Source organism: Strongylocentrotus purpuratus, unplaced genomic scaffold (assembly GCF_000002235.5).
Source record: "Strongylocentrotus purpuratus isolate Spur 01 unplaced genomic scaffold, Spur_5.0 spur5_scaffold_13, whole genome shotgun sequence".
Taxonomy (NCBI): domain Eukaryota; kingdom Metazoa; phylum Echinodermata; class Echinoidea; order Camarodonta; family Strongylocentrotidae; genus Strongylocentrotus; species Strongylocentrotus purpuratus.
Window position 1 is genome coordinate 22,944,652 of NW_022145598.1, and position 66,345 is coordinate 23,010,996.

The 66,345-nt window shown below is 37.2% G+C and overlaps 5 protein-coding genes across 5 annotated transcripts; 2 read left to right on the plus strand and 3 right to left on the minus strand.

Moving 5' to 3' along the window:
- The first annotated feature begins 5,722 nt into the window (after window positions 1–5,722).
- LOC115923325 (adhesion G-protein coupled receptor G2-like) lies at window positions 5,723–9,966 on the plus strand. Its single transcript, XM_030983779.1, has 6 exons — window positions 5,723–5,905; window positions 6,368–6,483; window positions 7,273–7,562; window positions 8,741–8,807; window positions 9,157–9,415; window positions 9,600–9,966. Exons 1-6 carry the CDS (start codon window positions 5,762–5,764, stop codon window positions 9,708–9,710), a joined length of 987 nt encoding a protein of 328 aa, XP_030839639.1. The 5' UTR covers window positions 5,723–5,761; the 3' UTR covers window positions 9,711–9,966.
- A 22,736-nt stretch (window positions 9,967–32,702) lies between these two features.
- On the plus strand, window positions 32,703–33,370 carry LOC115923236 (adhesion G-protein coupled receptor G2-like). The gene is made up of 2 exons (XM_030983628.1): window positions 32,703–33,075; window positions 33,260–33,370. The coding sequence occupies exons 1-2, from the start codon at window positions 32,863–32,865 to the stop codon at window positions 33,368–33,370; spliced, it is 324 nt and encodes a 107-aa protein (XP_030839488.1). The 5' UTR covers window positions 32,703–32,862.
- Window positions 33,371–39,679: 6,309 nt separating this feature from the next.
- On the minus strand, window positions 39,680–46,012 carry LOC115923237. The gene is made up of 3 exons (XM_030983629.1): window positions 45,919–46,012; window positions 44,602–44,701; window positions 39,680–40,082 (listed from the first exon to the last, which is right to left on the minus strand). The coding sequence occupies exons 1-3, from the start codon at window positions 45,956–45,958 to the stop codon at window positions 39,680–39,682; spliced, it is 543 nt and encodes a 180-aa protein (XP_030839489.1). The 5' UTR covers window positions 45,959–46,012.
- A 1,147-nt stretch (window positions 46,013–47,159) lies between these two features.
- Window positions 47,160–50,951, minus strand: LOC115923238 (kremen protein 2-like). The gene is made up of 4 exons (XM_030983630.1): window positions 50,879–50,951; window positions 49,018–49,317; window positions 48,034–48,268; window positions 47,160–47,214 (listed from the first exon to the last, which is right to left on the minus strand). Exons 1-4 carry the CDS (start codon window positions 50,949–50,951, stop codon window positions 47,160–47,162), a joined length of 663 nt encoding a protein of 220 aa, XP_030839490.1.
- An 8,560-nt stretch (window positions 50,952–59,511) lies between these two features.
- LOC105437133 (adhesion G-protein coupled receptor G2-like) lies at window positions 59,512–60,050 on the minus strand. Its single transcript, XM_011663400.2, has 2 exons — window positions 59,834–60,050; window positions 59,512–59,651 (listed from the first exon to the last, which is right to left on the minus strand). Exons 1-2 carry the CDS (start codon window positions 60,044–60,046, stop codon window positions 59,541–59,543), a joined length of 324 nt encoding a protein of 107 aa, XP_011661702.1. The 5' UTR covers window positions 60,047–60,050; the 3' UTR covers window positions 59,512–59,540.
- Window positions 60,051–66,345: the final 6,295 nt, after the last annotated feature.

The window sequence follows — 66,345 nt, forward strand, 5'->3', positions numbered from 1 at the left end:
CGCATTCAGGCTTACCCGCACACAATGTATGCGCATTCTCCACTCCCCTGGGGAGCATTCCAGCCAGGCGGCATTTTTTTTACAAGCGCACACTTGCTAATCTAAGCACATTAGCTTTCGAATCCTACCGGGTACCCATTTAACACCTGGGTGGAGAGTGGCAAATGTAGATCAATGTCTTGCCTAAGGACATTAGTGCCGCGGTGGGACTTGAACCGCGGACCTTGTGATCCACAGTCCGGTGAAATATCCACTCATCTACGCCACCTCTGGTGGCTTTTGAAATAAAAAAAATCCTCTGGACGGCCATGCATTATGGTTCAAGGCATGGGCACACAGAGGATTTTTTATGTTGGGAACCGGGGTAAAATGCAATAAATTTATTTATGGAAACTGCCCCCTATCCTAGCCCCCGCTGCGTACAGTCATGGTTCAGTGACAAAGCAATGGCCTCGTGACTGTGAGGCCCCACGATCAAAACCGTGTCGATGTGCTATATTAGTGCCCTTTTGTGGGGCATTAATCCTCATTACTGTCATTTATGACTTAAGGGCGTAGGAACCCTAGTTGATAAGCATAGTAGCATGCACATACTTTAGCAGTCACGCAAAACACACATTGGCAAATTATTATTCAATAACATCTGAGAATGTATACTATTATCTAGATCTATTATTTTTCAATTATTTTAAAAATAATTCCATATATTGGGGAAAAACTAAAATATTCCAACTATATGAGCGACAGTGTACAATCAAGGGTTGTTCTTAAAGTCGTACGTATAGTGCTCATAGTCATAGCAACAAGATGGCTGCAAGACAGAGGAGAGTGTCGCCTGATATCAAATCAATATCTTGTTTATTTAAAGTGTACCTTTCTTTTTCAAATTTTATCTATAATTTATTCTTTCTTCCTTTTCCCCTCCTTCTTCTTCTTCTTCTTCTCCCTCTTCTTCTCATCCTCCTACTTTTGTTTTTTCTTCTTCCCCCTTCTTCTCCTTCCTCTTCTTTCTTCTTCTTATCTTCTCCTCTTCTTATGGTAACATATAAAATCCTAATTAACAAAGCAAAATAAATTTGTGGGCTGAACTGTGATTAAGCATCGTACAGTTATTAAAAAAAAAAAAAATCTTAAGAGTAGTGCTCCCAATACTATTTTATGTAAGTGTCGAAAGTGAAACTAATTAAAACCTATCTTTATCTGTTTTAATATCTTCGGATAAAATATTGCTATGTCAGCGGAAGTTAGCCGGATCTTGCTGCACTTCCTCTTTTAAACAGTTGCTCTTTAAAAGAAAGTATCGGGATATTGATTCGATCACAATGTTAAAGGGATAATTCACCAACAAATTAAATAAATATAATGTCATAGCATGACAACAATGTCTTTTTTTTTAGGAGCCTTGAATCCATCTTGAATTTGAAGGTACCAACATCTATTTCTAACAGATATTCTTAATTCAATTTGGCAACACTGCCGATGTCAAATGCTACCCCCTGAAGAAAGTATGTTTTTCTAAAATCCCTTATGTGTGTGTGCGCGCGCGTGTGCGTGCGTGTCTGGGTGTTTGTGTATGTATGTGCGTGTGTGTGCTTGTTTGTGTGTGCTCCTTTGTGCGTGGATCTTGTTTGTTTCTTCGGCCTTTCGGCCCTTCATTTAATAAAGCACTTCTTAATTTTCATTCTTGTTTATAGTGATTAAAGTTCTCTGCATTGTACAAAAGCTTCAACGTGCAGAGAGATGGCGATCTGTTTAACTCGCCAATGGGCCTTGCTAGGGCCTAGAAGGCGGAAAAAGCGAATTGTTAAAGTCGCCAAGGCCTCAGTGCTTAAGATGAGAATGCTAAAAGGCCCGTACTAGATAAAACTCATCAGAGCGCTTTCAGGCCGAGAAGACAAGAATGCGAGTTGCTGAAAGTAGCCAAGGCGCCTTGTTTAAGACGAGAAGACGTCTCTCTGCTTAAGCAAGGCGCACTAGCCAGCTATTAATACACGTATCTCGCTTTCTCTACTTAAATTATGGCGCCTTGGATAGTTAAACAAGTCGCCTTCTCGCTGCACGTTTAACTATCCCTAGCATTTGGCACATCTTTGAAAAAAGAATACCTGCACAATTTGCAGCAAGTCACTTTAAAGTAGATAAACAAAGTAACATGGAATTATAATTTGTTAAGGGGATTTTATTTTCAATACTTTTTATTCAAGCTTTTTGCCAGAATATCTCATGGATATCTCCTCGGTTTGAAAAAGTCGAATTTCCGGTTGGTGAACACGGAACATGGGCAAATTCAACAGGAATGTGTCCATTCAACACTACTCAAGGTTGGTTTTGATTGTTTTTCATTTATATTTAATTTGAGGATGTAGACGGGGGATTAGGTTGAATAGCACGATCAATATGATAATTTCCCTGTTGGCTTGTTCAGATACGGCGCGGTAATCCGCCTCAAAAAAAAAAAAAAAAACCGCCACGTTTTCTTTTCTGTAACGTATTAATGAATGGCAACTGCGCGATCGAAAACGACTCATTTACTCGCAATATCATTTCCAAAATAGCCTTGATATCATGATGTTCAACAGATGTAGTGTGTTTTCACTTCATTATTGAACACTAGCGAATCTAGATAGGGGCTTGGAGTCTAAAAGCACCTCATATAGATATCCAAGCCCCCAAACTGTTTCATGAATAAAAATGAATTTAAGCGAGGGACACGTAGAATATAAATGCAGGAACCCCAAGCCCCCAGCCCTCGGACCTAAATTGATATTCTAGATCCGCGCGTGTTGTTGAGCGTATTGAATAGTTCCAGAGTCATGAATAGCTTGAGAAAATTTCAATCATATACGATACATTTTTACTTTATTTATGTCTCCTCCTTTTTTCGTATATGGTAATAATTGTTTGCCAGTGTTCTGTTGATATAATATAAAAATGTTTGCTTCTTTTATTCTTAAATACCGAACAGCCAATGAACCTATTGGACGGGCTCTGTGTATCGGCGATGGTATTACCAAGAGCCAGTGGCAGCCTATGGATAATTGCGGACCATTTAGAAATGTCACAGATATTCTCACCGAAATTGCACAGGTTTTTGAAATTTTCTTTTCAAATTTCGATCATTGAAAAGAGGCTTATTAATAACATTCATATGTAATGCAATTGTGTTTAGTATATTGTAGATACCACTGATCATTACAACCTGAACAAAAAAGTTTGATATTTTTTTCTTTTTAAAGAAGATAAGAATAAAATAATCTATCATTCAGTAGATTTCAACCAATTTGGTACATTATTTTTTTACCAACTATTGTGTACAGTTTTACACAAAAAATATTCAAGTTCCTTTCTTACAGAACTTTTTATTTTGAATGTATCGTTACTTTACATTTAAAAGTATAAAATCATGCGTAACAGGTAATGAATAGCCCACGGTCGATCAATTCTACTGATTGTTTAAATGTCATTCCATTCACAAATGCATTGGACGATTTTGAGTTGTGAAATGACATAATATGGGACACATTTTTCTAAAGTTCTTATAAAGTAAGTGTTAGGCGCTATATAAGCACTGTAATTATTATTATTATTATAATAAAGATGGAACAGTATATGGAAACAGGAACCCAGTTATGTGTCATTGCAATATTGTAAGGAAGACATGTTCGCTAATTTCGTATTACCTTAATCAATCAACGTTTACGTGTTGTGATGATATTTCCCCTCAAATTTTAGGTAATCGTAGGTGAAAAAAACGCAGTTGAAGTGAGTCAGCAAGTATCATCTGTCACTTCCAACATCGAAGATATCACATCAAATGACATCAAGCTTGTGGCAGAGATAACATCTAACATTGTGCAGCAAAATCTGACTAGTGAAGAGGTATTCTGCACGATACCAGAACAATCCTATTGAACATAAAGTTGCGATAGGAAGAATTTTTATGTCCCGATAATTATGTTTTTGGGGAAAAAATGAAGTCTTCCCTCCGATACATGTATGAAATTGTAATAGATGTGAATGAGGTAAATCCCATAACCGGTTTCAACAAACATTGGACACCTGAAACATAAACTAGTTGTGAATTAAGAAGTTACAAGAGCCTAACGTATCAGGGTTTTTTTGGTGATTTTTTGGTATAATATTGTATTTGTTCCAATAGAGATTTAGGTCTGTCACTGTCCTTTCATATCTTTTTGACCTTAAAGCGGCTACTTCTTCCAGAAGTTGTGTAACAGCTTTAAAATAATAGCTGTGCTAAGGCTATCATGTTATTCAATACCCTATCGCCATTCAGTTTGATTTCCGAGATTTGGCAACTTTCCCCTATTATATTTTAAATCATCTTCTTTTGTGTTTGAATTGACAGGTAACAGAGTCTATAACGAGTATTGTGAGCAATATAGCTCAGGTACAAACGGAGGAACTTGAAACCGCAGAGGATGAAGGTGGGGCAATAAGTAAATTTGTCCAGGCTTTTGGGGAACAAATCAATCGTGTTGAGGTTACCGATGGCGGGTTGCTCAACATTCAGCAGCCAAGTGTAGCCGTAAAGGTGATTTTAGATTTATGTCATAGGCTATGAAAAAACAATTTGATTTCAACCAGTATACTAAAATAACAAATTTCATGTTCAAGTTATATAATTGTTTGCATGGATATTCAAATTAACAGAATTAAAAATAAACTGACACTGCCGTTCATCCATTGTGGTTTCAATCAATCTGGTGTGTCCAACAAGGCGCGACACTTCCACCATTTTTCTTTATAGTTTAAAAGAGATCGACCAAACAACATAATTATTTGTGCATTTATGTGTGCGGGATACATCACATTTTGAATTTGAGGAATGCCTTACTTAAACGTCTGTGCATGGTGCTAATCGCCTCATTTTCAATCCTCATCATGCTAATGATAGTAATGATAACAATGATGATGATGATGATAATGATAATAACAATAAGAATAATAACAAGATTGAAGTTCTAATTCACAAAACAGATTCAGAGTGTACTTGCTGATGATGTAATGAGCGGTCTCGTGCTTTCGCTAGCTGGATCCAGTCCTTCAGACCTGACCAAATCCAATATTACAATCAGTGTCCCGACCCAAGATGACCACGATAACGTCATTGATACCAGACCAGACATCATCGCTCAGGTCAACATTCCACCTTCAGTGTCATCCGTCGTTTCGTCCACGGCCCCATCCTCAGGATCGCCGTCGAATGGCAGTAGTGAATACGTCCGGATCAACTTCAATGTATTTTCAACTTCAGCCCTGTTCATTTCTAAGTCATTGCGCACAATCAGTGCAGATAATGAAGACTTCAATCGATCGGCTAACTCGCCCGTAATTTCTCTCAGTATTGGTCAAGGGAAAGTAGCAGCCCTGACAGAGTTCATCAATTTTACCTTCACTTCAATAATGGTAAAACCTTTAACAATAAAATGGCAGAATAATGGGTTTTCATATATTAAACGTATCTTTAATGCCTTTAGCAGTATTTATAGATGATTAAATTTGTAGACATAGACTACATAATTTGTATGTAGGTTAAAATTGAAACATCATGTGTATTTCAATCTATTTTTTTCCTTTTTGAATCCTGTGTTTGATTCCACTTATAAATGGGCTTCTTAACTAAACCAATCAAACTTATTATTCATTCTTCTTTCATGCTTTATTTAACAAATTTTATTATGGGTCCATGCATTTCTTGCTTTTTTTTGTTGTTCTTGTGTAGTCTGGATACGTGAATCCCATGTGTTCATTCTGGGATGAGGAGAAGGAAGATTGGTCCCAAGATGGGTGTGTTCTTGTTTCTGGTATCACATCATCTGATGAGCGCCATGAGGAGAGCGTGCGCTGTTCGTGTGATCATCTTACCAGCTTTGCTGTTATAATGGTCAGTGAAAAGCAATTAGGTATTATTATATTCATTATCACCGTTCAACTACTCCCCGGACAACTAAAACCCGACTATCTAAAACAAAATATTTAAAAAAGATTTTTGTTTTGAATTTTTTAAATTGAAATTTGGAAAATTTATTGTTTTTAAATGACAGATTTTATTTAAAAAAATAAAAATAAAAACATGTTATTGAACAAAGATTCGAAAACAAAATCAAAACAAATTTAAATCCCATATAGTACTCCCAAATAGTACTTTTTCCGGGCAACCTTAAAATAGTTGAAATATTTCTGGTCATGTGACGAGCTCTCAACCAATCAAAAGCTAAAATTGTTTAATGGAGAATATAATATGGTCTATGTATAGACTTTATGAGAGCTCATGGGCAAATGATCATTTTCATTTGTGCCTTCGAAGAAGTTTTAGTTTGGGCTTATGTTTTTCTTCATGTCACAGGATATCCATAGACAGGAGGATTCATTTATCAAGGCATACAACATCCTGACTTACATTGGATGCTGTATTTCTATCTTCAGTCTTCTTGTCACATTGGCAACTTACCTGTGGAACAAGTGAGCTCAATGGAAAAAAACACTGATGTAATTGTTAATGTAATACAAAGAAGACATTTTATTTTCGATTTTGTTTGGTAACTTTTGAAAGAAGAATAGTCACATTAACTGTGAAAGAGATGCATTTATAGAATTTAGTAAATAATCATGTAAATGTAAATACCCTCCCCCTCTTTTGATAAAATTATTTCGTAATCAAATGATTTGTAAAGTACGTGTAAACCTGCAGCACACAACTTCTATCAACAATGTAAAGTTCATGATAAAAAGGGAAAAAGGAGGGGGAGGAGGAGGAGAGAAAGAAGAAGAAGAGAAACTGCCGTTATATTATTAGTCGCTTTGCGATGCATGGTGGTGTGACGAGGTTCATAGATAGGTTACAATATTAATTTGTTTATATCATATCGATATCATATATTGATATTCTATCAACTTCGTAGATCAAATCCTCTGCCTCATGGTGTTCAGTTTGCATAGAATAGGAAGCGTATTTATTTCGAACATTTTTTCTTACAAATATTTTTCATTTGACATCATCGTGAATAGTTACACCCGGACTAGTTTTATTCAACACGCGTCACAATTCCTTTTTTTCCCGCACTAATAGAAGAGATAAATAAATAAATTACAATCACGTAATCTCCTTCTTTTCTTTGTTGCTGCTGTTGTTTGACATTTATATTATTCTGTGTTGCTTATGAAGTGATGGCAAGCCTGTAAATGCATGGTAAACTTTAGCTTCGACGCTTTTGCTTTCCTAAACTCATTTCAATGTTACAATCTTGATAGGGATTTGGATTTGAGGACCAAACAGACTAGCCAGATCTTCATCTGTCTGTGCCTGACCTTGCTGTGTCTCTACACAACATTTGTCGTCATGATCTCTCTGGATTCTATCAGAGATTATCGTGAGGTCCGAGCTGGACCCTGTGGGTTACTGACGGCTCTAGTTCACTATTTCGTTTTGTCTTCCATTGCCTGGATGGGTGTGGAAGGGTTCAATACCTACCTCATGATTGTGAAGATCTTTAACACCTACATCCAGAATTTCATGATCAAGGCTTTCTTCGCTGCGTGGGGTAAGATATTTCTTTCCGTTCCAATAAATTACTAATAAGTTATTGCACCCCCTGGTCCCTAACAATCCTCTGCACGGCCATGCATTATGGTTTAAGGCATGGGCACACAGAGGATTTTTGTTTCTGTTGGGGACCGTGGGGAAATGCGATGAATTATTGATAATTTATGGCAATTCTTTAAAAAAATATTATTTGTGGGGGTTTCCCCCTACCCTAGCCCCTGTAGCGTACATTCATGATTCAGTGGCAAAGTAATGGCCTCGTTACTGTGAGTCCCCAGGATCAAAACTGTGTCGATGTGCTATATTAGTGCCCTTTTGTGAGGCATTAATCCTCTTAACTGTTATTTATGACTTAAGGACGTAGGTCCCCTAGTTGATAAGCATAGTATCACACACATGCTTTATATAGCAGTCACGCAAAAAAAAAAACCACTCGCAAAATGTTATTCAATGAAATCCAAGATTTTATATATTGTTATCTAGATCTATTAGGAATAAATCATTGTCAAAATGATTCCATAAATTGGGGTAAACAAAATTATTCCACCATTATGACCAACAGGGTAGGTGTAGGTACTGACAGTATTAGCATAACAATGAGTTTGGCAAGGTGTGGCAACCTGCTATGCTGCGACCAACTCTCAGCAATAAAAAAAATAATGAATGGGCGATCAAACGTACTTCTTTAACTATTAATTTAACACAGGAAATATTTATTTTCTCTGTTTTCTAATGAATAAAATAATTCAAAAACTCTGGTAGTGTATTATGGTCAATTAACCATGCTAGCCAATAGTTATGGAAAGATCATTTTAAGACGGATTGTAGTCCGAAAGGAATTATCTAACAATGCACATGAATTCGTCATTGTTGCCATTTATGTATAATTTCTTCATTGTAATTATTAATATTAAATGGTACTCTGCATTTTATGTGATTTGTACAAAGAAGACCCTAAACCCCAGAGAGTATAAACATCAGGATATCTAATTCATTTTACAAATAATAATGGCGTCGCCATAACCGAAGTAATAACTTGTGAGCTGGACAGCACAGCGATAACATGAGTAGGTCTATCAGAGAAACGGAGAAATGAATGAGCTAGGCACATGTCCAGTTAGGTGTATTGTAAATGACTATAAACATTGTATTCCTTAAACACATATGTCATTTCAGGAATTCCTGCACTTATCGTGGTTCTTACTGGAGCTATTGCCAGAGACTCTTACGCCCATGATGATCTGTAAGTGATAACGATTGAAAGTCAAGCTGGAACATTGGATTGCCTAGCCTAGGGTATACCTAATGATCTTCAAAATTCGGATTCGGCAAGATCAAGTTTCTGTACTCTATTCTAGTGTTTAGGCTTTGGGTATATTGGTATCTCATGAGTATTACAATCTCAGATGTTATTGGTAACTTATGGATGACAAAGCTTGGACTTGTCAGAATAAATAATGGGAAATCATTTACAATGGCGAGTTAAATGTTTCAAGGACCATAGACATTTTGTATAACTATGGCTAGGATAGTCAGTACTGATTGACTTTATAATTCAGTCACTTTACAAAATGCATATTTACTATCAACAGATGCTTTCTACAATCATGGGCTCAAGTCGGTGGTCTCCTGGTTCCCATGGCCATCATCCTCCTCATCAACATTGTCATCTTCATCCTGGTGGTTCGACAACTGATCCGATCTGCCAACATCGCTGGTCGGATGAAAGGAGAGGCTAAGGTAGAACGCCAAGAGGCTATCGAACGCGTCCAGAATGCAATCTGCATCTTGCTCCTGCTCGGTCTGACCTGGGTCACCGGATATCTGCTTTTGATCCCGTTATTCAGTCAGGTAAAGCCAACTAGCTTCAAGAATAAGTCATTGCGGTATCTATCTCTTCTAAGAAGTATCTTGAGAACTCAGTTATGATAACTACATACAATAGCATTACCTCTTTAGATGTTTAGTATCTTTTGAACATGACAGAGAATGCCATATACCTAATTATTATTTCTGAAACATTTGCGTTTAACAGGTGGCTCAGCCAATCTTCGTCGTCCTGAACTCCTTCCAAGGATTTTTCATCTTTCTACTCTACTGCGTCCGGAAGCCTCACATCCGTAAGAAATGGGGGCTAACTTGTTAATGATGATCAGGTTGATTACACCAACAATGATGTTGCCGCCAGTCTCCCTAAGGATGCAGAGGATGACACCAAACACAATGAGAGGAATGATATAGATGCTAGTTGCACCACCAATTTTTCAAAGGCCAATGGCACAGTTGAGGTTTTAACTATAGCTAAGCACTCATTCTTACTTGTTTTTTTTTAAATGTAAACGAGTTTTTATTCACTTATTTTTAAGCAAGAAGAAGATCTTATTAAGAGAACCTGATGTTACATTGGCATACTAGGCAGGGGAGGAGTGGCCTTGGTGTGGGCTGAACCCCCCCCCATCCCTGTTCTCCGAGTATTTCGCAATTACCAATATTCCGTCACCACATATTGGGGCAAACAAGTGATTGTTATTGGTTATCATCTTTATTATATTCAATGACGAAATTATATATGTACATTTGTATGCACCTTATCGAATTATTTATGATCAGATGATTACAAAAAAATACTTTGTGGTGTATTTCTCAGAGAATAGGTCTTTTCATTGTTAGAAAAAGTATGATGATGATGGTTCGATGGGTGTTTTTCAATTCATTTTAATAATTTTTAGTCATTAAATGATATATATAATTATGTATATAACGAGCGGAAATTCAATATTAATGGTTGCGTTACTTAAATGCAAGGTCCCCATTGCTATCTTCTTATTTAATTTCTTTGCAAAGGTTGAACAAAATTGTCTCCCCCGAGAATCGAACCGTGTCACTGGCAGAGAACGACAATGCCTTTACCACTAGATTACTGACCGACAGATTTGGCAAATCTTACATGTGCCATGGTTGACGAAAAGAGACAAGTGAAGAATAAATAATGTAAAAATAATAGGAGATACGACATATACTAATTTTTGACTTTAACCCTTTGTGATGATAATGAAAAATGCACGTGTTCTCGAAGTAAACTTGTTGTTCCATGATTATACTGTCTACTTAGTTTTACGTGCTTCTTAATTTAAAGTATCTTGGCCAAAATTGATATCACCATATTTTACTCAGAAAAATTTACTTTATTGTAGATTATTTACCGATTTTGTTAAAGCAAAAACTTCATTGTTCATGATGTCCCTGAAAAAGGACACCCACGTTTATCGTTAAATTACTCACTGATCCTGAATTAATTTTGGTTAATGTGCACATAAAAGAGAAGCTAATAAACAAAAATATAATTTACCTTCATACAGCGCTCAAAGTTAATTGTCTCTAAACCCTATACATGATTAACTTACACGAACTAATGAAGAAATTTTATGTAATAAACATGACAGGAATGTACGTATAGAATACGAATGGAAGACAAAAATATATAGGTGCACATGTTCGCAGACACATTTACAAGTGACGAAATTAATAACCGCAGGAGAAATACTGTTTTAATTAACTGTGTGAAAGTTAGGCATTACGGCTAGCCTTAAAATCATTTACATGGATGAAGAGAAAAGCAGACTTTACATGATGAGTTTCAATAGTTAATATTCCCAAATCATTTGTCTTTCAAAACAACTATTATTGAATCTTTTGTTTTTTCTGTCAGAGCCAATTCAGACTTAAATCAGTCATATGTGATTTAATAATCATATTCTTGTTGTCATATCATAAAGAGAAAATAAGCTTTTCAAGGATGTATACATTTAAAGGTACTATGTCCCATTTGCAGGCCAAAACAAATGAAAAAGTTAAATTCCAACTGCATTTGGAAGATAATACTAATTTAGAACTTCCCTTAAAAAGGTGGGGCTTGAAAATGTCTTCAAGTGGGGGAAATAACCACTATTAGTTGTCAAATCGACTTTAGGGCTATAGAGCCAAAAAGGAATAGTCTTGATTTTCAGACAATTGTACCGAATGGTCATACATTTTATGCTGCGCAAAGATTCAATCAGTTTAATCTTGGCCATCACAAGAAGTGGGTTATTGATGTAGACAAATGCTAGTGTACCCTTTACAACTCTTTTCATGTATGTTATTACCAAAGAAGAAAAAAAGCCAGTCAGTCACTCAATAGTGTCTGACAGTGAAGTCTAGCAAGTAAACGGGTTTCCTTGCATAATTTGAATATGAGGACACTGCTAACGTTTAAATTTCACAGATAGGACATACATGACATATTCATAATTCCTGCAAAGTTCTACAGCATTTGAGGTTGGCTGCAAAAATTGACATAGTACCTTTAATGATAAAAATAATTTTGGAATATTAAGTAATTTACAAAATAATATAAGCTTGGGTTTCTTTGTTCAGGGACAACCTGCATTGTATAGCTCGTTTCAATGTTGGATTGCTTAATTAATATCTGATACTGCTAAAACAAAGCATGACAAATTATAACATTACTGTAACTATCAATTTCATTATCGTGCGCAACAAGAAAAGTATAAAGCAAGCTTAGTAATAAAGTAAATCATGGAGCTGGCATTCAAACAGTTTTCATTAATCGTTTTAAATCAATTATTTCATATTCATATGTCCGATAAACGTGTACAATATTAACTATTCTTTACAAAGCTGTCAAAGCTAGTAAAATATGAAATAACAAGAAAACCTACTAAACCCACGAGATCGATAGCATAATCTAAAACTAATCACAACACATTCATTGTCGTGTGCAAGCATAGAATAAAAATAAGAATATCATCAATGATAGGAAAGGTCCAGGAAAGGTCCAGGGGAATTTTTTGCGCATGCGCAGAATGTAATCACGAACTCACTTATATATATTGAAATGAATTGTTGGGGAAGTATAAGGAATTCGAAACATGCAAAATACGGAATGTATCCTATATGCGTGCGTTACTTGGTTTGGGGTTTCGAGCACTATTTCTTTGTATACGACCATTAATGAAATTTCACATAATGACGTCATGTTGTCGTCACGATGCCCTGGCTTCGCTGAAAAGTCACGCAGTTCTAACTTGGAATAGGATCTATCTTTAGGCAAAATTTCATGAGAATGGTGTTATCCGAAAAAAATTCATGGAAGAATAAAAAAAAGTCTTGACGAAATCAACAGGTGATACGTGCCGGATGTACGTATCACCTAATAAAAACTTCTTTCTATAATCAATCAATGAATACCAACCAATAACCTAAAAGATGGCATTATTCCACCATCGCTTGAAGCTCTAAAAAGCATCTCCCGTCTTACAAACACACTTATTTTACACAAGTTAAATTGATGGACGGCGCTAAAATTACAACCCAAACGGGTACAGGGGAAACCAAACAATTTAGCGCCCACTGCGGCGGAAATTTGAATCTCTTCATTTTTTTTTGTCAATCTCTGTATAATGACAGAACTGGTATTAACAAACAGAAGAGGGTGTAGAAAAATTTGATCACTGGCGGAGTTCTGTTAGAATGTGTAATTCACAATGTTGAAAATCGGTAGAGAAAAAATGAATAAAAAGATGTTGAATTATCAATAGGAAATAATAGCAGGCTGGAAATTTATTATTCAAAATGAACTGAAAATTATTTCATCAGAAATTAATTATCAAAAATAAGGAATAGACAGGGAAATGGAACGCGAGTCATTAAGCACATAAGTAACTCCTATACAATTGTCGTGAGTGGGAGTGTATTATGTGGGTGTGTGTGTGTGTGCGTACGTGTGTGTGTGTGTGTGCGTGCGTGCGTGTGTAAATCCCGTCTAGGAATCAATTAAACAAATTTGGAGAAAGATGTCTAGGGTACCAAACCGAGGACACACACGAGAACTGTACATTCACTTAGAGGACACAAAACAAACCCAAGTAAAACACATATGAGTCTTTGTTTCTCACCAGAAATGGTGTGCGTTCGAAATAGTATGCCAACTAAAAACACTATTCTAAACCGGATACCTAACATTCAAAACTTCAAACAAAATGTGTGACTTTTACAATTCAAGGGTATTGAACATTCAATAACTTCTGGCCGAGGGGACCGAATGTTTAAAATGTCCACGACACTGACAATGCAATGAATTGACGACAGATTTTGTTAAAAGATAAGAATATGAAAGAATGATAGAAAGAGAATTGAGGAAATATAGTAAGAGGGAAAAAAGTAATTTAGTATATACCTTTAGAGAAACATATAAATGTAAAAGCATAAAGGTAAGGCACAGCTTAAAGTCAACTTAATATGACACACGTCTATTTCCATTCTCGTTTATTTTCTTCTTTGAAAATGAATACATTGCTTATGATTAAATAGTATAATTCGAACAAAAATCCGCACCCAAGCCATCACACATCTTTTCGAATGAAGCTAATTTGGCCCCTTCATACTGAACGATCATAAATTAATTAAAACAAGAGATAGAGAGAGAGAGGGAGAGAGGATACATTTTAAAGCTAAATATGGAGATTTGACCCTAGAAATATATCACAGAAAATTCAGTTTTTCATGTAAGGGGTATAAAAGCAAGGGCGCATTAAACTTAAAGAGGGAAGCACTTATTATATTGTAGTAGGGGCGTTCGATCACAAGGAGGGGCACCTTTTCGCAGGTATACCGGTGATAAGAGCGGAGAGAAAGGAGAAAAAGTATGTGAAAGATTGAAGAAAAAAAGGGGAAGGGTGGCGTGTGTGGGAGAGAGAGAGGGAGAGAGAAGGGGGGGGGGGGTGATTTAAGGAAATAGCGCTAGGTGATCGAACATTTGCTTGTGCAGCCCCCAAAACTCTGGAATAACTTACCATTTGAAGTCAGGAATTCACCATCTGTAAATATCTTTAAATCAAAACTGAAAGCACATCTTTTCAATTAACTGTAAATCTAAGCATATTAGGAGCTCTTGTAGCGCAGTAGAATATATACTTAATGTCGGATAGTTTCTGCGCTCTATAAATGTATTATTATTATTATAATGTTATTTTTGTTTGAAGAACGTAAATCTGTTCAAGTCGATACCTTGATATTGACGTGATTTTAACGTGATTTTTTTTTATATTGGGTATGTACATTCATCCCTCTTGTATCTTAGCATTTCAATTTGAACATACTTAGTGGTGACTACTCTGATTGCTATTTTAAAGTATATTATTTACTGAGCTTTCTCAGTAAATGCCCCTATCCTTTGGAATAAATTACCAGCGCACTTTCATAATATTCATTCTCTTGACCAATTCAAGTCCTTGCTAAAAACGCACCTTTTTATTTCATGAATGATATTCCGCAGTTGTGAGTCGGTCAAAGGAGGTGCACACCGTCTTATTTCTTGTTTGATCGATCTTATGTTTGATCATATGTTTGACCTCATGTATGTTTGATCTCACTCTTATTTTTATTATCATAATTATATGCATGATTTATTGAATAAAGAACAGATGTACAGTATAAGTTGTGTGTTTATTATAAGTTTTGGTAAATAATTTTTTAGTCAGACTATGGTGTGCAGGATTAGAGACAGTATCAAACGCCTAATAAATATTGTGTATTATTTATTATTATTATTATATTCAGGAAAGTTTACGAAAATGAAATTTCTCTCGTGTGAATATCGTTCCATGGTTACTGATGTGTATTGAGTAAGAAAAGAAAGAAGAAAAGAATTATACAATGACCTGCTGAAACATTTTTTTCAACAGAGTTATCAATACATTTGTGGTTTATGAGATAGCCATTGATCTCTTTTTACATGATAAATTAGCGAGAAAGATGGAAAGAATAGAGAGAGAAAGTGCAATAGAGAAAAGAAAGGGAGTGAAAAGACAAGAGAGCTCAAGAAAGAAAGAGAGAGATGAAGGGAGGTGAGAAACAGAAGAGAAGAAGGGAAAGTGTAATTAGAGAGAGAGAGAGAGAGAAATTGCACAAGAGGGTAGAAAGGGTGGGAAAAGAAAAGAGAGGGCAAGAAACAAAGAAAAAGAGATGAGGAGAAGCGAAGAAGAGAAGAGAAGGAGGGAAAGTGTAAATAGAGAGAGAGAGAGAGATAAAATAGAGAGAGAGGGGGCTATGGAGGCAAAGAAAGAGAAGGATGGAGAGAAAATGTGTAAGAGAAGATGAAGGGATAGAAAGAGGGAGGGAGAATGACAGAGACGAAGGGAAATGAGTACCGATAAGAGCGAAGATAAAGGAGGGAAGGTAGGGAAAGATTGAGGGAACGAAAAGAACTTGGACGGCGTGAAAGTGAGAGAGAGAGAGAGAGAAAGGGAGAGATTGAGGGAGATAGAAAGAGGGAGAGAGAGAGAGAGATTAAGAAAAGGGGGAAGGGGTTGATGTTACTTGTAACTTACCTTTTAGTGTTATGTTTTGAACAACAGATGGCGCTCCAGGAAAACAGGGAAGTCCCTTCAGATCGTATACCAAAGATGATGGCATGGTGGAAAATAATAATTTGAGATCATGGTCATATACTAAATCAATATTTTGATGTGCAAGAAATGAGTATCATCGGCACTTTAGGTGATGTAATAGACAGCTGGAGTGGGTTCTACTTGAGTTTCATGGATACCTACATTCATTAACAAAAAAGCAGGAGTAGAGAGCGATATTTGAACATGTTTCTTCATAGTCTCATTTCAGGGCAAATAAAATAAAATATATCAGGAATTTTTTTCTTCAGTTGAAGGGATTTTTTTTCAACAATAGGCCAAGTACTACAATGCATGTCCATTTACGCTTTAAAGCAGACATTATACACAAATATAACTAAATATCAATGACTAGTTTTTGACCTCAGGACTTTGAGAACAATCATTAATTTTTTTTAAATACTTAAATAAGTCGTTAAAACACGAAGTTTTCATCAATCATTTTCTCGCCTAATAAAACCAATAAAACGCAAAAAATAATGTGACGTAGACGATTGTAGCAGTCTATAGCTTTTTCTGTATAAGTTTGTTGCATGCATGTTTCGATTGTTTTCCATGTATGTCCTTTGAATTAGATAAAGATAAACTTTAAAAAAAAGGAAAGATAATGTTGCCATTTACATAAAAGAAGAAAGAAATTATACAGATGAAAGAATTAAGTCAATAAAAAATTAACACAATATGTAAGTAATAATGCGTTCGCTACATTGCCGTGCTGAGCCGCACTGACCAACTGAATTACATCAAATGAAACATCAGTCAGTGTTTGTTTCGTATTTTGGTCTTGACACAAATTTCACTACATTCTTTGTTGTAAATATTACCTATTTTAACCCTTTTTCGATGTTAATTACTTCTAACACTCGTCTTCTCCACCGGATTCCGACTGCGATTTATATACGTCGGAGGAGCTCGGTTACAATATGTACAACATCCATAAATCCAAGTTCTGAAAGAAAAAGAAAAAAAAAGATTTTCATTTATCATCGTTAGCAATGTCAGTTTGGAATGATACTTTGGCTGATTATACTATTCTATGATACAAGTATAAAACCACTCTTTAAAAGAAAGCTAAGTCTGCCCAAATATTCTTCATGAAGTTATGTTTTTTTTTATTTTTGTGGATGTAGTACTTTTTGGAACCAAAAATCTTACTGTATGCAAGTTACAATGCATAACTTGAAAGGATATAGTACCTTTTGGAACCAAACTGCTTTTTAATTGCCTTTTTAAATATTTTTGTATGGAAATTCAGCTTTTTGGAAGTGTCAGTGTAAGAGGCTACTGGAAATGTGTATATTAACGCGAAAAAAGAAGAAGAACAAATAAACAATTTTGATAAAAAATGGATGAAGTACCTTTTGGAACTCGTATTTTTATCCCGAAATTACAATAATTTGATAACTGGCCCATCGATACCATCAATATCATCTCCACTGGATTCAGACGATAAATAGTGCAGATCCAAGTCACTATCTAGCATAATTTTTGTATATGGCTGCTATTGATCGTCTAGCTTGTGTTGACACGGCCTTGTGTAAATACGGAAGTGGCATTGCCTTAATCACCTACGTAACGTCGAAACGCCCAGTTTGTAAGATTTCGGTTTCGTTTATTGAGGGGGGGGGGGGGCAATTTTAAATGTCCGATTGTGGTCGCATATGTATTTTTAAGGAAAAGATTTGTACACGTTTCACTTTCTTTAGATCACGAGCTTTCATTTGACTTGCAATGTCTATTCTAATCAATGTTTACTTTAAATATTGTGTTTGAAGAACTTCCTTTCCTCATTCAGGTTCTGCTCTCACAAAGAACGGTTGCAAACAGAAACTATTAGTGCTTATAGGAATTCAACTTCTGGATACAAACGTCGGAATATGACAGAAAACATGCATTCAACCGTGTCTTTACTGTTAATTATTATAATCAGTCCTAGCTATTTGGCGAACTATACTATTTCAGGTAAGTTTGGACGAAAAATCTTTCGTAGATCGAATTAAATTAATTTGTAGTATTTACAGCAAAGCATAAAAGGACCATTAATTGGTATAGAATTGGATGCAAATATATATTAAGATGGATATATGAAGATAAGCCTATTGCAAGCTATTTATTTTGTGTGTGTAAATCCTTAATGCTCTGTATTGTAGGCAATATTCAGATTTTTTTTCTTCGCCTGGTCTTGTCAATGGCTAATTCCATGACACTCCCCGGTGAAGGCCTCATCAGTATTAATACTGTTCTCCCTGGGGCTTTGCAAACATTAACACCCATTACCAGGTAGCCATTTAATACATCTGAGTAGAGATGGAATGTGGGCAAAACACACTTTATGATGTAAGAACGAAATAAGCATCTAACCCGGGAAATCTCGTATGAGATGGTTGGAAATCATCATATTAACTATGTGGTATACAGATAGAGGTGTCATGGTCTAGTGGATACGGCATTTGACTGTGTGTCAGATGGTTCATGGTTCGAGTCCCGCTGCGGCACGAATACCCAAGCGAAGAAAATGGGTACCTGGTACAAATTCATGCCTTGGATGATTTCAGCGCCCTTGGGCAACTACCTTGGCTAATGATAGGGTAATAACTAATAATACTAGTTTAATAGTTGGCGCATTGAACATCCCCTGGGATATATAAGTGCGCAATATAAATGTAAATATTATTAGTAGTAGCAGTATAATCATCATTAATATTATTATTAATTAATTATTATTTGTTATTATTATTATTTGTTATTATTATTATTATCATTATTATTGTTATTTATATTATTTTAATCGTTATTGTTATCATTAGTGTGATTATTATTATACAAACGCACAAATATACAACATACTCTATGATAAATAGAATAATCTCAATAACCTTTGCAGACTACAGATTGATCACCAAAGATCGACCCAATGCCGGCATCGTTGAGGTCTTCATCCAGGACATCGGATGGGGGCTCGTTTGTCAAGAAAATTGGAGCTTCGAACTAGCAAGCATAGTTTGTAGTCAGCTAAACTTCCCAGGAACTTCTCGACTTCTTACAGCATCGGATTTCAACGATGATGCTGATGAGTGGCCGATGTTAGTCGATAATGATATATCAACATATTTTACAGACTGTTCAGCAGGTAAGTGTAATATCAAACCAGTACAGTACCAACTGAAGAGAATTATCATAAAACGACAGCAATGATGATAATGATAATGATTATAAAGATAATAACAATAATAGTAATCATAATAATAATGATGATAATAATAATAATGATAATAATAATGATAATAATAATGATCATGATAATGATAATAATATTAATTAAATACTAATAATTCCATACTACCAACGATCTCGTATCCCAAATACCGACATCCTATACAGACGGAAATAGAATTCATTCGAAGGAACTGTGATAAATCCTTTTTTTATAGATGGGACGAATATGCAATGTCAAACGTGCGACAGTGAATGTAGCTGTTATCTCGATACATCGATTGGAGCTGTTACTTGCAAAGGTAACTATGTTGCAATGTTTGCTTATCATTTTTAGTTCACTTATTGATGTGCATGTATACCTATATTCTTGTTGGCGCTGATTTTTAAAATATTTGTTGTCCACATGATTATTCTTGGCACTGGTTAATACATAGTGACGGAATGTAATACGAATGTTCACATATGGATGGCTGTCTGTCTTGATTAATAATTATACTTTAGACTTTTTTAACCTTTGACATGTGGAGTCCTACAGGGCTCTGTGGGCGGGCCAATCCGGTTCTTACTTTATTATATTGGTCTAAAAAGTATTCTTCAACACCACTTTTTTCGCTGTCACATTTATGCAGATGATATTGAAATAATCACTTCATTCAAACTTAACCAAGGCAATGCAGCCAGCTCTATCCATAATCTCGAACCTTCTGTACAGGATGTTCATGATTGGTTAAACTTATATTTACATTCATTGAAACTAATTCATAGTCCTGGGACTTATCATGACAGCATAATTATATGAAATATGTAGGAAGAACAAACATGTGGAATAACTGCAAAACAAATAAAACACAGGGGTGACCATTGAAAACTAGCTGAATTTTGTGAGAAGTTTTTATATTATTCTTTTTTTCTCCCCCCTTTAATTCAGAACCAGGTTATATTGGATGTTTCAGGGATGATGACTCTGTAGGATCCGCCAGAGATCGTGTGCTTCCCGATGGTCCCCGTATCATTCCAACGATTGACCTGTGCATTAACGCATGCGCAGAGGAAGGATACTTCTACGCAGGTGTAGAATTCACGTTCCAATGTTTCTGCGGAGGACAAGATGAAAACCTTATCAAACATGGAATCGCTTCGGGTGGGGAATGTGACCGTCTTTGCAGTACTGCAGATACCCTAGAATCATGTGGGGGCTCAGATAGAATCGCCATTTACCAAGGTGAAGACATGAGCGGTTCAAGAATATTTTATTCATATATAAATATTTTATTTTGAGGGAGGGGGCACTTTTGGGGGAGGGGCTTAGGGAGCTGGAGGAGGGGTTGAGGCCCGGCCCCCCCCCCACTCCGGGAAGCGTAATTTTTTCCCCACTGAAGCTCCGGACCCCAGTATGAACTCATTTGTATACAGCCAATCAGAGCTCATCTTGTCAATAACTAGCTTGCAATGATTTTACGGATGCGAAGCTCCTCACACACAACTAGCGTCTTGTCTATGTCAGCATGCATTGTGTGTGTATAGCCATGGCACTGCTATAGGCTTGGAAGTACAATGTAGTTTCATTTGTGCTCTAGCGTGTCTACCTTTAGCAAATTTATTATAGATCTACACCTCTAATAATAATATCAGCTTATGAAATTGCTTTGAAAAGTTATTACTTAGCACTAAGTTAAATTATTCTGGCAATCAATGATAGGCCTTATCATTAAAGCTGCTATATAGGGACTCATTTCTAAAGATTTTACAGTTGAGAAATTTATTATAGATCTACACTTCTAAAAGGCTCTAATGATATCAGCTTAAGAAATTGCTTAGGTAGTTCTCAGGTAAGCATTCCTGCAATAAAAGAAGTAACACAATAAAGCTGATCTTATAGCCTTTTAGAGGTGTATATAGTCTAGATGTATAATAAATTATCAACCGTAAAATTTTAAGAAATGAGTCCCTATATATAGCTTCGATGACGATAAGGCGTACCTTTGATTGCTAGAGTAACTTTAACTTCGTGCTAATTGATATTTTTTGCACAGCAATTACATTAGCTGATATCACTAGAGGTGTAGATCTATAATAAATTTGCTAAAGGTATATGCTAGAGCACAAATGAAACATTTGCAAGCCTATGCACGCCCACCATGCGCTGTGTGTGTGAAGCTAGAGCTTCGCATCGCCGTTTCGAATTTCGCATCCGACATCTGACAAGATGAGCTCTGATTGGCTGTATGCAAATGAGTTCATACTGGGGTCCGGAGCTCAAGTGGGTAAAAAAATTACGCCTCCGGGGACGGGGGGACCGCATGCATGTTCCAAAAATGTCCGGTAAAGGGGTACTTTTCACGCAGCAAAGTCCGGTTTTTAACACACCCAAAATTGGCCCGTATTGATTTTACACACCGGACTTGGGGGGGGGGCGGTCGGGTTTAGGGTTCTTGCATCCCCTTTTAACATGTGCCTTGCGATTTTTTCTTTGCTCCCTCTGCCTCCGCCGAAGGAAAACAAAATATCTAAAATTACTACTTAGTACGCTGGTTACAAGGGAAGTACTTCTGCTAACAATGTATAAAACTATCATATAAAGAAACACGATCCCATCTCTGGTAATTTCTTCATTTTTGAACAACTTTGCCTGCAAAAATCTACGCTATTAATTAATATAAACAAACTCATTAATGAATTTAAACAAAATTGGACTTTCTATAGTTAACGTTATTAAGCTCATCCATACTTGGCCAGTATTCGCACAAATTCCCTCAAAATATAATACACTTTTCGTTGTAATCCAATTTTTGTTTTTAAGTTGACTTAGGTGTTTGTGAAGACCCTGGTACCCCTCGAAATGGATTCAGGTACAATGAAACCGGCTCTCTGCGCTACGGCAGCAAGATATATTTCAACTGCTCCGATGGGTTCACACTCGAAGGACCTGACGTTATCCAATGCGTGCAGATGTACGGTCGCAGAGAAGATGACATTGCGAACAGCACCCATGCCGTTATGTGGAACCATGGTCTTCCGAAATGTATAGGCGAGTAATTTTACATTATGACTGTTTATAATATTTTGGTTCACGAAATATTTTTTTTTAATTCCATGAGTACTTGTAGGTTCTGTTTAATTTAGAATGACTTTAAAGTTTAATGACTTAAAGTGAACCAATCATTAACATATGTTTTGCTCTTGATGTGAGCTGTTCCTTGCCGGTATACTGTCTTCAAATATTTCTAGAAGAGACATCGCAGTTTACTCTCAGTAAACAGTGAAACGACTAATTGTTGAGTAGACTAGTTGACGCGCGCGTAAACTCACGCATATAACGATAATGATCGATCAGCACGCTCCACAAGACACAACAGCTAGATTTCTACCCGAAGTTTACTTTGTTTCACTGAAGAAATGCCCCCAAAAAGCAAGAAAACCAATGGGCAAGTGGGGAAAAATGAGCCTGCCCATGAGAAATTCCCGGCGGAGCCCTGCGCGGCCGGCCGCAGGAGGTACGGAAAATTTCTTTTAAATCAACCGATGGCGGGTAGGAGAATGCCCGGGAATCGGTGGGTCATCAGTCGGTCACTGCCGGGACGCCGCGCGGAAAAGCTCCCAAATTTCGCCTAGTTTTGACAATGTACCGACCACCCATCGCTGGGGCTCTACAGCCTGCTCAACTTATCTAAAAAAAAATCGCCGTGCGATGCCTAAATTCCAGCGGCGACCGACCATGCTACAAATCGGTCAGTGTGACCATAGCTTTATACAGCACAATTCCTTCCTAAAACTCTTTCTCACCGGATTTGCGTAGGGTTGCGTAGTACGTGTGGCGTACCGAATTCATGGCATACGATGGCGTATGGTTACGTACCCTAAAGGCACCGCGTACCTATGGCGTATGCAATTGGCGTACAGGTTTCTTAGGGTTTCGTACGGTTGCTTACTGTGTCCGCAAGCTTTTACTGATTCTCTATTGCGTAGGCTTGGCGTACTATAGCGTAGTGTTACGTAGACTTGCGTACAAAATACGTACTTTTCGCTTATAGTGTCTACGCCGAAAGTACCCGCGTACCCCATTGCGTCCCTCAGCGTATAGTTACGTATGCCTGCGTAGGGCAGTGTACGCTCGGCGTAGTCGATACGCAACACTACGCAACTCTACGCATGGCCCGGTGTGAATTAGCCTACATAAATTACATAATTGAGACCCTAGCTTAAGCTAGGCGGATTAGGTTCCGTTCCGCCCCCTTTTATTTAGGGTACGCGTATGCATATTCCCTTCCTTTGAAAGCACCCCCCTAAGTCCGGTGTGTAAAGTCAACACGGGCCAATTTTTGTGTGTGTATTACGAGCCGGACTTTTTTGCGTGAAAAATACCCCTTTACAGGAGGTTTTAGGAACATGAATGCGGTCCCTCCGTGGGTTCCTTACACACCGTTTTATGTCATTCTTGATTATCTTCATACTCTTCAACCGTTTGAAATAGAATGTATAGAATGCCTGGTAAACCTGATAAAGGTACGATGTCCCATTTGCAGGCCAAAAAATGAAAAGGTTAGATTCCAACGGCATTCGAAAGATAATACTTATTTAGAACTTCCCTAAAAAAAGGAAAAAGCGACTATTAGTTGTCGAATCGACTTAAAAGCTATAGAGCCAGTAAGTAACAGTCTCGATTTTCAGACCATTGTACCGAATGGTGGTACGTTTCATGCTGCGCAAAGTTTCAATCAGATTAATTTTGGCCATGTCGGTTATGGACGTAGACAGATGCTCATGTACCCTTTACAGCTCATTTTATGTATGTTTTTACCAAAGAAGGAAAAAAAGCCTGTCAGCCACTCAATAGTGTTTGACAGTGAAGTCTAGCAAGTATAATTTGAGTATTAGGATTTAGGACGCTGCTATTAAACTGCAAAATTCCTGCAAAGTTCTACAGAATTTGATGTTAGCTGCAAAAGGGACATTTGATGAGTCTTCGGGCTCTTTTGTTGTTGTTGATTGGCCAATATAAACCATACGGTATATACACATTTTTGTTTACCCTTGCATCATGTTTATTTACCACGATGTTCATGATTCACTTCGACTATTCCCTCTTCTGCGACTTCCACGGGCGGAGGTATAACTAACCCAATGACATTCATTCAGACAACTGACCCAGTGCAGGAGAGTGGTAAATAGTTTCGTATTACGTCACAATTCCGGAGAGGGGGCACAAGGGAGCCATGCCCTCTACATCCGTTTAAAAAAATGAAGAAGGACATAAAAGAAGAAGAAGAAGAAGAAGAAGAAGAAGAAGAAGAAGAAGAAGAAGAAGAAGAAGAGGAAGAAGAAGAAGACGACGAAAAGAACCGGAGAAAAAGTAGAAGAAGTAGAGGAAGAAGGTAAAGAAGAAGCAGAATAATAATAATAATATAAGAAGAAGATTAAGTAGCATCAGAAGAAGAAGAAGAATAAGAGAAGAAGAAGAAGAAGAAGAAGAAGAAGAAGAAGAAGAAGAAGAAGAAGAAGGATTTTACATAGAACGGGTCAAAGGGAATAATAAAAACGAATTAAATCAAATCAAACGAAATTAAGCCCAGATAACTTGTCGCTGAGAACTGCCTCTTTGAGAGTAAAACTCACTTGTTACCGAAATATATGGTGCCCATCAAAATTGTACGCATATAAATATGTCGTCACATCAAAACTTCTAATGATTTTATGTGCATTAATATTACTTACAGTACTTTCGACATACACACTCACACATTTTAGTTGTTCTTCTGTTTTTAATGTTTTTGATTAATGCCGGCGAAATAGTTTACGATCGTTGCCATCAGAAGTTAGTTGGATTTATGTTGAAAGTTATTCATGCATGTCAGAAATGTTTCCTAGGTAGACATTTCCTCGATTTATTGGTCATAGTTTAAAGCAGTTTTGAAGTACTCATCGCGACGATGATACATTTATGATCAGGCGCGTACGCAGGGGGGGGGGGGGGGTTTACCCCCCTTGAGTTTTTTTATGTGTATGTTTTTTGGGAAGCCCCCCCCCTTTTGAGTGTTTTTTTTTTTATAAAAAAAATCCTTACAGATGACCTAGAAAAGATGACCTTACCCCCCCCCCCTCTCACCAACGGAACGGAATGTCGATGGGTCAAAATGTAAAAATTCAGGACCCCCCCCCCCTCCCCCCCCCCCAAAAAAAAAAAAAAAAAAAAAAATGTCCTCTTACCCGCCCCCCCCCCCCCCCGCTTATTCAGCGGCTGGCTGAGTCGTTGCGAAATGTTTGGCCCAATTTTAACCCCCCCCCCAGCCCCTTGAAAAAATCCTGCGTACGCCACTGTTGATGATAACATCTAAAGATCAAGGGTTTGTAAAGTTGTACACGTTTGCTTTGGTGGCGGTTGAAATTGTTTTGTCGCTTACCTGTATGACTCTCTTAGAATATCCATATCAAACATCATCTTTTCACGAAAGGAATGTAAAGAAAGCTCTTGACATTTTATTCATATGTCAAGTGTTTAATCTTTAAACCGTTGGTTCTATTGTATTTTATTTACAATAAGTGTACTGCGCGGTATTGGTAAACGCCAAGTTTTCATGGTACATCGGGAAAAAGGTGTTTTTTGGTACATCTTAATCCAGGCCGCCTGATATCAGATCAATATCGTTTTATTTAAAGTGTTTAAAGTGTACCTTTCTTTTCCCAATTTTCTCTATAATTTATTCTTTCTTCCTTTTCTCTTCTTCTTCTTCTTCTTCTTCCTCTTCTTCTTCTTCTTCATCTCCCTCTTCTTCGCAACCTCCTACTTTTGTTTTTCTTCTTCCCTCTTCTTCTTCTACTTCTCTTCTTTTCTTCTTATGGTAACATATAAAATCCTAATTAGACAAAGCAACATAAATTGGTGGGCTAAACTGTGATTAAACATCGTACAGTTATTTAAAAAAAAAATAATCTTAAGAGTAGTGCTCCCAATACTATTTTATGTAAGTGTCGAAAGTGAAACTAATTAAAAACTATCTTTATCTGTTTTAATATCTTCGAATAAAATATTGCTATGTCAGCGGAAGTTAGCCGGCTGTTGCATTTCCTGTTTTAAACAGTTGCTTTAAAAAATAAGTATCGGGAAAATGGTTCGATCACAATGTTATAGGGATAATTCACCAACAATTTAAATGAATATAATGTCATAGCATGACAAAAATATCGTATTGTTAGAAGCCTTGAATTCATCTTGAATTCGAAGGTACCAACATTTATTTCTAACAGATATTCTTAATTCAATTTGGCAACACTGCGATGTCAAATGCTACCCTCTGAAGAAAGTATGTTTTGTAAAATCCCTTACGTGTGTGTGTGTGGGGGGGGGGGGGGCGTGCGTGTGTTCGTGTGCGTGCTTGTTTGTTTGTGTGTGCTCTTTTGTGCGTGGGTCTTGTTTGTTTCTGCGGCCTTTCGGCCCTTAATTTAATAAAGTACTTCTTAATTTTCATTCTTGTTTATAGTGATCAGGTTCTCTGCATTGTACGGAAGCTTCAACGTGCAGAGAGAAGGCGATCTGTTTAACTCGCCAATGGGCCTTGCTAGGGCCTAGAAGGCGACAAAGGCGAGTTGTTAAAGTCACCAAGGCCTCATGCTTAAGATAAAAATGCTAAAAGGCCCGTAATAGATAAAACTCATCAGAGCGCTTTCAGGCCGAGAAGACAAGAATGCGAGTTGCTGAAAGTAGCCAAGACGAGATGACATCTCTCGGCTTAAGCAAGGCGCCTTGGCGAGTTGTTCATACACGTAACTCGCTTTCTCTACTTAAATTATGGCGCCTTGAATAGTTAAACCAGTCGCCTTCTCGCTGCATGTTTAACTATCCCTAGCATTTGACACATCTTTGAAAAAAGAATACCTGCATAATTTGCAGCAAGTCACTTTAAAGTAGATAAACAAAGTAACAACTAACATGGAATTATAATTTGTTAAGGGGATTTTATTTTCAATACTTTTTATTCAAGCTTTTTGCCAGAATATCTCATGGATATCTCCTCGGTTTGAAAAAGTCCAATTCCCGATGGGTGAGAACGGAAAATGGGCAAATTCAACAGGAATGTGTCCATTCAACACTACTCAAGGTTGGTTTTGATGGTTTTTCATTCATTTTTTTGTATTTGAGGATGTAGACGGGGGATTAGGTAGGATAGCACGATCAATATGATCATTTCCCTAGTGGCATGTTCAGATATGGCGCGGTAATCCACCGAAAAAAAAAGAAAAAAAAAAAACCGCCGCGTTTTCTTTCCTGTAAAGTGTTAATGATGAATGGCAACTGCGCGACCGAAAACGACTCATTTACTCGCAATATCATTTCCCAAATAGCCTTGATATCATGATGTTCAACAGATGTAGTGTGTTTTCACTTCATTATTGAACACTAGCGGATCTAGATAGGGACTTGGAGTCTAAAAGCACCTCCCTATAGATATCCAAGCCCCCAAACTGTTTCATTAATAAAAATGAATTTAAGCGAGGGACACGTAGACAATAAATGCAGGAACCCCAAGCACCCAGCCCTCGGGCCTCAGTTGATATTCTAGATCCGCTCGTGTTGTTGAACGTATTGAATAGTTCAAGAGTCATGAATAGCTTGAGAAAATTTCAATCATATCAGATACATCTTTACTTTATTTATGTCTCCTTCTTTCTTCGTATATGGTAATAATTGTTTGCAAGCGTTCTGGTGATCATATATAAAGGTATGTTTCTTTCTTTTTTTAATATACCGAACAGCCAATGAACCTATTGGACGGGCTCTGTGTATCGGCGATGGTATTACCAAGAGCCAGTGGCAGCCAGTGGATAATTGCGGACCATTTAGAAATGTCACAGACATTCTCACCGAAATTGCAAAGGTTTTTGGAATTTTCTTTTCAAATTTCGATCATTGAAAAGAGGCTTATTAATAACTTTCATATGTAATGCAATTGTGTTTAGTATATTGTAGATACCACTGATCATGATAACCTGAAAAAAAAAGTTTGATAATTTTTTCTTTTTAAAGCAGATAAGAATAAAATAATCTATCATTGAGTAGATTTCAACCAATTTGGTACATTATTTTTTACCAACTATTGTGTACAAATTTACACAAAAAATATTCAAGTTCCTTTCTTACAGAACTTCTTATTTTGAATGTATCGTTACTTTACATTTAAAAGTATAAAATCAAGCGTAACAGGTAATGAATAGCCCACGGTCGATCAATTCTACTGATTGTTTAAATGTCATTCCATTCACAAATGCATTGGACGATTTTGAGTTCTTAGCATTTGTTTTATCATCTGTAACTTCCAACATCGAAGATATCACATCAAATGACATCAAACTTGTGGCAGAGATAACATCTAACATTGTGCAGCAAAATCTGACTAGTGAAGAGGTATTCTGCACGATACCAGACCAATCCTATTGAACATGAAGTTGCGATGTGGTTGACGAATTTTATTATGTCCCGATAATTATCTCTTGGGGAAAAAAACGATGTCTTCCCTCCGATACATGTATGAAATTGTAATAGATGTGAATGAGGTAAATCCCATAACCGGTTTCAACAACATTGGACACCTGAAAGCTAAACTAGTTATGAATGATGAATTTACAAGAGCCTAACCCCGTATCAGGCTCTTTTTGGAATTTTTGATATAATATTGTATTTGCTCCAATAGAGATTTAGGTCTGTCCTTTCATATCTTTTTGACTTCTTCCAGAAGTTGTGTAACAGCTTTAAAATAATAGCTGTGCTAAGGCTATCATGTTATTCAATACCCCATCGTCATTCAGTTTGATTTCCGAGATTAGGCAACTTTCTCCTATTATATTTTAAATCATCTTCTTCTTTTGTATTTGAATTGACAGGTAACAGAGTCTATAACGAGTATTGTGAGCAATGTAGCTCAGGTAGAAACGGAGGAACTTGAAGCCGCAGAGGAAGAAGGTGGGGCAATAAGTAAATTTGTCCAGGCTTTTGAGGAACAAATCAATCGTGTGGAGGTTGCCGATGGCGGGTTGCTCAACATTCAGCAGCCAAGTGTAGCCGTAAAGGTGATTTTAGATTTATGTCGTAGGCTATGAAAAAACAATTTGATTTCAACCAGTATACTAAAATGAAGAATTTCATGTCCAAGTCAGGCGCGTACACAGGGGGGGGGGGGGGGGGGGGGGGGGGTTAAACTTTGGAATTTTTTTGTGTGTAAACCCCCCCTCCCCCATTACCCCCCTAACCCCCCCCCCCTTTTTTTTTTTTTTTTTTAATTATTTAAAAAAAAAAAAAAAAAAAATATCCCCATGGCTGACCTAAAAAGGTGACCTCACCCCCCCCCCAACAAAGCAAAATGTCAATTCTTCAAATTTCGAGACCAAAAAAAAAAGAGAAAGTGTCCTCTTCCCCCCCCCCCCAACCCCCCCCCCCCCCCCCCCCGCTTATTCAGCGGCTGGCTGAGTCGTTGCGAAATTTTCGGCCCGATTTATAAATGTTAACCCAGTAGTACTCCCAAATAGTACTTTTTCCGAGCAACCTTAAAATAGTTGAAATATTTCTGGTCATGTGACGAGCTCTCAACCAAGCCAATAATTGTTTAATGGAGAATATAATATGGTCTATGTATAGACTTTATGAGAGCTCATGGGCAAATAATCAGTTTCATTTGTGCATTCGAAGAAGTTTTAGTTTGGGCTGATTTTTTTTCTTCATGTCACAGGATATCCATAGACAGGAGGATTCATTTATCAAGGCATACAACATCCTGACTTACATTGGATGCTGTATTTCTATCTTCAGTCTTCTTGTCACATTGGCAACCTACCTGTGGAACAAGTGAGCTCATTGGAAAAAACATGCAATTGTTAATGTAATACAAAGAAGACAGAATACATACTATACTCTAGTCGTTTTATCTTCGATTTTATTTGGTAGCATTTGAATAAAAAATATCACATAAACTGTGAAAAAGATGCATTTATAGAATTTAGTAAATAATCATGCAAATGTAAATACCCTCCCCTTTTTTTGATGAAATTATCTCGTAATCGAATGACTTGTGAAGTACGTATAAACCTACAGCACAGTTCTCTTCGGTATCACTTCTGTTTGAAATAGCCGGGCAGTTGAGAACTACTCTCAACAATGTACAGTTCGTGATAAAAAGAGAAAGAGAAGGGGGAGGAGGAGGAGGGGGAAAAGGAGAAGAGAAACTGCCGTAAAATCATTAGTTGCTTAGTCATGTAGGGCGTGACGAGGTTCATAAATAGGTTACAATATTAATTTGTTTATATCATATCGATATCGTATATTGATATATTATCAACTTCGTAGATCACATCCTCTGCCTCATGGTGTTCTGTTTGCATAGAATAGGAAGCGTATTTAAATCGATTTTTTTTTAGTACGTATATTTCCCATTTGACATCGTCGTGAATAGTTACAGCCGGACTAGTTTTATTCCGCACGCGTCGCCATTCTTATGGTTTTTCCCCCACTAATAGAAGAGATAAATAAGTAAAGCACAATCACGTAATCTCCTTCTTTTCTTTGTTGTTGCTGTTGTTTGACATTTATATTATTCTGTGTTGCTTATGAAGTGATGGCAAGCCTGTAAAATGCATGGTACACTTTAGCTTCGACGCTTTTGCTTTCCTAACCTCATTTCAATGTTACAATCTTGATAGGGATTTGGGTTTGAGGACCAAACAGACTAGTCAGATCTTCATCTGTCTGTGCCTGACCTTGCTGTGTCTCTACACAACATTCGTCGTCATGATCTCTCTGGATTCTATCAGATATTATCGTGAGGTCCGGGCTGGACCTTGTGGGTTACTGACGGCTCTAGTTCACTACTTTGTTTTGTCTTCCATTGCATGGATGGGTGTGGAAGGGTACAATACCTACCTCATGATTGTGAAGATCTTTAACACCTACATCCAGAATTTCATGATCAAGGCTTTCTTCGCTGCGTGGGGTAAGATATTTCTTTCCGTTCCAATAAATTATCAATAATTTATTGCATCCACCCCGGTCCCTAACAGGAAAATTCCTCCGCACGGCCATGCATTATGGTTCAAGGCATGGGCACTCAGAGGATTTTTGTTTCTGTTGGGGACCGTGAGAAAATGCAATGAATTATTGATAATTTATGGCATTTCTTTAAACAAATATTATTTGTGGGGGCTATCCCCTACCCTAGCCCCTGTAGCGTACATTCATGATTCAGTGGCAACGTAATGGCCTCGTTACTGTGAGTCCCCAGGATCAAAACTGTGTCGATGTGCTATATTAGTGCCCTTTTGTGAGGCATTAATCCTCTTTACTGTTATTTATGACTTAAGGACGTAGGTCCCCTAGTTGATAAGCATGCTTTATATAGCAGTCACGCAAAAAAAAAAAAAACACTCGCAAAATGTTATTCAATGAAATCCAAGATTGTATATACTGTTATCTAGATCTATCAGGAATAAATCATTGTCAAAATGATTCCATAAATTGGGGTGAACAAAATTATTCCACCATTATGACCAACAGGGTAGATGTAGGTACTGACAGTATTAGCATAACAATGAGTTTGGCAAGGTGCGGCAACCTGCTATGCTGCAACCAACTCTCAGCAATAAAAAAAATAATGAATGGGCGATCAAACGTAATTCTTTAACTATTAATTTAACACAGGAAATTTTTATTTTCTCTGTTTTCTAATGAATAAAATAATTCCAAAACTCTGGTAGTGTATTATGTTCAATTAACCATACTAGCCAATAGTTATGGAAAGATCATTTTAAGACGGATTATAGTCAGACAGGCATTATCTAACAATGCACATGAATTCGTCATTGTTGCCATTTATGTGTAATTTCTTCATTGTAATTATTAATATTAAATGGTATTAAATACTCGGCATTTCATGTAGTTTGTACAAAGAAGACCCTAAACCCCAGAGAGTATAAACATCAGGATATCTAGTTTATTGTATAAATAATAATAGCGTCGCCATAACCGTGGTAATAACTTGTGAGCTGGACAGCACAGCGATAACATGAGTAGGTCTATCAGAGAAACGGAGAAATGAATGAGCTAGGCACATGTTCAATTTAGGCGTATTGTGAATGACTATAAACATTGTATTTCCTTAAACACATATGTCATTTCAGGAATTCCTGCACTTATCGTGGTTCTTACTGGAGCTATTGCTAGAGACTCTTACGCCCATGATGATCTGTAAGTGGTAACGTTTGAAAGTCAAGCTGGAACATTGGATTGCCTAGCCTAGGGTATACCTAATGATCTTCAAAATTCGGATTCGGCAAGATGAAGTTTCTGTACTCTATTCTAGTGTTTAGGCATTGGGTATATTGGTATCTCATGAGTATTACAATCTCTGATGTTGTTGGTAGCTTATGGATGACAAAGCTTGGACTTGTCAGAATAAATAATGGGAAATCATTTACAATGGCGAGTTAAATGTTTCAAGGACCATGGACATTTTGTATAACTATGGCTAGGATAGTCAGTACTGATTGACTTAATTCAGTCACTTTATAAAATGCATATTTACTATCAACAGCTGCTTTCTACAATTATGGGCTCAAATCGGTGGTCTCCTGATTCCCATGTCCATCATCCTCCTCATCAACATTGTCATCTTCATCCTGGTGGTTCGACAATTGATCCGATCTGCCAACATCGCTGGTCGGATGAAAGGAGAGGCTAAGGTAGAACGCCAAGAGGCTATCGAATTCGTCCAGAATGCAATCTGCATCTTGCTCCTGCTCGGTCTGACCTGGGTCACCGGATATCTGCTTTTGATCCCGTTATTCAGTCAGGTAAAGCCAACTAGCTTCAAGAATAAGTCATTGCGGTATCTATCTCTTCTAAGAAGTATCTTGAGAACTCAGTTATGATAACTACACACAATAGCATTAACTCTTTAGATGTTTAGTATCTTTTGAACATGACAGAGAATGCCATATACCTAATTATTATTTCTGAAACATTTGCGTTTAACAGGTGGCTCAGCCAATCTTCGTCGTCCTGAACTCCTTCCAAGGATTTTTCATCTTTCTACTCTACTGCGTCCGGAAGCCTCACATCCGTACGAAATGGGGGCTAACTTGTTAATGATGATCAGGTTGATTACACCAACAATGATGTTGCCGCCAGTCTCCCTAAGGATGCAGAGGATGACACCAAACACAATGAGAGGAATGATGTAGATGCTAGTTGCACCACCAATTTTTTAAAGGCCAATGGCACAGTTGAGGTTTTAACTATAGCTAAGCACTCATTCTTACTTGTTTTTTTAAAAATGTAAACGAGTTTTTATTCACTTATTTTTAAGCAAGAAGAAGATCTTATTAAGAGAACCTGATGTTACATTGGTACACTAGGCAGGGGAGGAGTGGCCTTGGTGTAGGTTGAACCCCCCATCCCTGTTCTCCGAGTATTTCGCAATTACCAATATTCCGTCACCACATATTGGGGCAAACAAGTGATTGTTATTGGTTATCATCTTTATTATATTTCAATGACGAAATCATATATGTACATTTGTATGCACCTTATCGAATTATTTATGATCAGATGATTAATTTTTTTTTTTGGTGTATTACTCAGAGAATATGTCTTTTCATTGTTAAAAAAGTATGATGGTGATGATGATGGTTCGATGGGTGTTTTTCAATTCATTTTAATAATTTTTAGTCATTAAATGATATATATAATTATGTATATAACGAGCGGAAATTCAATATTAATGGTTGCGTTACTTAAATGCAAGGTCCCCATTGCTATTCTCTTATTTAATTTCTTTGCAAAGGTTGAACAAAATTGTCTCCCCCGGGAATCGAACCGTGTCACAGGCAGAGAACGACAATGTCTTTTAATACCACGAGATCACACAGACGGGCCAGTGGCTTCGGTGATACCAGATTTAATTGACCGACAGATTTGGCAAATCTCATGGAACAATTTACATACAGTCATGTGCCATGGTTGACGGAAAGAGACAAGTGGATAATAAATAATGTAAAAATAATAGGAGATACAAAATATACTAATTTTTTGGCTTTAACCCTTTGTAAAATAATGAAAAATATATGTGTTCTTGAAGTAAACTTGTATACTGTCTATTTAGTTTTACGTGCTTCTCAATTTAGAGTATCTCGGCCAAAATTGATATCACTATATTTTACTCAGAAAAATGTACTTTATTGTAGATTATTTGGGTTGTATTATTTACCAATTTTGTTAAAGCATAAACTTCATTGTTCACGATGTCCCTGAAAAAGGACATCCAAGTTTATCATTAAATTACTCACTGATCCTGAATTAATCTTGGTTAATGTGCACACAAAAGAGAAACTAATAAATTAATTTATAATTTACCTTCATACAGCGCTCAAAGTTAATTGTCTCTAAACCCTATACATGATTAACTTACACTTTCAGGACTCCTTAATCCTCTCTTTCACATGGTGCACCCACAAGCCTACTGTATATTACACGAATTAATGAAGAAATTTTATGTAATAGTCATGACAGGAATGTACGTATAGAAATACGAATGGAAGACAAAAATATATAGGTGCACATGTTCGCAGACACATTCACAAATGACGAAATTAATAACCGCAGGAGAAATACTGTTTCAATTAACTGTGTGAATGTTAGGCATTAAGACTAGCCTTAAAATCATTAAATTGGAAGAAGAGAATAGCATAGAGATATCGACTGCTACGAGAGGTCTGGCTGTTTTTATACGCTCAAGGGAAATTTGCCTCCGCTGCTATCAACCCTCGGCGCGCATGAATTTCCCGAGAGCCACTATAGAATCAGCCAGTCCTTGAATATCAAAGCAGACGATATCCCTTAAACAACATATTAAAAATGATTATAATATACATGTACACATAATACCGGTACACACTATTCAGAATATTGTCCATTAAGTGTTCAACCATTCAAGTGCAACCCATTTCAGCTGTTTAAAATGCATTACTTGAGGCGCCGCTGATCCTTCTTTCTCGCATATCAAAATCATTGATCTAGTATATATCAATGATTTAAATGATTATTTTTCAACCATGTCATCATCTTTAATAGGATTAAAAGGGGCTTCCCCTGATTTTCTGGACCCATTTAGAATTGGCCTCATAAATATGTCCTTATCATCGATTTCGAGAGTACCTACCATAGAGATATTAAGTATATATCTCTATGGTACCTACCAATAACTCAGAAAAGAGTTATCACGAACGCCATCTCTTGTTTAAAACATAACATTCAAATGCAGACCAGTACTATTTCCTTACATCACCCCCTTTCTATCTCTCTCTCTCTTTCTTTCTTTCTCTCTCTCTCTCTCTCTTTCTCTCACACACGCCATCCTTCTCTTCTTTTCTTCAGTCTTTCACATAATTTCCCTCCCTTACCGGTATTCCTGCGAAAAGGTGCCCCTAGTGATCGACCGCCCCTACTGCAATAGAATAAGTGCTCACCTCTTTCAATTTAATGTGCCACACATTTTGTTTGAAGTTTTGAAAGTAAGGTATCTGGTTTTTAGAATAGTGTTTTTATTTGGCATACTTGTTCGAACACACACGCGTTTCTGGTGAGAATCGATAAGTCATGTGTATGTTTAATACTTTATATGCAACAACATACGTTTTTAGGAATGTAAGCACATGTGTGAAATTTTCTGTGTAACCGAGGACCTATCACTTTCCCTTAGGGCATGAAATTAAAAACATTTGCATTGGTTAAGAAACTGGGGACGTTTTTTTTTTGTGTGTGTCCACTAAGTGAATGTACAGTTCTCATGTGTGTCCTTGGTTTGGTACCCTAAACCTTTTTTCTATATTTTTTTTAAATCGATACCTAGACGAGATCACAAAAAAACACACACACAGACAGGCACGCACACACACACACACACACATACACAAACACACGAACGCACACGCAGACCACTTCATGACTCGTGTTCCATTTCCCTGTTTAGTCCTTAACTTTGATAATGGGATTGCCAATGAAACAATTTTCAGTAAATTTCATATAATACGTTTTTAGAGTGCCATTATCTCCTCTTAATAATTCAACATCTTTTTATTAATTTTTCTTTTCCGATGTTCATCAGTGTGAATTATGCAAATGTCTATATCATTGTTTTCCCCATTCATACAGAATTCCGCTAGTCGTCAAAGGTTTATGCACATTCTCATGTTTTTGTAACGCCTGTTCCGTGTTTATACATAGATTGAATAAAATTGAAGAGATTCAACACTCAACCAATTCTCAGAGGAGCCAAAGTTTAACTTACCCTCTAATCTACATAATGCACAATCAGTCGACTGTTTTAAAAAAACGGGCTAACTCGAACCAAAGACAACTCAGCCCAGTTGCAAAAACGGTCAGTTTTTTGCAGGTTTAGGGTTAGGTTTAGGGTAAGGGTTAGAGTTAGGGTTTAAGGGTTAGTGCAAAATGACAAAGAAATGACCGTTTTTGCAGCTGGGCTGAGTTGTGTTTGGTCCGAGTTAGCCCGGATCCTTTTTTTTTGGGGGGGGGGGGGGGTAAGGTCTTTTTTTTTTTTTTTTTTACCCAAACACACACAATGTTTTGTTTTGTTTTAAAAAGATTATTTTTTGACAAAAAGTAAGGGTCGGCTTATCCTCTGATACCAGAACATTAAACAAATTTGAGGGGGGTTAACCCTTAATCCCACCGCCCCCCCCGTCTTCGTACGCGCCTGGTCATAATCATAACTACCAACATCTTCGTCATCTTCATGATCATTTCACCGTCATCATTATCACCATTCCCACAGGCCACCACCACCACCATCAATATCATCATCATCACCACCACCACCGGCACCGCCACTGCTATCACCACCACCATCACCATGCATCTTCATCATCAAGTGCCGGCGGAGCCAGTAGGCAGAGGGGTGGATGGGCACAGTGCCCCTACCTTTTTAAGTATCTATACAGTGTCCCCTTTTACATAGGAATGGTGCCCCCTTTTACTTAAGATAAGTGCCCTTTTTATTTCTTAGAGGTGCCCGTTCTTCTTATTATAAGTGCCTCTTACCACCTCTGATAAGTGCCCCTTGTCACGTCTGAGAGATGCCCAATGTACTTTAACAAATGCCCTTTTCTTTTGTAATAAGTGCCTCTACCCCCTTCTTTTAAGGACCCCTTTTCATATTGGATGAGTGCCCCTTCTCTCTGATGAATGCTCCCTTTTTATTTTGACACATTCCCTCCTTTTCTTTCTAAGAAGTAACTTTTTCTTTTACTTCTGATAAATGCCCCTTCCTTTTTTAACAAGAGTCGCTTCCCTTTCTCACAAAAACCCCTTTTTTTAAATCCTCGCTGAGTGACCTTATTCGAATCTGAGAGGTGTTCCCTTTGACTTTATAATAAGTGCCCCTTTTTATCTTTGATTAGTGCCCCTTTTTATTTTGACACTTGCTCCCTTATCCTTTCTAATTAGTGCCATTTTAATTGCCCCTTTTCATTTCTCATTAATATGTCGGGGAATTTAGAATAATAATAATGATAATATAAAAATAACAATATTAAAGTATTAATAAAAATAATAGTAAGGATAATAATGAGAACACTGATTTTAAGGATGATAATAACAATTATTATTATGATAAAAAATAATGACAATAAGAGAAATAATGATAAACCGTTCTTGAAAAGGGTATATCATATTACGAAATAAAGTCCCTGAACGCTTCTAAAGAAGTTGAATTTAATTACCCTGAAATGAAATCTTAACAAGAATCTTGGTCCCCCAACAATTGTTTGTTTTTCAAGTTCATTGAATGGTTTATTACAAATACTGAAATTATCCGCCCACGAGCTGAATTACATTCAGTTTAAAATAAAAGCACATGAAAAACGTAGCAATATTAAAACGAATATTACATTAAGCTTTGATAGGAGAATACATAAAAAGATAATATTAATAAGATATAATATCGTTCAAAAGCTAAGTATAATCAGCATTGTGATCAAAACTATGACAAGATAGACATGATTTTTTTTGACATCATTATTAATAGTAATAGTAAATTAATATGACCATCTGCATACTACTACAAAGTGCATCTGTATTTCATGAAGGTAAACTTGCCATTAGTATCAATATTGTAATTATTCTACCCTCCCAAAAATAGGCCTGGATTAATATTAAGTCAGGGACGCCAACTTATAAATTTTACACAAATCTTAGCACCCCCAAAATAGACTATAGAGACTTTTTATTTTGTTATGACATGATTAGATATAGTAGACTAATATCACCATCGGTATACTACTAGAAAGAACACCTGCATTTGATTCAAGTATACTTATACTATATTACTATACTATACGTGTAAGGACCATCTCAAAATATAAAAGCGACATGAACTGATTAACTTTCTGCCCCAGCCTGCTGTTTATTGCCACCTCATGGTCAACTTACCAAATATCCAATTCACATAAAGCGGACGGAGGACTCGATGCGAGTACCAACAGCGCAGCGAGGGAAGCACCGAGTGACATGACACTGCATGACATTAAAGTGCAATTTCGCTTTGGCTATATAATGATAATAATAATAATATTTAATTTTTATATAGCGCTTAATACAAATGTCTCTAAGCGCTTTACAAATATACTATTACCCCGGTCATTGGATTCAGTGCTTGCCTGCACACAATGTGTGCACAATCTCCACTCCCTGGGGAGCATTCCAGCCAGGCGTTACATGACGCTCAAAAACTGTTTGACCAACAATGACGGTCGCATCCTACCGTACCCATTTAACACTTGGGTGGAGAGTAGCAAGTGCAGGTTATTATCTTGACAAAGGATATTAGTGCCGTGTCGGGATTCGAACCCTCGACCTTCGCATCTCCAAGTCAAGCGCCTTAAACCACTCGACCACGACACTCCCACATAAACAGTAATGGCACATATACAATCAAACTCCCTCCTTCAAGATCAGTACTAATAAAACTAATCCCACACTTGTTTATCGCAGTTGTAATCCCTATCCTTTCCGAAACCTTGATATTTTACAGGCCTAGCGCTCCCTATATACTATTCATTATAAAAAGAATGAAAACAACGAACAACAACAACGACAAGTAACGGCCTATAATATTTTGACAAACTCGCTACATTATTAACTTCATTTAGAGCTCATGCTATAGAATCAAACTTGTCTTCGTGGCCACCTCTCCATTAAGGCTCCCTGTCTGAAATGTATTGGGCTATTGGCTATGTATTTTGTCTCCCTAGAAACAGAAAAGTGTGTTGTAGAAGCTATCTACAGCTAGTGGCCATTTTTTTTTTTTACATTGAGTGACCTTTCTAGACAGGTATGACTGTTCTTAAAACTCGTTCTGTGTCCTACTTCATGGAATCAATTTTAATTCAGCATCTCGTATACCGGCTCAGTATTCTCATCGGCCACTCCAAAGTTTGATTTCTTGACTCTAGCTGTTTGCTGAACTATTCTTTGATTTCCATATTCTACCCCCTCGATTGCATTCATTTGGCCTCTATCTCCGCGTGTAGTTGCTATGGTGTCATCGTAGGCTGGTTGCTCCATAGTTGTTGCATCTAAGGATGTGTAGGTATGCTCAACTATTGTTTGATATTCATATTCTACCCCCTCGATTGCATTTGTGTGACCTCTATTTCCGTGTCTAGTTGCTTTGATGTCCTCGTAGGCTGGTTGTTTCATAGTTGTTGTATATAACGACGTGTAGGGATCGAGTTCCTGGCCCTCCCTGTCACAGACTGACCGCCTTAGAGCGATGTTAGAGCGTCTGAAATAAAGGAAAAAAATATTATTAGTAAGGTAAAGCGTTGTTTTTTCTAGAAACTGAAAGCCCTGTATCAACCATAATCATTAGTATTACTCTTATTACTACCAGTAGCAGTAGTAATATTATGATGTTATTATTGATGTTGATGATGTCGAAGATGTGGAAAAGGAAAGTCACGTTTCCGACGACTTCCGACGACGTCGGAAAAAGCGAAAGTCGCGATGTGGTAGATAAGAGTCAGGCCTTCTAACGTCGAAACGAAAATTGAAGACGAAGATACGTTGATACGGAAGTCGACGACGACGATATGTGGATTGTGGCGCTGACAAGTGGCGTGTTGCTGATAAGCGGCAGTCTTTCCCTATATAAATAGACTACCTTTTATAATATTTACATGTGCTGGTATTTGGAATATATCCAGGCAAGATTGTATCACGGTTTGGATAAAAAAAACGCTCATTTAAATTATATATTGTTCCACTGTGTCTGGTCTCTCGCAAATCATATTAGAAATAATAGCAAGACTTGGATTGGGTTGTTGGTGATTATAGAACCATCAACACCCCTAATCAACCTTTTGCTAAATTTGAGACCGTGCAGGATACCGACACAAAGGGTCGCTGGTGGAAATACAAACTTGAGTTTGTGAAGACTGAAAACAGAAGGCGATGGTCAAACAACCAAAGTAAGGTTTTCAGAAAAACAGCAAAATAGACATGATGTTAATGGTGGCGCTGACGAATGGCGTGTTGTTGATGAATAATGGCACTGATGAATGGCGTGTTGTTGTTAATGACGAGTGGCAATGTTGTTGATGGATGATGGCACTGACGAATAGCGTGTTGTTAATGAGGAGTGGCGATGTTGTTGATGGATAATGGCACTGACGATTAGCGTGTTGTTAATGACGAGTGGCAATGTTGTTGATGGATAATGGCACTGACGAATGGCGTGTTGTTAATGACGAGTGGCGATGTTGTTGATGGATAATGGCACTGACGAATAGCGTGTTGTTAATGACGAGTGGCGATGTTGTTGATGGATGATGGCACTGACGAATAGCGTGTTGTTAATGACGAGTGGCGATGTTATTGATGGATAATGGCACTGACGAATGGCGTGTTGTTAATGACGAGTGGCGATGTTGTTGATGGATAATGGCACTGACGCATAGCGTGTTGTTAATGATGAATGGCGATGTTGTTGGTGGATGATGGCACTGACGAATAGCATGTTGTTAATGACGAGTGGCGATGTTGTTGATGGATAATGGCACTGACGAATAGCGTGTTGTTAATGACGAGTGGCGATGTTGTTGATGGATAATGGCACTGACGAATAGCGAGTTATTAATGACGAGTGGCGATGTTGTTGATGGATGATGGCACTGACGAATAGCGTGTTGTTAATGACGAGTGGCGATGTTGTTGATGGATGATGGCACTGACGAATAGCGTGTTGTTAATGACGAGTGGCGATGTTGTTGATGGATAATGGCACTGACGAATGGCGTGTTGTTAACGACGAGTGGCGATGTTGTTGATGGATGATGGCGCTGACGAATGGCGTGTTGTTAATGACGAGTGGCGATGTTGTTGATGGATAATGGCACTGACGCATAGCGTGTTGTTAATGACGAGTGGCGATGTTGTTGGTGGATGATGGCACTGACGAATAGCGTGTTGTTAATGACGAGTGGCGATGTTGTTGATGGACAATGGCACTGACGAATAGCGTGTTGTTAATGACGAGTGGCGATGTTGTTGATGGATAATGGCACTGACGAATAGCGTGTTGTTAATGACGAGTGGCGATGTTGTTGGTGGATGATGGCACTGACGAATAGCGTGTTGTTAATGACGAGTGGCGATGTTGTTGATGGATAATGGCACTGACGAATAGCGTGTTGTTAATGATGAGTGGCGATGTTGTTGATGAATAATGACACTGACGAATAGCGTGTTGTTAATGACGAGTGGCGATGTTGTTGATGGATAATGGCACTGACGAATAGCGTGTTGTTAATGACGAGTGGCGATGTTGTTGATGGATGATGGCACTGACGAATAGCGTGTGTTGATGATGGACTATACTGATAATGATGCTCTATACATGCTCTAAAAGTGTCCATGTAATTGGTTCATGTGTCTCTCTCCTAGTTTTCGCACAAATTTGTAGAACCGTCAATAGCGCGTATTCCACCTTCTTTTAACGTTTTTGTTAGTAATTCCCGAAAATGGCGAAATTCATTACTTCTTAACAAAGTATGATTACGTCTTCCAATTTATATCATGATGTAAGGAACCTTTTGGTCTACATGTGCATGCAATAGGTTCACGTCTCCAATTCTTAGTTCTCGCGCAAATTGCAATACCATGTATAAAACTGTCAATAGCACGTATACCACCTTTAGACACGTTTTTGTTATTTTTTCCCCAGATGGCAAAGTGCATAACTTCTCAACATGGTATGATAACGTCTCCCAATTCATATCATGATGTAAGGAACGTCGTGCTCTTCGTGTGCATGTAAATGTAATAGGTTCACGTTTCCCATTTGAAGAATTGCGCAACTTGCAATAATATGTGTAGAACTGTCAATAGCGCATATATCAGCCGCCTTTTTAAGACTGTTTTGTTATTTTTTCCCGGATGGCAGAGTGCTAAACTTCCTAACAAAACATGATGACGTCTCCCAATTCTAACGATGATGTAAGGCATGTCGAACTCTACGTGTGCACGTACATGGTTCGTGTCTCCAATTCCTAGTTCTCGCGCAAATCGCAATACCATGTATAGAACCAGTGGCGGATCCGGGGGGGGGGGGGGGGGGGGGGTGCAAATTGAAATATTTTTGAGGATAAAAAAAAAAAAAAATGTGCTCTTCCCCCCCCCCCCCCCCCCCCCACTGAGCGAATTTTTGGCCGGTGCGTTTTTCAAATTTTCGGGAGCAAAAAAAAAAAAAAAAAAAAAAAAAAAAATTGTGCTCTGTACCCCCCCCCCCCCCACTGAGCGACTTTTCGACCGGCGCGATTTTCAAATTTTCGGGAGCAAAAAAAAAAAATTGGGCCCCCTCCCCTAAGAAATCCTGGATCCGCGCCTGTATAGAACTGTCAAAAGCACGTACATGTATACCGCCTTTTTTAAACGTTTTTATTAGCTCTTCCCCAAAATGGCAAAGTGCATAACTTCTCAACATAGTACGATCTCTTCTCATCTCAATGGTCCCGTAGTCTGGCTGACTGTTGGGGCACCACTGTAGATTTTACAACCAGCTTCCTCAATTCCTCGCGGTTCTCAGCTTTCCGCCGTATGATGTTCCAGTCAAGGCCAGTCCATTCTTTGATGTTGTCTTCCCATCGTTTCTTCTGTCTGCCTCTTCGTCTTCCTCCCCGTACTGTTCCCTGTAGGATAGTCTTGGCCAGTCCAGATAATCGTGTGATGTGCCCGTACAACTTCAGTTTGCGTCTTTTTACTTAAATAGCGTTTTCAACTCTGGTTTTCACTACCTCATTGGTTATGTGATTTCTATACGAGATACCGAGGAGTTTGCGGAAACATCTCATCTCCAGTGCCTGTATCCTTCTTTCAATGTCAGCTGTTATGGTCCACGTTTCACATGCATACAAAAATATGGACATGACCAGGGAGTGCATCAGTCTGATCTTGGCAGGGCCGTAGCCAGAGTTTGATGTTTGGGGGGCACATACATGTTGACGGACGTCCTGGGGAGGGGTCTAAAAACATTCAACCGATCTTGGCTACGGGCAGGCTAAACAACCCCTCCCCCCTTTTGATTATTATTATTTATTTATTTTTTAATTATAAAAATAAAAAAAAATAAAAAAATATTCCCATGGCTGACCTAAAAAGGTGACCTTACCCCCCCCCCAACGGAGCCAAATGACAAATTTTTCAAATTTTGGACCAAAAAAAAAAAAGTGTCCTCTTACCCCCCCCCCCCCCCCCCCCCCCGCTTATTACGCGGCTGGCTGAGTCGTTGCGAAATTTTCGGTCCGATTTATAAATGTTAACCCCCCCCCCCCCCCCCCCCCTTGAAAAAATCCTGCGTACGCGCCTGGCTACGGGCCTGGATCTTGGAGCTGATGGCGATGTTTTTGTCTGTCCAGATGACTTTTAGTTTGGTCACTGCAGCTGTGGTCTGGGCTATCCTGGAGAGTACTTCAAGCTTCAGAGTGTGTATGTACGAAAACGCTTATCGACCCCAAAAGAGAAGTGTGATAACGTCTCCCAACTCATATCATGTAAGGCTTACCGTGCTTTACGTGTACATGTACATGGTTCATGTCTCCCAAACAATTTTATTTTAATATTCACGTCTTGGACGTAAAATACAACAAAATTGTTGCATGGGTAAAGGTCAATTTTATTGATTTTCAAGTCTTGGACGTAAAAGACGAAACCAGCACGGTGCGAGTAAGCACATCAAAACGCGTACAAACATGTACAGCATTAAAGGCATTATGAGACATAATAATAATAATAATAATAAGCTTTACCTTCTATGTCTTTTGCAAATAACGACCACGACAATGATGGCGTTGATGATGAGGAGGCCAGAGACGATGCCAATACTGATATAAATGATGACCTGGTGACCTAGGAAAAAGACAAGAAATTGTTATAAGTGTTGTTACAATTTTTTAGCCGGTATGAGCCACATTAATTTTTTAAATGGCAATTAGTTACCACTGCTATCTATACTATAGTCAATGACGTACGCAGGATTTTTTCAAGGGGGGATTTTAACATTTTGAAATCGGGCCAAAAATTTCGCAACGACTCAGCCAACCGCTGAATAAGCGGGGGGGGGGGGGGTAAGGGGGGGGGGTTGGGGTTTGAAAATATGACCGATCGACATTCCGTTCCGTTGGGGGGTAAGATCATCTTTTTAAGGTCATCCATTAGGATTTTAAAAAAAAAAATTCAAAAAAAAAATTCAAAGGGGGGGGGGGGGTTCCCGAACAACACACACATAAAAAAAACTCAAGGGGGGTCTAACCACCCCCCCCCCTGCGTACGCGGCTGGGTATAGTACACAGACATTTCAAATACCACACAATGATTTTCCTATATAGGGGGCATGGGGCACGGAGACAAGACCCTTTCTTCCTCTAGTTTTACACTGTTTTATATACTAGTACAAACAGATATACCGGGTATAGACTCTAATAATTTTAAGCAACCTAAAGATAAAGACCAGTTATGGTCATGCGATTGCATTGTGAAAGAAACAGCTTGGAATATCGATCAGAAAAGGTGGATCATGTAGCATATAAGTATTGGTGTGTACTGCAAGGTTCTGTAGTCATCAAAATGATAAGAAATTCGGCCCAGTCTTGGTAAAGTAACATGCACTGTACACAGAAAGATGTATATGGGACTTCATAAACAAAAGCATACAAATCGGGCCTCATTTTTAAGCTGTTACTTGTCATCTTTAGAATATGTAGGCATTTGAAGATCCATGATTTTCAGGGAACATTTTTTTCTCTGATGTTCTTCCACACTTGGATAATGAAAACGATAATGCTCACAAAATATGTTTCACCTCTCCCCAGAACTCAACCTTCTCTTTCACTCTACGTATGCTTATATGATGTGTGTATATTGAGGCTATCGTGAAATACAGTTGTATTAAATACCAGAAATACATGTACTGATAATCCTTTCTTTATTTAATTCATCATTCTCCTTTTCACACTTTTTATGATAAAATCGTCAGTAATAGATGATATATTTGCATGTAACCATTTCATTTGCATCCATATTACCACAATTGCTCGAAAATTGTGACTTAATGAGAATTTATTTACCACCCTGCTGCTCTGCGCCAGCTGTCTCAATAACTACCATTCGGTTAGTGAGCCCTTCGCCCTTGGAAGTCACATAAGAGGGTGTAGACGAACTGGATCCTGAATATTAAGGTGAATAAACATGATGCAATGGTAAATAAAGATGTTTATACAGTGTATATATATATATATATATATATATATATATATATATATATATTGGCCGGTCGAAAAACAGAATGAAAACTTTTTTCACCAGCACTTTTTAAATCACTTTACTTGGTAAATGACTTGAATTGTACTTTCGGTATATTGTCGAATTGTATCCGTTTTTTAATCCTAAGCCTAAAGGGGCTCAATAGCAGGCCTAATTAAATGCGCTATATACATAAGTTTTATCATAATTATTGTTAATGTTTATATTATCATTATTGTTGTTGTTGTTAGAACCATTATTAATATTATTATTATTATTGATATTATCGTCAACCAACAGCATCATCATCATTATGGGTGACATTGGAGTGTACAAATCACTTAAATTATCATTTCTGTATTACTAAAAGGTGCAAAATAAACGTTTGACGGGTTTACCAGGTATTCTATAGGTTAAAGGGATAGTTGCGTTTTGGTATAGAGGGCGCTACAAAAAATAATTGTTTTGTGAGATAATGAAAAAAAACTGTCAAATTTGAAACAGCATACAACTTAAATGACAAAATCATCTTTGCTTGATCAAAATAGGTTCAGAAACGGCTTAAATATCCATGAATAAAACATTTTCTAATACTTATGGGGCCCTTAAAATATATACGATCATTTTAAACCAGCCGTTGAAAAAACGAAATAGCACATTAAACGTTTTATTCTGGCCAATGCCAATGTTGGCTTTTGTTTGACTTTTTCATGTTGGTTATAGTACGCACTAAAACCAGCCGGCACGAGTTGTTCACCTCTCCCCAGAACTCAACCTTCTCTTTAACTCTATGTTTACCCATATGATGTGTGGTAATTGAGGCTATCATGAAATAAAGTTGTATTGAATACCAGAAATACATGTACTGATAATCCTTTCTGTTTTTAATTCATCATTCTCCTTTTCACACTTTTTATGATAAAATCGTCAGTAATCGCTGAAATATTTGCATGTAACCCTTTCATTTGCATTTATATTACCACAATCGTACTGGACTTGTGACGTAATAAGTATCTTTTTACCACTCTGCTGCCCTTGGTCAGTTGTCTGAATGAATGTCATTAGGTTAGTGAGCCCTCCGCCCTTGGTAGTCGCAGAAGAGGGCGTAGTCGAACTGAATCCTGAACATCATGGTAAATAAACATGATGCAATGGTAAATAAAGATGTTTAAATAGTAAATATTGGCCAATCAACAACAAAAAATAGACTGAAAACTCATTTGTTCAACAGTAGTTTTAAGATAAGTTTGCTTGGTATTTAATTTGAATTGTATTTTTGGTATTATTGTCCTATTAAATCCATTTCTTTATCCTCTAATTTAGAGGATAAAGAAATGAACTTAAAAAATGCACAGGGACTGAATAGTGATATGAGCTATATACAATTAAAGTTTTTAATTAAAATTATTATCATATTTTGTATCTAGTTGTTGTTGCTATTTAAATTAGTAGTAGTAGTAGTGGTTTTATTAAATATTGTTACATATTGATGACGGCATACAATGAGCCACAATTGTAAAAGCTGCGCATGCGCCATGCGAAATAAACTTGCTTTGGAATCTTATACCAAGAGTATCAAGCGTGTGCTATTATCTGTCTCGATTATTCATCTCAGTACCTTTTGATTAAGAGTACATAACAATCATTATTATTATTATTATTATTATTATTATTATTATTATTATCTTCATCATCATCATCATCATTAATGGCGGCAATGAAGTGTACCAATCACTCAAATAATCATGCCTGTATTACTAAAATGTATAAAAATCAACCTTTAACAGGTTTACCAGGCATTCTATATATTCTATTTTAAACGTTTGAAGAGTATGAAGAACATATTAGTATTGGTTCAAACCAAGTCCGCCTTGGGTTCCGGAAATTGATAAACAAACCTTTCGCCAATCAAAATATTTTAAAAGTGATAATGGAAATACTTGCCTGTACACTTTGGGAGACCATGGTTCCACATAACGGCATGGGTGCTGTTAGCAATACTAACATCTTCTCTGCGACCGTACATCTGCACGCACTGGATGACGCCAGGTCCTTCGAGTGTGTACCCGTCAGAGCAGTTAAAGTATATCTTGCTGCCGTAGCGCAGAGAGCCGATTTCCTTGTATCTGAATCCATTATTAGGGGTACCAGGGTCTTCACAAACACCGAGGCCAACTTGGAAACATAAATTGCAATGAAAACGAATAGTGTCGCATATTTTAAGAATATTATAACAATCATGTGCAATAAACAACTAAACGAGAATGGATAAGCTCAAAAAAACTTTAAAGATAAAATTGAGTTCTGGTCATGCGATTCCATTGTGAAAGAAACGATGTGGAATCGATTAGAAAAGGTTTATCATCTAGCATAAGTATTAGTGTATACTGCAAGTTTCTGGAATCATCACAACGATACGAAATTTGGCCCAGTCTTGGTATTAAAAGTAACAAGCACTGTAGACAGAAAGGTGTATATGGGACTACATCACGCACATGTGGCACAACTCAGAACTCCCAGAAATCGAATTTCGTTAAAAGCCATTCATTGGCAGGAAATTGTAAAGTAAATTATTTGATTTGTTCATATTTAATATTGAATTTTTATACAGGCAAAGTAGTGCGAAAAATGAATAAAGTTATTTTCTCTAAATGACAGTTAATGAATTTTTAGCAGAAGTATTTCTAGGGTTTTGAACTAGCTTGTCAAAATCCTCGTAACAAGCTTTACCTATTAGTGTTCTTATAGTGTTTTCTTTTGGAGGGGGTTAAAAACACCATCGCGAAAAAACATGTAAAACTCATTCTTTGTTTTAATGCAAGAACCCTCAACACCCTCTCCAGTGCCCTATGTCCCTCCCCAAGAGTGCCCTACCCTCATAAAAATGAAAAATAAATTAATTTCCGTATCGTTCCTGGCTTTACCTTGGTAGATGGCGATAAAATCTAAACTCCCACATGATTCAAGGTGATCTCCAGCACAAACATAATAACATTCTCCATCCGAAGCGATTCCATGTTTGACAAGGTTTTCATCTTGTCCTCCGCAGAAACATACGTTCCCCCATTCTACACCTGCGTAGAAGTATCCGTCCTCTGCGCATGCGTTGATGCACAGGTCAATCGTGAGAATATCGATAGAGTCACGGGGGCGATTGGAAAGCACGCGATCTCTGCCGGGTCCTAAACGGTTATAATCACTGAAACATCCAATATAACCTGGTTCTGAATTAAAGAAATAAATGAAAACAATAATAACAATAACACTTCCCGCACAATTCAGCTAGATTTCAAATGGAACCTCGTGTTATTGCTATTACGAATATCGTCATTGCCTTGTTTTCGTTCACATTCTGCCCCATTAATATTCTTCTCCGGATTTTCCTTATCCTTATTGTCAGGAAATCGCATTCGTTTTGCACGTAATGTTTGTTATTCTTAGTTAGGTGCTTTCCTCATGTTCTTTTCCTTTCAAATTTCAGAGGCATAGTCTCTAACATATCATCGAGGTCACTACATTCTTCGATTTTCGAAATTCCTCATGCATATAACCGTCCAGGCACTAATTTTCCGTTTCTGGTCCATTTTAAGTCCTTTCTTTCTTCCTTCATATCTCCACTATCTTTCATAGATCATACATAGTTCTAACAGATTCCTCGTAATAGTCCAGGATATGTTCTTTCATCTGCGACACAATAACCTAACCTTCAAAATGCCATCTTCGCACTGCAAATTCAAATCCGAAACCGACTCCGTCAGAAATCGGCACTTGTTACCCCCCCTCCCCACAAAAAAAAAAATATCACAAAGAAGCATCTGCATTATAAACAAAGGAAAATGAATAAGATAGAACATAAACACGAAACAATTATATGCCGAATTAAACAGATTTTTGATATTATTTTTAAACAATTCAAATTTGAGTCATGAGCACACCGAGGTTATGACACTAAGAGATACAGTAATATTATGGCCAGCAAGGACAATATAAGTAAAAGATACCTTTTTAACTGAGTATTTTAACAATCCACTTTAAATTTACATTTTGTTTGTTTTTTTAATTTTATTTCCGCGTTCAAAAAGGTACAAATTCAAGTTTATAGTACATGAATTTGAACAACAACATATATACATTGAATAAAATGTTTACAAATTTAAAGTTATTAAATAGAAATCATATACAATTATATCAAATAATTAACATTACGAAGCATACGAATAAGATAAGAAATATATAGTAAATATTGTTCAATAAATTAGAGAGGTAATTTAGAACGGAAGGAGACCACCGTCGTGAGCGGTTAGGTTTGAGATGGATGGCGGCCTCATTTTGAAAGATTCAGTTTCATTGAATGTGAATTTAACCGATTATTAGCACCCTGTACAGAAACATTGAGATTATGGATGAAGGTGGCTGCATTGCTTTGGTGAGTTTCAAATGAAGTGATTTTTCGGATATCATCTGCATAAATATGATATCGGAAGGAGTGGTGTTGAAGAATACTATTCAGACCAATTAAATAAAGTAAGAACAGGATAAGCCCTATTAAACTCCACATGTCTGAGGCAAAACAGAATATGAAGTATAACTATTTATGAAGACAGAAAGTCATCCATATGTGAATATTCGTATTATATTCCGTCACTACAAATGTACTTACCAGTGCCAAAAATAATCATGTGGACAACAAATATTTTTTTAAAATCAGAACCAACAACAATATAAGCATACATGCACATTAAACAGTAAACTAAAAATGATAAGCGAACATCGCAACAGTGTTACCTTTGCAAGAAACAGCTCCTATCGATGTATAGAGATCACAGAAACATTCACTGTTGCACGTTTCACATCGCATATTCATCCCATCTGAAAAAAGAATTAATTACAATTCCTTCAAATAAACTCTATTTCCATCTGTAGTATGTTGGTGTTTGGGATTCGAGTATGTGGGTGTTTGGGATACGAGATCGTAGTTAGTATGGGGTTATTATTATTATGATCATTATTATTATCATTATTGTTATCATTATTTTCATCAGTACTATTTTAATAATTCATATTATTATTAGTAGTATCATTATTTGTAGTATTAGTATTAGTAAGGGTATTAGTATTACCTGTTCTCTTTGTATTATTAACGTTATTACTGTCATTTTTTAAAATTATTTTTATTATTACTATTATTTATTAATGTTATTATTTTCATTATATACATATATGTATCATCTTTATGCAGCGTAATAAACAAAGAAGTAAAAATATTTGAATCTTGGTCCATAACACAATATAGTATACAATAGACAATTGTGTCACTGGCAGGGTGTACGATACATATATAACATGTACAATATATGAAACATATAAAGCATATGCAGAAAACAGTTGTTGTTATTGTATAATCTATTTTTCAATCAGTACTGTTCGGGTTTATTATTACACTTACTGACTGAACAGTCTGTAAAATATGTTGATGTATAATTAGTAACTGACATCGGCCACTCATCTTCCTCTTCGTTGAAATCCAATGCCGTAAGATCACGAGAAGTTCCTGGGAAGTTTAGCTGACTACAAACTAAGCTCGCTAGTTCGAAATTCCAATTGTTTTGACAAACGAGCCCCCATCCGATGTCCTGGTTGAAAACCTCAACGATGCCGGCATTGGGTCGATCTTTGGTGATCAATCTGTAGTCTGCAAATATTATTGAGATTATTCTTTTCATAATGTTGTTTGTGTATTTGTGCGTTTGTATACTAATAATAACAATGATAATATTAATAATACTAATAATGATACTACTAATAATAGTGTTGATAATACTGCTACAACTTATAATATCTACATTTATATTGCGCACGTATCCATCCCAAGGGGTGCTCTAAGTAACTAACAAACTAAACAAATAGTATTATTACCCTGGCTTTAGCTCAGCTGCCCTAAGGCGCTAAAAGCATTCAAGGCATAAATTCATACCAGGTACCCATACTTCACCTGGGTGGAGATTGGCAAATATAGATTAATATCTTGCCAAAGGTAATTTGTGCCACGGGGGTACTCGAACCGCGAACCATCTCATCCATAGTCCGCTGACGTATCCACAAGACAGTGACACCTCTCCATCTATCCCACATATTTAAAGGAATGATGATTTACAACCATCTCATACCAGAGGTTCCGGGTTCAATACTTGCTTCGTTCTTACGTTCTTAGTGTGTTTTGCCCACATTCCCTCTCGACCCAGGGGTATTAAATGACTACCTGGTAATGCTGGAGTATTAATAATGGCAGAGCCTCAGGGAGGACAGGGCCATCACTAGGTAGTCTCGTGAAATTAGTCATTAACAAGACCGAATAAAGTTTTTTTAACGGGGTTGCATCCGTTCATTTAATTACATTTTCCTACAAGTCCAGATAATGGAATTCCTGATATCGATAAGTCTAATATTCACTCATTTCCGTGACTTCTAAAAATTCATCAATATAAACAGTATCCTTAAAAGGAGATTAAATAGTGGTTACAATATCCAACATCAAACATTCATTTTCATTTGTTCTTGTAACAAGGACAAACATAGTAATATGCTACCGATGATAATAATGATAATGATATGCCAAATCAAAAAGCCCCCCCCCCCCCGTGTTGACCCTCCACGCCCCCAGCCACGACAAAAAAAAAATCGCCGCCCCTGATAATCAACAGAATTTCCGTACCGGATATGCCTAGCTACGTGTAGGCCTTTGTCGCCTCAAGTAAAGGACCGATGAAACACAACTTCTAAACAGCTATTGAACATTGAATGTCATTGATATCTTACTTAAGCTCGCTTATAGGAGTAAGGCAAATTTGTAGAATTTGTAGAATTTTATTGACTCTTTGACCCCATCTCGGTGTATGAGAGTACAAACAAACATAAAAATATGAATAGCAATGCATGACTTATGAATACAATTCTTATAAATTATACATACATGTAGATGATAAAATATTAAACGATAATAGGTATACAGTGTATGAAAGTACAAACATGAACAATGAACCAACTAGTAAACACAAAGTATATATACAGGTACAATGTAGATAGTGACAATAATAAAATGAAAAGGTATAATGCAGTTTATTTACGAGCTAAGTAGTAAACCTCTCTCTCTCCCCTTGAGAAAAAAGAAAACTAAATATTTCCTTCAATACAAAGCATTGAGGATTTACACACCAAAGAGAGAGAGCATGCAATAGACATGTACCCTGCACTTCCTTATATCTGCATCCAATGTTATACCAAAGAATCTATTCCTTTATGCTTTGCTGTAAATGCTACAAATTAATATAATTCGATCTGCGAGAAAAAAAACACATTTTGTACAAACTTACCTGAAATAGTATAGATCGCCAAACAGGGACTGCTTATAACAATACACAGTAAAGACAGGGTTGAATACAAACTTACGGCCATTTCGGTGTACGTATGTATGTCTGAGTTGAATTCCTATAAGCATTTCTGTTTGCAACCGATATTCGTGAGAGTAGAACCTGCTTTAGAAGAGGAAGTTCTTGAAACACAATATTCCAATGAACACGCAGTGTTATGCGTACGTCATCTAATGTGTTTCACATGAATTCATTTGAAGAAAAAAAAATTCGCGGATAAATCCTACGTATTGTTTTGTATTGTCTGGGAAACGGTATTGGATACTTTAATCTAATTAAACATCTGTGTTCAACAAGAGGAAAGTATAAAGACCCGTGGAATGGGCCATTTGCGCAACGCAACCAAATCAAATGCATGCATCTTCGATAACTGCGTCTTTACATACTTAACCTTACGTCAATTCTTCAAAGTTCATGTCCATATTTTGTAATTGTGATTCATTCAATATTATATGAAGTAGAGTTGCATTATGAAATTTCTTAAATTTCGTTTCTGTTATTTAGTGTTATGCACCTTGAGCATTTATTGGGATTGACTTTTCCTGATGGACTTTCTCTTATTTGCCCTGTAATGAGACTAGGAAGAAACATGATCAAATATTGCTGTGTACTACAGCTTCTTTTGCTGATGAATGTAGGTATCCATGACAATCAAGTGGAACCCACTCCAGCTGTCTATTGCATCACCTAAAGCGCCAATAATACTCCTTTTTTCGCACACTAAAATTAGTGGTCTAGTAAATAACAATGATCCCAGATAACTATTTTTCCACCATGCCACCATTTTTGATACAGTCTGTAGGGACTTCCCCTGGTTTGCTGGAGCGCCATCTCATGTTAAAAACATTACACTAAAGGGGAGGTTACAAGTAACATCGGGGAGGTGAGACTGTCTCACCTCCCTGGTAACATCGATCCCACCCCTTTTTCTTTCTCAGTCTCTCTCTCTCTTTCTCTCTTTCTTTCTCTCTCTCACTCTCTCTCTCTCTCTTTCACATACCTTCCCCCTTCTCTTCTCTTTCTCACTTTCCTTCCTCTCTTTCTTTCTTTCTTGTGCTCTCTTGTCTTTTCCCTCCCTTTCTTCCCTCTCTTGCACTTTCTCTCTCTTCTCTTTCCACCCTTCTCGCCAATTTATCAATTAAAAAGGGATCACTGGCTATCACATAAATCACAATTTATTGATAACTCTGTTGAATAAAATGTTTCAGTAGGTAATTGTATATTCTTTTCTTCTTTCTTGTCTTACTCAGTACACATCAGTAACCGTGGAACGATATTCACGAGAGACACAGTTCACTTTCGTAAACTTTCCTGAATATAATAGTATACTTTAAAATAGTGATCAGAGTAGTCATTACTAAGTATGTTCAACTTGAAATGCTAAGATACAAGAGGGAAGAATATACATGCATACATAACGGCTGAACATGTCTAGTCTTAATGCAAGTGGGAAGGTTTAGTCAACTGCTTTGTGGGGCGCCAAGCATCATATTTGTCATCCCATAAACATATACCAGCTTCCCTTACTCTTTAATTCCTCATTACTTTAATATAATGCTGCTTGTATCATAATGATTATATCTTCCTTGGTACATCTAAATGATATCCTTAGTTGTAGGAATATGCGATATGTAATAAATGTGTATTTTTAATTTTGATTTTTGGAGGGAGGGGGGGGGGGGGTTCAGATGTATTTTTACTTTAACAATGTGCAATATTGTGCGCATATGTCAATGTTATGTCTATATCTAAGTTGATTTAGGAGCAACATGTGAGGGCTCACATGCCTCCGGGTAATAGTGTTAAATTTCACTTTTGTGAGCCCTGGCCCACACGTTGCTCCTTCCCTTTCCTCTTGTATTGTTTATGTATTGCATGATCCGTCAAAATGTAATTGTATTGTGCTTTTATGATTGGCCTAACAAATAAAAATAATAATAGCCATAATTTTGTGTTTGTTAAAATCATTTCAACACCTCTAATATCAAAATGACAATTGAATAAAAGTTTATTAAGGATGCATAACAAAAGAACTGCTATGTGCATGCACGAAATAAAATGAATGTTCGTAACATTTTATCAACGCCAGTAATGCCAGCTTAGAACTATGATGATTTATTTTTCTATCCCCTATCCAAAACAGATTACAGTTGCTTATCTTAGATTATTTTTAAAGATTTTCAAAAGCAATATAACAGCAATTAAATTAGTATCTATAACCTGAGATAATGAATATTTACCATTATTTTAGAATGTGAAAATTTTGCTATCATTCTCCCCCTAAAATATACATGGCTTTACAAAACATATGAATCCTGCCATTTTAAGGCTAAATTGAAAATCTGTGGTCAAAAGGAGGGAAGTATAGTACCAGTGGCAAAGGCTATTTTCGTAATGTAATCAAACTTAATACATTCGTCTTTGTCTTTAATGTCCAATTCTTTCAGTTAATATATAAACGTTACTCATCTTGATCCATTCAATATTGTATGTAGAAGGTTTGCCTCTTGTTATATACTTGTATGCACCTTGGGCATTTCTTTGGATTTATTTAAATTTTTTTTTTTTTAAGGTGCATACAAATGTACATATATGATTTCGTCATTGAAATATAATAAAGATGATAACCAATAACAATTACTTGTTTGCCCCAATATGTGGTGACGGAATATTGGTAATTGCGAAATACTCGGAGAACAGGGATGGGGGGGTTCAGCCTACACCAAGGCCACTCCTCCCCGGACTATTGTGCCAATGTAACATCAGGTTCTCTTAATAAGATTTTCTTCTTACTTAAAAATAAGTGAATAAAAACTCGTTTACATTTTTAAAAAATCAAGTAAGAATGAGTGCTTAGCTATAGTTAAAACCTCAACTGTGCCATTGGCCTTTGAAAAATTGGTGGTGCACAGGCGCGGATCCCTGGGGGGGGGGGGGCCGAGCGGGCCTTGGCCCCCCCCCGCAAAAAAAAAAATAGAGAGAGAAGAAAGGAAAAGAAGGAAAAGGGAAAGAGGAGAAAAAGGGAAAGAAAGAAGAAGAACAAAAGAAAAGAAAAGGGGGAAGAAGGAAATCGGGGGGGGGGGGGACCGAAAGGGCCTTGCCTCCCAGGCTGTTGACCCCCCCCCCCCCCAATTAAAAAAATAGGAGAGAAGGAAGGAAAGGGAAAGAAATAAAGGAAAAGAGGAGATACTGGCGTACTAATAGGGGGGGGGGGGCTTTGGGGAAATCTAATTCCACAACGATGGATTACAAATAATGCTGAAATGACATAATTTCCGAGATTTGTCCTCATTTTTTAGTAAATTATACGTTTGTATATGTGTTTGTTGGAAAATGACAAATCCCTAAATTTACATCCAGGCACGAAATATGATTCTTGAGATTCCTACATGTCAGGGCCCGAGGTACGGCAGGGATCGGGAGCCTCGAGCTCCCTCCCCCCCCCCACTTTATTTGAAAAAGTATATTAAAGAGAAAAAAAATAGAATGAGAGCAAGAAAGAAAGAATAGTTAACTGCCAGTGTTAAAAAATGAGGCATCAAAATATGCTCATCTGACCGTGATTACATGCCTAAAACCCCTGAGCTTCCGGGAGCTCTGCCCCCTGGATTCCACCTAGGGCGCTACGGCGGGCCCTTAGATGCTCATCTGACGGTAATTTAATGCCTAAAACCCCTCTTTTGGGGGGGGGATCCACCCCCTGGACCCCACGCCAAATAGTGACCTGCCAGTGTCCCAAAATAATAGGTATTAAAAAAACGATCATCTGACCTTAACTAAACGCCTAAAACCCCTGAGCTTCCGGGGCCAGACAAGTTATCAAAATGTGTTTATCTGACCGCAGGCGCGTAGCCAGGGGGGGGGGGGGGGGGGACGTAGGAAGTAAAGGAGCAGACAAAGAACATCTTTGAAATTCAGACAAGGATTAAGAGTATAGAGAACGGTACAACGCATCGTCTTCTTTCTCTAATAATTTAATGAAACGTCAAAGCTTCGCGCAGGAGGGGAGGGGGGGGGGGCTGAATTCAGACAAGGATTAAGAATCGAGAACGGTACAACGAATCGTCTTCTTTCTTTAATAGTTTAATGAAACGTCAAACTTCCGCGCTTCGCGCAGGAGGAGGAAGGGGGGGGGGGGACTGAATTTAGACGAGGATTAAGAGTCAAGAACGGTACAACGAGTCGTCTTCTTTCTCTAATGATTTAATGAAACGTACAACGAGTCGTCTTCTTTCTCCAATGATTTAATGAAACGTAACTTAAGCTTCCGCGCTTCGCTCGGGAGGGGGGAACCTGAATTCAGACGAGGATTAAGAGTCGAGAACTCAACAACAAATCGTCTTCTTTCTCTAATAATTTAATAAAACGTAAAATTTTCCGCGCTTCGCGCGGGAGGGGAAAAACTAAATTCAGACGAAGATTAAGAGTCGAGAACGGTACAACGAATCGTTTTCTTTCTTTAATAGTTTAATGAAACGTCAAAGCTTCCGCGCTTTGCGCAGGAGGGAGAGGGGGCTGAATTTAGACAAGGATTAAGAGTCGAGATTTCTCCAATGAATCGTCTTCTTTCTCTAATAATTTAGTAAAACGTAAAATTCGCGCGGAAGGGGAAAAACTAAATTCAGACCAGGATTAAGAGTCGAGAACGGTACAACGAATCGTCTTCTTTCTTTAATAGTTTAATGAAACGTCAAAGCTTCCGCGCTTCGCGCAGGAGGGGGAGGGGGGCTGAATTTAAACAAGGATTAAGAGTCGAGAACTCTCCAATGAATCGTCTTCTTTCTCTAATAATTTAATAAAACGTAAAATTCGCGCGGAAGGGGAAAAACTAAATTCGGACCAGGAGTAAGAGTCGAGATCGGTACAACGAATCGTCTTCTTTCTTTAATAGTTTAATGAAACATCAAAGCTTCCGCGCTTCGCGCAGGAGGGGGAGGGGGCTGAATTTAAACAAGGATTAAGAGTCGAGAACTCTCCAATGAATCGTCTTCTTTCTCCAATAATTTAATAAAACAAAAAGTTAGCCGGAACCTGAAAAACTAAATTCAGACCAGGATTAAGAGTCGAGATCGGTACAACGAATCGTCTTCTTTCTTTAAAAGTTTAATGAAACGTCAAAGCTTCCGCGCTTCGCGCAGGAGGGGGGCTGAATTTAGACAAGGATTAAGAGTCGAAAACTCTCCAATGAATCGTCTTCTTTCTCTAATAATTTAATAAAACGTAAAATTCGCGCGGGAAGGGAAAAACTAAATTCAGACGAAGATTTTGAGTCGAGAACGGTACAACGAATCGTTTTCTTTCTTTAATAGTTTAATGAAACGTCAAAGCTTCCGCCCTTCGCGCAGGAGGGGGAGGGGGCTGAATTTAAACAAGGATTAAGAGTCGAGAACTCTCCAATGAATCGTCTTCTTTCTCTAATAATTTAATAAAACGTAAAATTCGCGCGGAAGGGAAAAAACTAAATTCAGACCAGGATTAAGAGTCGAGATCGGTACAACAAATCGTCTTCTTTCTTTAATAGTTTAATGAAACGTCAAAGCTTCCGCGCTTCGCGCAGGAGGGGGGCTGAATTTAGACAAGGATTAAGAGTCGAGAACTCTCCAATGAATCGTCTTCTTTTTCTAATAATTTAATAAAACGTAAAATTAGCGCGGAAGGGGAAAAACTAAATTCAGACGAAGATTTTGAGTCGAGAACGGTACAACGAATCGTCTTCTTTCTCTAATAATTTAATGAAACGTCAAAGCTTCGGCGTTTCGTGGAGGAGGGTGGGGTAAACTCGCCCCTCCCTGCACAGACCCCCCCCCCCGCATTACGTCACTGTTGGTCACCATTACGTACCAATATTTGGCTCCCATAATTTCAAATTTGGGCCCCCCCCCCCCTAAGAAATCCTGGATCCGCGCCTGGTGGTGCAACTAGCATCTACATCATTCCTCTCATTGTGTTTGGTGTCATCCTCTGCATCCTTAGGGAGACTGGCGACAACATCATTGTTGGTGTAATCAACCTGATCATCATTAACAAGTTAGCCCCCATTTCTTACGGATGTGAGGCTTCCGGACGCAGTAGAGTAGAAAGATGAAAAATCCTTGGAAGGAGTTCAGGACGACGAAGATTGGCTGAGCCACCTGTTAAACGCAAATGTTTCAGAAATAATAATTAGGTATATGGCATTCTCTGTCATGTTCAAGAGATACTAAACATCTAAAGAGGTAATGCTATTGTGTGTAGTTCATAAATGAGTTCTCAATATACTTCTTAGAAGAGATAGATACCGCAATGACTTATTCTAGAAGCTAGTTGGCTTTACCTGACTGAATAACGGGATCAAGAGCAGATATCCGGTGACCCAGGTCAGACCGAGCAGGAGCAAGATGCAGATTGCATTCTGGACGCGTTCGATAGCCTCTTGGCGTTCTACCTTAGCCTCTCCTTTCACCCGACCAGTGATGTTGGCAGATCGGATCAGTTGTCGAACCACCAGGATGAAGATGACAATGTTGATGAGGAGGATGATGGACATGGGAAACAGGAGACCACCGATTTGAGCCCTTGATTGTATAAAGCATCTGTTGATAGTAAATATGCATTAAAGTGAAGTGACTGAATTAAGTCAATCAGTACTGACTATCTTCGCCATAGTTATACAAAATGTCTATGGTCCTTGAAACATTTTAACTCGCCATTGTAAATGATTTCCCATTATTTATTCTGACAAGTTCAAGCTTTGTCATCCATAAGTTACCAACAACATCTGAGATTGTAATACTCATGAGATACCAATATACCAAATGCCTAAACACTAGAATAGAGTACAGAAACGTGTTTTTGCCGAATCCGAATTTTGAAGATCATTAGGTATACCTAAGGCTAGGCAATCCAATGTTCTAGCTTGACTTTCAATCGTTATCACTTACAGGTCATCATGGGCATAAGAGTCTCTAGCAACAGCTCCGGTTAGAACCACGATAAGTGCAGGAATTCCTGAAATGACATATGTGTTTAAGAAATACAATGTTTATAGTCATTCACAATACGCCTAAACTGGACATGTGCCTAGCTCATTCATTTCTCCGTTTCTCTGATAGACCTACTCATGTTATCGCTGTGCTGTCCAGCTCACAAGTTATTACCACGGTTATGGCGACGCTATTACTATTTTTAAAATGAATTGGTTTTCCAGATGTTTATACTATCTGGGGTTTAGAGTCTTCTTGGTACAAATCACATGCCATGCCGAGTACCATTTAATATTACTAATTATAATGAAGAAATTACACATAAATGGCAACAATGACGAATTCATGTGCATTGTTAGATAATGACTGTCGGACTATAATCCGTCTTAAAATGATCTTTCCATAACTATTGGCTAGCATAGTTAATTGAACATAATACACTATATGTGTATATAATTATGTATATAACGAACGGAAATTCAATATTAATGGTTGCGTTACTTAAATGCAAAGTCCCCATTGCTATCCTCTTATTTAATTTCTTTGCAAAGGTTGAACAAAATTGTCTCCCCCGAGAATCGAACCGTGTCACCGGCAGAGAACGACAATGCCTTTACCACTAGATCACAGAGACGGGCCAGTGGCTTCAGTGATACCAGATTTAATTGACCGACAGATCTGGCAAATCTCTTGGAACAACTTACATACATGTGCCATGGTTGACGAAAAGAGACAAGTGAAGAATAAATAATGTAAAAATAATAAGAGATACAAAATATACTAATTTTTGGCTTTAACCCTTTGTGATATAATGAAAAATATTGTGTTCTTGAAGTAAACTTGTCGTTCCATGATTATACTGTCTACTTAGTTTTACGTGCTTATCAATTTAGAGTATCTCGGCCGAAATTGATATCACCATATTTTACTCAGAAAAATATACTTTATTGTAGATTATTTGGATTGTATTATTTACCGATGTTGTTAAAGCATAAACTTCATTGTTCATGATGTCCCTGAAAGAGGAGACCCAAGTTTATCGTTAATTTAGTCAATAATCCTGAATTAATTTTGGTTAATGTGCACATAAAAGAGAAGCTAATAAATAAAAACATAATTTACCTTCATACATGATTAACTTACACGAATTAATGAAGAAATTTTATGTAATAAACATGACAGGAATGTACGTATATAAATACGAATGGAAGACAAAAATATATATAGGTGCACATGTTCGCAGACACATTTACAAATGAAGAAATTAATAACCGCAGGAGAAATACTGTTTCAATTAACTGTGTGAAAGTTAGGCATTGAGGCTAGCCTTTAAATCATTAAAATGGAAGAAAAGAGAATAGCAGGCTTTTACATGATGAGTTTCAATAGTTAATATTCCCAAATCATTTGTCTTTCAAAACAACCATTATTGTCTCTTTTCGTTTTTCTGTCAGTGCCGATTTAGACTGTCTTAAATTGGTCATATGTGATTTAATAAATCTTATTCTTATTGTCATATCATAGAGAGAAAATGAGCTTTTTAGGGATGTATACATTTAATGATAACAATAATTTTGGATTATTTAGTAATTTACAAATATAAGCTTCGGTTTCTCTGTTCAGGGACAACTTGTATTGTAGCTCGCTTCAATGTTGGATTGCTTGGTTAATTTCCGATACTGCTGAAACAAAGCATGACAAATTAGAACATTACTGTAAATATCAATTTCATTATCGTGCGCAACAATAAAAGTATGAAGCAAGCTTAGTAATAGAGTAAATCATGGAGCTGGCATTCAAACTGTTTTCATTAATCGTTTTTAATCAATTATTTCATATTCATATTTCAGATTTAAAAACGTGTACAATATTAATTATTCTTTACAAAGCTGTCAAAGCTAGCAAAAAGAGAAATAACAAGAAAACCTAAAACCCACGAGATCGATATCATAATCTAAAAACAATAAAAACACATTCATTGTCGTGTACAAGCATAGCGCCGGCCAGTAGTTTATCCCAAATGATCCAGCGGAAGGGTAACGGAGAAATTTTAGCGCATGCGCAGAATGTAACCACGAACTCGCATATATATTGACAGGTATTGTTTGGAAAGTTTCAGGAATCCAAAACATGCAAAAGACAGAATTTATCCGATACACGTGCGTTACTTGGTTTAATTACAAACGGTTAGTGGGGAAACCAAACAATTTAGCGCCCACTGTGGCGGAGATTTGAATCTCTTGAATTTCTTTCAATCTCTGTAAAAAGACAGAACAGATATTAAAAACAGGAGAGGGTGTAGAAAAATTTGATGACTGACGGAGTTCTGTTAGAATGTGTAATTCACAATGATGAAAATCGGTAGAGGAAAATGAATAAAAAGATGTTTAATTATCAATAGGCAATAATGGCAGACTGAAAATGTATTATTTAAAATGAACTGAAAATTATTTCATCAGAAATTAATTATCAAAATTGAGGAATAAACAGGTACTAAATGAAACACGAGTCATGAAGCTCATAAGTAACTCCTATACTATTGTCGTGAGTGGGAGTGTATCCTGTGGGTGTGTGTGTGTGTGTGCGTGTATGTGTAAATCCCGTCTAGGAATCAATTAAACAAATATGGAGAAAAAAAGTCTAGGGTACCAAACCGAGGACACACACGAGAACTGTACATTCACTTAGAGGACACAAAACAAACCCAAGTAACATACATATGAGTCTTCGTTTCTCACCAGAAATGGTGTGCGTTCGAAATAGTATGCCAACTAAAAACAATATTCTAACCGGATACCTAACATTCAAAACTTCAAACAAAATGTGTGAATTTTACAATTCAAGGGTATTCAACATTCAATAACTTCTGGCCGAGGGGACCGAATGTTCAAAACGTCCACGACATTGACAATGCAATGACTTGACGAAAGATTTTGTTAAAAGATAAGAATATGGAAGAATGATAGAAAGAGAATTGAGGAAATATAGTAAGAGGGAAAAAAGTAATTTAGTATATACCTTTAGAGAAACATATAAATGTATAAGCATAAAGGTAAAGCACAGATTAAAGTCAACTTAATATGACACACGTCTATTTCCATTCTCGTGTTTTTTTTCTTCTCTGAAAATGAATACATTGCTAATGATTAAACAGTATAACTCGAGCAAAAATCCGCACCCAAGCCATCACACATCTATTCGAATGAAGCTAATTTGGCCTCTTCATACTGAACGATCATTAATTATTATTATTAATAAAAAACAAGAGATAGAGAGAGAGAGAGGGAGAGAGGATACATTTTTAAAGCTAACTATGGAGATTTGACCCTATAAATATATCACAGAAAATTCAGTTTTTCATGTAAGGGGTATAAAAGCAAGGGCGCATTAAACTTAAAGAGGGAAGCACTTATTTTATTGCAGACGGGGCGTTCGATCACAAGGAGGGGCACCTTTTCGCAGGTACACCGGTGATAACAGCGGAGAGAAAGGAGGGAAAGTATGTGAAAGATTGGAGAAAAAAGGGGAAGGATGGCATGTTTGGGAGAGAGAGAGAGAGAGAGACGGAGAGAGAAGGGAGGAAGGGGGGGGGGGGGTGATTTAAGGAAATAGCGCTAGGTGATCGAGCATTTGCTTGTGCAGCCCCCACAACTCTGGAATAACTTACCATTTTAAGTCAGGAAATTACCATCTGTAAATATCTTTAAATCAAAACTGAAAGCACATCTTTTCAATTAACTGTAAATCTAAGCATATCAGGAGCTCTTGTAGCGCAGTAGAATATATACTTAATGTTGGATAGTTTTTGCGCTCTATAATTGTATTATTATTATTATTATGTTATTTATGTTTGAAGAACGTAAATGTGTTCAAGTCGATACCTTGATATTGACGTGATTTTCACGTGAATTTGTTTATTGGGCATGTACATTCTTCCCTCTTGTATCTTAGCACTTCAATTTGAACATACTTAGTGGTGACTACTGTGATTGCTATTTTAAAGTATATTATTATATTCAGGAAAGTTTACGAAAGTGAAATTTGTCTCGTGTGAATATCGTTTCACGGTTACTGATGTTTACTGAGTAAGAAAAGAAAGAAGAAAAGAATTATTCAATGACCTACTGACATTTTTTTTTCAACAGAGTTATCAATACATTTGTGGTTTATGAGATAGCCATTGATCTCTTTTTACATGATAAATTAGCAAGAAAGATGGAAAGAGAAGAGAGAGAAAGTGCAAGAGAGGGAAGAAAGGGAGGGAAAAGACAAGAGAGCACAAGAAAGAAAGAAAGAGATGAAGGAAAGTGAGAAAGAGAAGAGAAGGAGGGAAGGTATGTGAAAGAGAGAGAGAGAGAGAGAGAGAGAGAGAGAGAGTGAGAAAGAGACAGAAAGAGAGAAAGAGAGAGAGAGAGAGACTGAGAAAGAAAAAGGGGTGGGGTCGATGTTACCAGGGAGGTGAGACAGTCTCACCTCCCCGATGTTACTTGTAACCTCCCCTTTAGTGTAATGTTTTTAACAAGAGATGGCGCTCCATGAAACCAGGGGAAGTCCCTTCAGACTGTATCAAAGATGGTGGCATGGAGGAGAAATGGTTATCTGGGACCATTGTTATTTACTAGACCACTAATTTTGGTGTGCGAGAAAGGAGTATTATTGGCGCTTTAGGTGATGCAAAGACAGCTGGAGTGGGTTCTACTTGACTGTTATAGAGACCTTCATTCATCAGACGAAGAGGCTGTAGTAGACAGTGATATTTGATCATGTTTCTTCCTAGTCTCATTACAGGGCAAATAAAAGAAAGTCCATCAAGAAAAGTCAATCCCAAGAAATGCTCAAAGTGTTTAACACTCAATAACAGAAACGAAATTTAAGAAATGTCATAATGCAACTCTACTTCATATAATATTGAAAGAATCACAATTACAAAAATATAGACATGAACTGAAAGAATTGACGTAAGGTTAAGTATGTAAAGACGCAGTTATCAAAGACGAATGCATTTGATTCGATTACGTTGCACAAGTGGCCCATTTCACGGGTCTGTATACTCTCCTCTTTTTAAACACAGATGTTTAATTTGATTAAAGTATCCAATAACGTTTCCCAGTGAATACAAAACAATACGTAGGATTAATCCACGAATTCTTTTTAAAGGAAAACAATATTCTACAAATGAATTTATGTGAAACACATTGGATGACGTATAACACTGCGTGTTCATTGAAATATTATGTTTCAACAACTTCCTCTTCTAAAGCAGGTTCTTCTCTCACGAATATCGGTTGCTAATAGAAATGCTCATAGGAATTGAACTCCGACATACATACGTACACCGAAATGGCCGTAAGTTTGTATTCAACCCTGCTTTTACTGTTTATTGTTATAAGCAGTCCCTGTTTGGCGATCTATACCATTTCAGGTAAGTTTGTACAAAATGTGTGCTTTCTCGCAGATCGAATTATATTAATTTGTAGCATTTACAGCAAAGCATAAAGGACTATATTTATTGGTATAACATTGGATGTTGATATAGGGACGTGTAGGGATGCATGCATTGCTCGGTACATGTCTATTGCATGCTCTCTCTTTTTGGTGTGTAAATCCTTAATGCTTTGTATTGAAGGAAATATTTAGTTTTTTTTTTTTCTCAAGGGGAGAGAGAGAGAGGTTTACTACTTAGCTTGTAAATAGACTGCATTATACCTTTTCATTTTATTATTGTCACTATCTACATTGTACATGTATATATATACTTTGTGTTTACTAGTTGGTTCATTGTTCATGTTTGTACTTTCATACACTGTATACCTATTATCGTTTGTATATTTTATCATCTACTTGTATGTATAAGTTATAAGAA

Coding starts and splice junctions, on each gene's coding strand:
- LOC115923325 (XM_030983779.1), top strand. CDS start 5,762: ATGTGTTCATTCTGGGATGAGGAGAAGGAAGATTGGTCCCAAGATGGG. Junction 5,906..6,367: donor CCAGCTTTGCTGTTATAATG/GTCAGTGAAAAG, acceptor TTCATGTCACAG/GATATCCATAGACAGGAGGA. Junction 6,484..7,272: donor GCAACTTACCTGTGGAACAA/GTGAGCTCAATG, acceptor CAATCTTGATAG/GGATTTGGATTTGAGGACCA.
- LOC115923236 (XM_030983628.1), top strand. CDS start 32,863: ATGTCCATCATCCTCCTCATCAACATTGTCATCTTCATCCTGGTGGTT. Junction 33,076..33,259: donor TGATCCCGTTATTCAGTCAG/GTAAAGCCAACT, acceptor TGCGTTTAACAG/GTGGCTCAGCCAATCTTCGT.
- LOC115923237 (XM_030983629.1), bottom strand. CDS start 45,958: ATGGTAGTTATTGAGACAGCTGGCGCAGAGCAGCAGGGTG. Junction 44,702..45,918: donor TGGCGCAGAGCAGCAGGGTG/GTAAATAAATTC, acceptor TCTTTTTCCTAG/GTCACCAGGTCATCATTTAT. Junction 40,083..44,601: donor ATTTGCAAAAGACATAGAAG/GTAAAGCTTATT, acceptor CCTTTATTTCAG/ACGCTCTAACATCGCTCTAA.
- LOC115923238 (XM_030983630.1), bottom strand. CDS start 50,951: ATGCGATGTGAAACGTGCAACAGTGAATGTTTCTGTGATCTCTATACA. Junction 48,269..49,017: donor TTTTATCGCCATCTACCAAG/GTAAAGCCAGGA, acceptor TATGTTTCCAAG/TTGGCCTCGGTGTTTGTGAA. Junction 47,215..48,033: donor CTCCCAAAGTGTACAGGCAA/GTATTTCCATTA, acceptor CATGATGTTCAG/GATTCAGTTCGACTACGCCC.
- LOC105437133 (XM_011663400.2), bottom strand. CDS start 60,046: ATGTCCATCATCCTCCTCATCAACATTGTCATCTTCATCCTGGTGGTT. Junction 59,652..59,833: donor TGATCCCGTTATTCAGTCAG/GTAAAGCCAACT, acceptor TGCGTTTAACAG/GTGGCTCAGCCAATCTTCGT.